At 39.4% G+C, this 71703-nt stretch overlaps 6 protein-coding genes across 6 annotated transcripts in view; 3 read left to right on the top strand and 3 right to left on the bottom strand.

The window, feature by feature from the left end:
• Positions 1 to 18116, bottom strand: part of capn5a (calpain 5a) — a 33745-nt gene extending 15629 nt beyond the window's left edge. Inside the window, 3 exon segments of the mRNA XM_054598138.1 lie at positions 2439 to 2570; positions 11396 to 11555; positions 17835 to 18116. Coding sequence (XP_054454113.1) covers positions 2439 to 2570; positions 11396 to 11551 — 288 coding nt within the window. The 5' untranslated portion in view covers positions 11552 to 11555; positions 17835 to 18116.
• Positions 18117 to 23674: 5558 nt separating this feature from the next.
• LOC129095989 (RNA polymerase II-associated factor 1 homolog) lies at positions 23675 to 25734 on the top strand. Its single transcript, XM_054604621.1, has 2 exons — positions 23675 to 23746; positions 24661 to 25734. Exon 2 carries the CDS (start codon positions 24849 to 24851, stop codon positions 25659 to 25661), a length of 813 nt encoding a protein of 270 aa, XP_054460596.1. The 5' UTR covers positions 23675 to 23746; positions 24661 to 24848; the 3' UTR covers positions 25662 to 25734.
• A 567-nt stretch (positions 25735 to 26301) lies between these two features.
• On the bottom strand, positions 26302 to 33674 carry dcun1d5 (DCN1, defective in cullin neddylation 1, domain containing 5 (S. cerevisiae)). Its single transcript, XM_054623274.1, has 10 exons — positions 33570 to 33674; positions 31926 to 31986; positions 30836 to 30878; positions 30629 to 30728; positions 29265 to 29430; positions 28836 to 28927; positions 28501 to 28609; positions 28102 to 28206; positions 27852 to 27954; positions 26302 to 26756 (listed from the first exon to the last, which is right to left on the bottom strand). Exons 4-10 carry the CDS (start codon positions 30694 to 30696, stop codon positions 26701 to 26703), a joined length of 699 nt encoding a protein of 232 aa, XP_054479249.1. The 5' UTR covers positions 30697 to 30728; positions 30836 to 30878; positions 31926 to 31986; positions 33570 to 33674; the 3' UTR covers positions 26302 to 26700.
• A 7289-nt stretch (positions 33675 to 40963) lies between these two features.
• On the bottom strand, positions 40964 to 57195 carry LOC129089303 (cullin-5-like). The gene is made up of 19 exons (XM_054596718.1): positions 57127 to 57195; positions 54864 to 54973; positions 53886 to 53985; positions 53382 to 53558; positions 52777 to 52918; positions 52501 to 52646; positions 51528 to 51608; positions 51055 to 51148; positions 49452 to 49582; positions 48462 to 48569; positions 47740 to 47804; positions 47406 to 47538; positions 47122 to 47253; positions 45849 to 45972; positions 44804 to 44979; positions 43968 to 44129; positions 43168 to 43286; positions 42823 to 42946; positions 40964 to 41289 (listed from the first exon to the last, which is right to left on the bottom strand). The coding sequence occupies exons 1-19, from the start codon at positions 57148 to 57150 to the stop codon at positions 41095 to 41097; spliced, it is 2343 nt and encodes a 780-aa protein (XP_054452693.1). The 5' UTR covers positions 57151 to 57195; the 3' UTR covers positions 40964 to 41094.
• Positions 57196 to 58554: 1359 nt separating this feature from the next.
• LOC129095075 (solute carrier family 35 member F2-like) lies at positions 58555 to 66964 on the top strand. The gene is made up of 8 exons (XM_054603447.1): positions 58555 to 58679; positions 59619 to 59794; positions 60124 to 60251; positions 62303 to 62462; positions 63600 to 63756; positions 63847 to 63899; positions 64952 to 65106; positions 66071 to 66964. Exons 1-8 carry the CDS (start codon positions 58567 to 58569, stop codon positions 66407 to 66409), a joined length of 1281 nt encoding a protein of 426 aa, XP_054459422.1. The 5' UTR covers positions 58555 to 58566; the 3' UTR covers positions 66410 to 66964.
• Positions 66965 to 68909: 1945 nt separating this feature from the next.
• Positions 68910 to 71703, top strand: part of LOC129088766 (flotillin-2) — a 12618-nt gene continuing 9824 nt past the window's right edge. The window contains exons 1-2 of the mRNA XM_054596000.1: positions 68910 to 69115; positions 70628 to 70709. Of these exons, the coding sequence (XP_054451975.1) occupies positions 69067 to 69115; positions 70628 to 70709 (131 nt within the window). The 5' untranslated portion in view covers positions 68910 to 69066. The remainder of the gene's footprint in view (positions 69116 to 70627; positions 70710 to 71703) is intronic.

Genomic DNA, 71703 nt, shown 5'->3' with positions numbered 1-71703 from the left:
TCTTAAATAAATAAATAAATACAGAACGTTCTGTATGTGACTTAACATGTCTTTTAAAGCTAGAAGACAGTTACCAACCCTGCCTTTAACCATTTAACTTGTTTTGTCCTACAGGACAGTGACTTCCGGGTCTCTTTGCGGTGGAAATGTCATCACAACTGTCATCAAACTCCCTGTGTGGTTGTCCTTAATCACACTAGAAGCTTAGTGAGTGTTTGGAAGCGGGAGTCAAGACAACTGGCTGCTCCGCCGAGGCAGAGACACCTAAAACGGGCTTCAGTTTCCTTCAGCTGATGGAAAACTCAGAGCTGCAGAGAACCCTCCGAGACCAGACAGGAGGAGTGAGGGAACCGACGGTGGAAAAAACACACAATACACACACACACACATGACCATGACTCCAATAATACAGACTGACTGTTTGTAATCTAATTGGTTGAAAGGCCTTTCTGCTCGTGTGCTTTTGAGCAAGGCACTGAACCCACTATAGATCCCGTTCAACGTATGTTTTTTATGCCTGAACTAGCCATCGTATATCGTACTATGTCAAAATAGAGACTTGACATTGGAAAACGTCAACATACATGAAACCCAGCAAACATCAATGCAGATCTGTATATGAAAATGATGGCAAAGGATATAAATATTCATTTATATATATATATAATGTATAGCTTTGATTGTTCATGTAGAATAAACAGCGTAATTTTGTTATATTTGCTACTGACTATTTTACCCCCCAAAAATGAAAATCATGACGGAGACGTGTTTGTATGACCCAAATCATTGCTGTTGGGCCACACTTGTATTTCTACAAAGAGTATGATACTATTCACTACCGAGTCTGTTTGTTACCGGTTCTTACAACCCGTCTCTCTGCTGTGTGCTGAGAGTAAGCGACAACCTGCGGTTCAGAAAAGTGAGATCAATGCTGAAGTGCCATCAACTTCAATCTCTTAAAGTTTACACCCATGCACATCTTGACACTTTAAAAATATAATATACCTGTTTTAACACTCTTATTTGTTAACTTGTTTACCATATTTTATTGTATATTTTCATATTTCAATTTTTTTTATTATGTCTTTATTATTGCACTGTGTTATCTTATTTACTGTACCCACCAATTAATCAATGATTCTGATTGTATTCTCTCTACTGACCAGCAGGGGGCGACGCTCTGGTAGAAAAAAGAAGTTGGATAGTTTAGAAGTCTATGAGAAAATGATTCTACTTCTCTCTTGATTTATTCCCTCAGTACACATTTTAAACATGAGTTTATGGTCCCAATCTCTAGTTTCAAGTCTTCTTCAATACAGCATGACGTTCATTTAGTAAATTATGGTCAATTTAGAGTCAAATAATGAGCCTCAAACTATTTGCTACAACCCATCTGACAGCACTGTTCCAGCATATTGTCAGGCAGATTGCTGTTTGTTGTGTGAAGAGGGTATGTGTCAACCAGCACTGTCCAGGTTACTGAAACGCAGCAGAGGAGATGGAAAGACAGACTATTTTATATGTTGCCATAGCCTACAGTCTATTTATCTAGTCCTTCCTTAAAAGGCCTAAATATGAGCTAATTCATTTTTATGAGCTATCAATGTAATTTATTTAATGTGATTATTGCACATTTGTAGCGGTTTGTTTCAATAAAAAGAAAGTATCTCTCATACGTCAATAATAGCAAAGTAAAGCACAATTTGAATAAATGATGAGGATGTGTTTGTCATTTGCATAACTGAATTTTAACACAAAAAAACTGTTTTATTTTTATTTATTTCAAACAATTTTCTAAAACATAATTCATGAAAATAAATCAAAAAGTAAAGTGGGCCTACATAGACTTAACCACATACTGCTACTACATATGCACTAGCAGCAGTGTGTGTGTGTGTGTGTGTGTGTGTGTGTGTGTGTGTGTGTGTGTGTGTGTGTGTGTGTGTGTAAAAAGGGCGGTAAACTAAAATCCCCTGGATTACACACAGTCTTAAGTGAACATACACCCAGTCACACAAATCTGACCCCCACGTACACATGCCCACACCCACACACACACACACACACACACACACACACACACACACACACACACACACACACACACACACACACACACACACACACACACACACACACACACACACACACACACACACACACACACACTTATATAAATACACAAACAGATCCATTAGGATGCTGTATTTTTGGAGCTAGTTGTTTTATTGAGCTTTTTTGTTGTTTTATATTCTTATGTATATATATATTGTGTATTGTTTCGGACCCCTTTCAGTACTATGGATAGCACAATTCGGCCAAGCATGCCGTAACACTTATCTATGGACTTCAATATTTTACAGAAAATTATAACAAAATGGAACATCAACAAAAAAAATAAAAACAAAACTTATACTTTCTCTGTGTCTTTGTCTCACCTTCTGCCATAGTGCCTCTCTGGAGGCCAGACTGGAGCAGGCGGCCACAAACCAGCAGTTTCCCAGCTGGCCCTGGTGCAGGTCATGGGCACTGATGCCGTCCACAAACAGATGGGGGTTGCTGCATAACTCCTAGAAAGATACAGATGGTTGCAATCAGTGTTAGCCCTTTCTTTTTCTTTCAAATAAATTATCTTCCTTTCTTCCCCCTGACTTATCGACTGACTTGTCAACTCAAAAGGAGGAGAGTGAAAATCCTTTAAATGTACTGAGATTCGGAGTGTCCATTGGTTTTGCCACTGTAGATCATAATAATATTTCCATGTTACAAAGACTCATACACGCTCAACACGTCAGGTGCATTTTGAAATATCGGCTAAAACAGATCAAAGTAATAACCAGAAGAATGACTGAACGATGAACTGTTATTGAATGTGACATAATGTCAAAGTTCACTTGCTAAATTGAGTTTTAGAAATTAATTTCCCTCCTTGAGATTCTAAATACATCATATATTTTTTTTTTTAAACGCAATCGTCTTGAGGCTAAGCCCAGGATGCAGCGCCGCTTCCCTTGCAAAATAGAAAGCGCACCAATCAGAAGGGGGGGGGATGCCGCCGCCTAAAACAGACTCATACCCACAGTGTACATCTGCTGAGTCAGACTACTGCTCAACCTACAGCTGCTGCACCGGAACAACCAACACTTTAAAGATGTGGTCATCTACTGGGCAGCTGCCAGTTATGGATCAACTTAATGCAGGCCTGAACACACAGCCAACCATAAAGGTATATGTAAATACAGGGTAAAAAAAACCCAAACTCAAACAAACCACAAAGTGTATGGGAGGCAGACTATCAGGACAGCAGCCAGATGAAGGAGCTGGGATAAACCAAAGAGACCACTAACCATGTGGAGACAGACCTATACATAAAGCTCTTTACATGTTATATGTTAACATACAAGATAAAAACGTGTTAGCTTAAGAAGTGAAGATTTAGTTTAACTGTGGACAGAGCCAGGCTAGCTGTTTCCCCCGTTTCCAGTGTTTGGAAGCTAACAGGGTGCTACTATAAGCTTCATATTTAACATGCAGGTGTCAGTGGTATCGGTCTACTCATCACACATTCTGACAGAAAAAGAAAAAAGACACATTTTCTCTTAGGTTGTTGCTGTAGAGATACTGTATAAGGTTGTTGTTTTTTTATTTCATTTTGAAGTATCATCTTGTATGTATTGTATTTCCTTTTATGAAGTCACATGACCCACTGACCGTTATGTTATGTTAAGAATTCCAAGTGCCCTAGGTTTATAAGTAATAGGTTATAATTATATATACGTATATATATCATTATGTTTATAATTAACTTTTTCTCTACAAGTACATTTGCGTGTGACTATACACAACACTACACATTTTAAATTTCTTCTAAATCCATTTCTCCATCCACAGATGGACATGTTTATGCATCTTATACATTGTAATCGCTCTGAGAAATTGAGCATCTTTCATGTAAAAGGAAACTGAAACGCCCCTCGCTGTGTGCGCTGTGTTCTCAAATTAGAGGTCGCCAACTGAAGTTCACACACACACACACACACACACACACACACACACACACACACACACACACACACACACACACACACACACACACACACACACACACACACACACACACACACACACACACACACACACACACACACACACACACACACACACACACACACACACACACACACACACACACACCCTGGGTGGGTCTCCTCTCCACACTCTCTTTATCCTCCTTTTTTGTTCCTTGAACATACACAAAACATGCTAAATTTGACTTGTTGGATCTCATTTAAAAAATACTTTTGAATATTTCCTCATGAATTGTGGTAATTGTATTAATCGGAAAGAATCTGAAAATAAAAAATAAAACCCTGAATACGTACAGTGAAAAAGTGATTTACAAAATCTGCATTCTTCATTCTGGGTAGATGTATTGTGAATTTGAGCAGAAGCTACTATAAGGCTCCTCTGTGTGAGTTCCACAAATCAAAAGGGCATTTCCCAAGTTACAGTCTTATTAGTACAAAGCCTCCTCTTTGTGTTTATATCCGACCACATTCACAGAGGCCAGAAAACACAGTGGAAATATAAAGAACACATTTTGCACTACAAAGACTTTTAAAGTTACTCACATGATTGTTTTAACTGAAGTCTCATCTTAGCTTCAGCTGAACCTTAGGATATGTTTCTGTACACAAGGTCTGTGGATTTTCATTATTCAATTTGCTTTAGAAAGAAATCACTTCTCAGCCAGAATATATACAGGAGGAACTATTGTTTTTTTTTTCTCGTGCATGTCTGACGTCTTTTCACTTTAAACGTCTTCCTCTGTTCTTTCTTCTAGTCATTACACCCACAACTCTGTAGAGATCTACAACCCTGTCTACAACAACTCAGTGTCATGTGACATGCAAAGCATCTCTCGGATTTGCGTTGCGCTCGAGTCAGTGATCTTTGAGGACTTTACCAAAAACTCACAGGAGTTTACGAATCACAGGCATTTTGTCACTTTCACTTTGCATTCTCCCACTCAAGTGAACATCGTCATTCTTTTTGTAAATCACTTCTGCAACACGTTCAGTATGTCGGTGTTTGACCAAACCCGCATGGCCGATATTATCTGCAATTTTTAGCCACAGATATATTGACGGCATGAAGGTCAGAGAAGCAGGCTTTTTATTTATTTTTTTATCCCAGACAACCTCATGCATATCAGTTGGCTATCGAAGTCAAAAAAGGCAAATAATATAAATGCAAAAAAAAGAAATCTGATGATAGGAACTCAAACCAGAAGTTAAAAAGGTGTAAATGCATCCAGCGCTCAGAGACCTGTACGTGATCTCAACTCCTCCCAAATTCCATAATCTTGTCAGACTATTCTAATAACAATCTGATTGTGTGGTTGGTTAAAAACAAGCAGTTGAAGTGGACGTACTCCACAGTGAGTAGTTAGCCATAGAGATTATTTAAAAGCCTGTTTAGCTGCTGCCGTCTGCTGAGGCACTTTCCTCCAATACTGGACCAATTTTAAAAAGATATTGTCCCCATTAGTCACTTGGACAAAAAAACATTAGACAATAGGGTCCAGGTTGAAAAATACCAGTTCAAGTTACATTTAACTGTTAGTGGTTTGACTGGTTACACAGTTCAACTTTAGGGTGAAACAACACAAATGTTTCCTCTCTCTCCACTCCCAGGACAAATAATATTGATTAGCTGGAGTGCTTTAAGTTTTCTGTTTAATTATTAACTAGCTTGACAGTAAAAACACATTATAAAAGGTTCAGTTCAGGCTTCAGCTCGGTCTCTGTTCTACAGTATATACTGGAAGACGATTGGGAAATTGTTCTAATTCAATTCGAAAAATAAACGGCAAACATGATTAACATAAGTTTTATTCAAATCATCTTTTCGAGCTAACTGTTTATTTTGGAATCAAATAGGGATGCACCGAATCACTGATGCTAAAATTGGATTTATTTGTTACATTTTGAATTATAAAGTTAGCAAAGCAATGCTTTTCTTTAAGCCTGATGTTGCTTTGCACATAAAAGAATGATCCCAGTCACTTCCAAACAGCGAGGCCTACAGCTTGTTCATATAAAACTGGTTTCGGATCAGAACTCCGCATTGACTGTCACACAAAAGCCAGGTTACTGGACTGAAAAAGTCAGATCGGTGCATGACTAAACTGGACTAAAGTTCATTTTAAAGAGAATTGAGAAGTCATCTTAAGCAGAAGAGCTGCTATAGAAAGCCAGTTTTAACATGCTATATTTCCCTTTTCTTCAACAAACACAACAAATTCGTACTAATACTGTGTTTGTGTGTGTGCGTGCGTGCGTGTGTGTAATACAAAGACAGTGTACAGTTTAAATAGCAGAAGATAGAAGCTTGAAAGCCATTAAGCAACATCTCCATTATGAGCATCACATTTCCCCATCATCTAACCGACCAACTAAATCCGCTGCAGTGGTTACTGATGCACTGCATAAAAAACATTCCAGACAAGGAAATGCAGCGGGTGACTCAAGAGTCTCCGGCGCAAACAACTCTGTGATATCAAACAAGATTAATGTTTATTCTGGACTGAGGCCATCTGTTGAGAAACTCAACGCCCATTGTAACAATGTACAAAATTCAGATCGTTCCAGTCATTTTAAAACTTCAAGCAGCAAATCTAAGAACCCTTGTCTTGTTTTCACGAGCGTCTTTGCTTTTGAGAGCTCAGCACTGTTCTGTTCATTGCTCACTCTAACCGCCTGAAAAAATATATTATATATATTTCAAAGATATCAATATTTCTGCTACAGAAGAACATTGAAGATAAAAGAGGATAAGCATCTTGTGTTTAAAATCTGTTTACAGGGGAACTCTTTTACACATTAAAGTCTGCTACAGTTGGGGTCTACTGCATACAGCGGGTAAAATAAGTATTGAACGCGTCACCATTTTTCTCAGTAAATATATTTCTAAAGGTGCTATTGACATGAAATTTTCACCAGATGTCGGTAACAACCCAAGTAATCCATACATACAAAGAACCAAACAAATAAGTTCAGAAATTAAGTTATGTGTAATAAAATGGAATGACACAGGGAAAAAGTATTGAACACATGAAGAAAGGGAGGTGCAAAAAGGCATGGAAAGCCAAGACACCAGCTGAAATCTATCAGTAATTAGAAAGCAATCCTGCCCCTTGTCAGTGCAAATTAATATCAGCTGGTTCAGTCCCAACTGATGGCCTTTAAAAAGGTGTCTCATTACCAAGGTGTCACACAAGAAACATCTCATGATGGGTAAAAGCAAAGAGCTCTCTCAAGACCTTTGCAACCTTATTGTTGCAAAGCATACTGATGGCATTGGTTACAGAAGGATTTCTAAACTTCTGAATGTTCCAGTGAGCACTGTTGGGGCCATAATCCAGAAGTGGAAAGAACATAATTTCACCATACACCAGCCACGACCAGGTGCTCCTCGCAAGATTTCTGACAGAGGAGTGAAAATAATTATCAGAAGAGTTGTCCAAGAGCCAAGGACCACTTGTGGAGAGCTTCAGAAAGACCTGGAATTAGCAGGTACAATTGTTTCAAAGAAAACAATAAGTAATGCACTCAACCGCCGTGGCCTGTATGCACGCTCACCACGCAAGACTCCATTGCTGAAGAAAAAGCATGTTGAAGCTTGTTTAAAGTTTGCTGCACAACATTTAGACAAGCCTGTGAAATACTGGGAGAATATAGTCTGGTCAGATGAGACCAAAATTGAACTCTTTGGATGCCATAATACACACCATGTTTGGAGGTCAAATGGCACTGCACATCACCCCAAAAACACCATACCAACAGTGAAGTTTGGAGGTGGGAACATCATGGTGTGGGGCTGTTTTTCAGCATACGGCACTGGCAAACTTCATATAATTGAAGGAAGGATGAATGGAAAAATTTACAGAGACATTCTTAAAAATCTGCTGCCATCTACCAGGATGATGAAGATGAAACGAGGGTGGACATTTCAGCAAGACAATGATCCCAAACACACAGCCAAGGAAACTCTCAATTGGTTTCAGAGAAAGAAAATAAAGCTGCTAGAATGGTCAGCCAATCACCTGACTTGAATCCAATAGAAAATCTATGGAAAGAACTAAAGATCAGAGTTCATAGAAGAGGCCCACGGAACCTTCAAGATTTGAAGACTGTTTATGTGGAAGAATGGGCCAAAATCACACCTGAGCAATGCATGCGACTAGTTTCTCCATACAGGAGGCGTCTTGAAGCGGTCATTACCAACAAAGCTTTTTTTACGAAGTATTAAATAAATTTCAGTAAGCGTGTTCAATACGTTTTCCATGTGTGATTCCATTCTATTACACATAACTTCATTTCTGAACTTATTTGTTTTGTTTTCTTTGTATGTTCAATTCAATTCAATTCAGTTTATTTTGTATAGCCCAGAATCACAAATTAGCCTCAGAGGGCTTTACAATCTGTACACATGCGACATCCTCTGTCCTTCCCTCATGTATGGATTACTTGGGTTGTTACCGACATCTGGTGAAAATTTCATGTCAATAGCACCTATAGAAATATATTTACTGAGAAAAATGGTGACGTGTTCAATACTTATTTTATCACTGTATATGAAAAAAAGTGGTATAAAGTAGAGTAATAAATTATCTTTTTTATCGTCATCAGGATTGTCAACTTAGTTGAAATAGTATCTGTAGAAAACGGCACTTTAAAATGTAACTATCATTCTTTTGTTACTGCTGCCTTTTGTGTTCAACAAGGGATTACACTTCAATATCTGTTTATTTAAAGGCGATATTGTCCTTAGGACATTCAGCAACATTATTGCACATCACATATTTTCCTCACATCATGCATCCCTGACTTATGTCTTTTGGTGTCACAAGCGAGATCTGTGTGAAGTCTGTAAATGTCAGTTGAAGCTGAGGACTACAAAATTGAAACTGAAAAAAAGAACCTGGAGGGCTGAAGGCCTAAAGACGTGAGCTAATCAGAGTTATGTGGCAGGTTTGTCATCTATAATTGTGGCCAGAGGCTCCAGGCTACAATAGCTGCTAGTAGCATAACACACACAAATCTACAAACAAACTGTTGGCAGTCAGCTGCACTGTGGGAAATGTAGGCACATCTGATGCATCAACTTTGGAGAAAATGTTTTTGATTTTTTTTTTTTTTATATTTCAAATTACTACATGTTGCTGGGAATAAAATACAAAAGAAAATGAAGCATTGAATATCTTGTGAATTTTTTTTATTTTTAAGAAGTTGCTTTGCCATGAAGGGAAGAAGTTCCTTCCTGGAGTTCTTTCATTTTTTGGTTTGTTTTCAACCAAGATTTTTTTGACTGAAGTCTTTAAACAGGGCAGGACAGCCTGTGAGGACTCAGAGTCTCTTTGTGGAGGGTTTGAGGAAGTACTTAAGGAAATAAAAAAACCAGTTTTGGATGCAGAGGTTACTTAAGGTCATTGTCTCTAACAGAGAGCCTGTGTTATAAATCAAATTCATGTACACCAACATCAGAAACATGTCTTGCTCTTCTGACCTTGCAAAAAACATGTTTGCAGTTAATTCTGTTAGAAGGTGGTGTATTTTGGGCTGTTCACTCCCTTAATATTCTTTGCTTTTTTCTTCCACAACTATGATTTTTTTCATCACAATCCCTGCAGTCCCGATTCAACCACACATATGAGAATAGTCGGAAAGTAAGTCACTACTGAGAGACATCTCAACATGTTATTCTGCCGAACAAATATTTGCTGAAATATTGGATCAAAGATTAAACACCCCAGGTAAACACACACACCAAACCATTCCCGGGTGCTGGAGTGGGATTTCAGTGGGTAAAGTAAATTCCATGAATTCCTCTCCTTATTCAGTAACCTCTTTGCTCTCTCTGTATGCATGCTCTCCATTGTACTCGTCTCATGACGACGTCCCCCCTTACCAACCTACTGCCCCTCTCCTCTCTGTTTCTCGTCTCAGCTGATCAGCTCACTGTGCCTATTCCTCACTACATTGGCTGTAGACCAGTGGTTCTTAACCTTATTGGAGGTACTGAACCCTGCGAGCTTCATCAGTGCATTCACCGAACCCTTCGTAATTGGAAAAATAAAATATGATTTCTTCAAAACATAGGTATATATTTTATTAGTGCACAAAATGAACCATGCATCAGTTGCACACAAAATCACTGTGTGCAAAGAACAAAACCAACAAAACATGAATTTCACACAAAAACATAACTCAATGAATGATTTGCGATCAGGTACGCAACTTCGTACAATGCTGTGAGGATCGGTTTGTCGACAAACAAAACATGAATTTCACACAAAAACATAACTCAGTGAATATTTACTGCAAATCAATGTGACTTTTGCTGTTGCCTTTCAGATACAAGTTCAGAAATGCGCGGCTTCACCTTGGCAAGTGCCACTCTCATATCATTTTCGCAGCAAAGTCTGTTCCTTTTCTTAGTTTTCATGTCCACCATCCTCGAAAAGGATTGCTCACAAAGATACGTTGTAACAAACGGTGTGAGTATCTCAAGGGCTTTCTTGGCAATACGAGAGTATGGTACGATTTAGTGACACCAAAACGTTGAGAGCGTTGTTGTTCCGAAGAGTTGGTGTTGAAGCTGCTCTGCTGAAGTTCAATGATTTCGTCGAGGCATTCATCGTTTACATCTGCTGTCATCTGCTGAACGCAGCATAAGTTTTAGCTTTCTCCGTGCTTTTTGGGCTACCCAAGCCACCGTACCGTTATGCTGCGTTCACACCGAACGGGGCGCTCGGTGTGAACGCACCTTAAGGAATAGACGGTCATTCATTTTTAAAGCGGCTGCTCACTTGACCGCAGTGTGTGTCTGCCGAACCCCTGGGGTTCGATCGAACCCAGGTTAAGAACCACTGCTGTAGACTCTTCTTTTACTTTGCAGCATGTCAGTGTTGTTTTTCCAATAGGTTAAACAGTGAGGTGGCACTCGATTTTGATTGAAACCACCAGCTATGTGCAAGCGACGGGATCTGTGTTGTGATGAGGTTGATCCGACCTTACAAAGTGAAGAGATGTGTTTCACTGACCAAAAAAAAGAAAACTAAATGTTTCCATTGTTAAAATCTCAAAGAACATTTTTTCCCAGAAATTTGTGACATTTGTCTCATAATTTGATCGCTTTAAGCTCAGAGAGCACTCATGTATTTTTCTTCCAAAATTACAACTTTAAACTGTTAATTCTGAGTTTTTTTACTCTGAATATTTCCCCCGGCTCCAAAATATTTTTATTTTATACATGCGATAGCCTTGCCGCCTCTCCGTAGAAAATATGTGGAAGTTTGACTGTTTAACAAATCTATTCCTTTTGTTCTCACCTTGGGCCTTTTCCATGTGACGCTGCCGATGCGGTTGCTCTGGTAGAACAGAGACTGGTCAGATGTGGGGAACAGAGGGTCTTCAAACAGACGTCCATTCTGCCGACACTGCCTCCTCAGTGCAGAGAAAGACTGGCCCTCGTACGGAGACACCATCACCCTGCAAAGACACAAACCCACAGATTTATCAGGGCTATTTACCCCCAAATCCTGATAATGACAATATGTTTTATGATAAAAAACATTAAAAGGCTCTTACTTTATGTTCAAATATAGTATAATACAATACAGCCAAACTGTAATTGAAAGGCAGCGCTGAGACTAAAACAGTGTTAGTTATTTTGGAAAACACAAACACAAAAGAGATATGAGTCTAACACACATTACATAAACGGCCACCCCAGTCATGTGACAGGATGTCAAACAGAAAGTCAGACAGTCATGTTTGACTACGTATCACCAGCCGAGCAAACAAGCATTAAGGGCCTTATCTGGTGAGTGAAGTCCCAACAGCAACTTCCTGTCTGCCCGAATAACGTGGGACAATGAAAGAACCAGGATGTGGTGTGTGTGGATTTGATTTATAATGATGAAGGGGGCTGTTTACTCCAAAACATGCTGGTTTTATTATTGTTCAGTTTACTACTTAATGCAATTTTCATTAAATATTCAGCGTACATTAAAAAGCTGCCTTTTTTGGCTACAAATATATTGCAGATCTTGAGCAGCAGATAAAAAAAAAAAATTCACTGCTCAGCAACACATACAGTGAGTAGAAGTAGAGCATGTTATATTAATAAATTTTTTTATTAATTATGCTTGCAAGTTTTGGGGCATTTTACAAATTTGAACATCGAGCAATCGCCAAATCCCTTCACTAGTGTTTTAGTCAAACTCTATATTTCACCGTACAACACAATAAAAGCCAGACACGCACCCCTTTACTCAAACATTATCACAGTCGAAGGCGTCGACCTGGTGTCTCAAAAAAGTCACACCAACAAACCGTCCTGGGTTTGATGTAGTACGTTCATTTTAACAGAAATTTTACCCTGGTAACATTTCTGTAATCCTTTTTACGCAGCTCACAAGTCTGACTTTGATACCGTTACATTAATGTTGCAACACAACGTGAACATGAAGGAATTCAAGTCCCCTTCTCTGGATTTAGATCACTGATGATGCTCAAAGGAAAAGTAACCAGTTCAACTATGAAACCAAGGGACCTTTACCTTTTTAGACAGGTTTTTGTCAGCTGGAGTGAGCATCCCTCACGCTCACGGCGCTCATAAATTTTTGCTTCAATTGCAACAAAAGTTTCAAAAATCTCTCTGTAATGCAACCTTCCTTCACATCATTCAACTTTTTAACAGTGGTACCTCGTTTTCTCCCTGGGCAGGTATTGAGAGAGCAATTGGCTCTGTCCGCTACTGTTGTGTCATGTCTGAATAAAGTCGTAAGAAACATTACCGGGAAACTAAACACACCAACAACTAACCAACAAAAGATGATGCGTGAAAACAGACTAAACTACCCTGAAACTACCCCTACACACATAATTTAGTCTTAGATATTTTCCTTTCTATTTAATGCAGCTATAAACTTCTACTCCCCCTGGTACATCCCCTTCCTGTCCAGTGAAAACCATGTATCTCCTGATGTGTTGGTGTTGATTGTTTGTGCTAAACTGAAGGATGAAGTGTTCCTTTATGGGTTGATAAAATCCTCCTACTTCTTAAGCTAAATAAACTCTTTAAAAAGCCTCTTGTATCAGCTGGAAAATGCATCGACACAAAGCTGAAAAACAGGCTGTTGTTCTTTTTTAGAGATACGTGGTTCTCACAGGACAGCGACACTACAAACATAAGATGATCTTATAGAATAGGATGCATTGTTTAAGATTAAACTAGCAAATAGTATATAAAGGAATAAAAAAAGGGAACATACACATTAATGCAGCAGTGATATCAATCCTGAAACAAAATATATAATAGTAACTTTACTTCAATATCAATACTTTTACTTTTCATACTTTAGGTACATTTTGCTCATAATACTTGCACACTTTTACTTTAGTAAGGTGTGGAATGCAGAACTTTTACTTGCATTGCGACTTTTACTTAATGACAGGATCTGGATACTTCTTCCACCACTGACTGCCAGGATGTAGGTTACCATGGAGACCGTTCATGGGACGCATCAGGCCAGTCAGTAATTATATCAGTGTCAATTAAAGGCACTAAGCACAGAGAGGATACTGAACAGAGCTAACGTAACAACACAATATACCATCTGATCGCTGGGCAGTTCCAATACTGGTTTGTCCTCTGTGATGCCGGAAAATTTGAACAAAAATATATATTCCTTTCAAAAAACAAAGTCAGAAAACAATTAGAAATAAATAAAATAATCATCATACAATTATCTCATAAACCAAACTCATAAAGTACACTATCTGTTTGTAAAAGTAAAAATATATATTTAAATAATAAGGGGGTAATTTCCCTTTAACCTTGGGATAGTCCTGTGAGTTTAAGGATTCAAAGAGAAGGGCATCTACTGAACAGGATCCTAGAGATGAGAATTTAATTTGTGGGTTGTGAAACATCCACAGAGATGTATTTGAAGGTTGACAGAAAGAAAGAGGAAGCATTTGCAATGAACCTTACCTGCCGCCAGAATTAATCTGCATGATTATAAACACTTTTAATCAGAAACAACACGGCGACCCTCAGAGGTTGGACCCGGTTAGAAGAAACTGAGCTGAACTTCTTCTTTTGCAGACAACCAGCATGACTGAGACACGACTCATCATCAGATGGGGGAAGGGGACAATGTGTTTATCTGCGTGTAAGTGCATTTAATCATGATAAAAAAAAAAATCAGAACGGAAATCTATGAAGCCGTGTACTGTGAAACCACAACGACTGCAGGACTCCCGATTACACAAGACAGCAAGTTGTGTAGTGTGAACAGTGCAGTGATCTGATCACTTTGGAAGTCACATAGTGTGAACTCGGCCTAAAAGAAAGGTCCAGCAAAAAAAAAAACATCAGTTGAAATGTATGCTACAATATATACACACGTGGACAAAATTGTTGGAACCCTTCCGTTAAAGAAAGAAAAACCCACAATGGTCACTGAAATAACTTGAAACTGACAAAAGTAATAATAAATAAAAATTTACTGAAAATTAACTAATGAAAATCAGACATTGCTTTTGAATTGTGGTTCAACAGAATCATTTTAAAAAACAAACTAATGAAAATGGCCTGGACAAAAATGATGGTACCCTTAACTTAATATTTTGTTGCACAAGCTTTTGAGGCAATCACTGCAATCAAGCGATTTCTGTAACTCTCAATGAGACTTCTGCACCTGCCAACAGGTATTTTGGCCCACTCCTCGTGAGCAAACTGCTCCAGCTGTCACAGGTTTGAAGGGTGCCTTCTCCAGAATGCATGTTTCAGCTCCTTCCACAGATGTTCAATAGGATTTAGATCAGGGCTCATAGAAGGCCACTTCAGAATAGTCCAATGTTTTGCTCTTAGCCATTCTTGGGTGTTTTTAGCTGTGTGTTTTGGGTCATTATCCTGTTGGAGGACCCATGACCTGCGACTGAGACCAAGCTTTCTGACACTGGGCAGCACATTTCGCTCCAGAATGCCTTGATAGTCTTGAGATTTCATTGTACCCTGCACAGATTCAAGACACCCTGTGCCAGATGTAGCAAAGCAGCCCCAGAACATAACCGAGCCTCCTCCATGTTTCACAGTAGGTACAGTGTTCTTTTCTTTGTATGCTTCATTTTTGCATCTGTGAACATAGAGCTGATGTGACTTGCCAAAAAGCTCCAGTTTTGTCTCATCTGTCCAAAGGACATTCTCCCAGAAGCTTTGTGGCTTGTCAATATGCATTTTGTCAAATTCCAGTCTCGCTTTTTTATGATTTGCTTTCAACAGTGGTGTCCTCCTCGGTCGTCTTCCATGAAGTCCACTTTGGCTCAAACAGCGACGGATGGTGCGATCTGACACTGATGGACCTTGACCTTGGAGTTCACCTCTAATCTCTTTGGAAGTTGTTCTGGGCTCTTTGGTTACCATTCGTATTATCCGTCTCTTCATTTTGTCATCAATTTTCCTCTTGCGGCCACGTCCAGGGAGGTTGGCTACAGTCCCATGGACCTTAAACTTCTGAATAATATGTGAAACTGTAGTCACAGGAACATCAAGCTGCTTGGAGATGGTCTTATAGCCTTTACCTTTAACATGCTTGTCTATAATTTTCTTTCTAATCTCCTGAGACAACTCTCTCCTTAGCTTTCTGTGGTCCATGTTCTGTGTGGTACAAACCATGATACCAAACAGCACAGTGACTACTTTTCACCCTTTAAACAGGCAGACTGACTGATTACAAGTTTGAAGACACCTGTGATGCTAATTAGAGGACACACCTTGGTTTAACATGTCCCTATGGTCTAATTATTTTCAATCTTTTCTAGGGGTACCATCATTTTTGTCCAGGCCATTTTCATTAGTTTGTTTTTTAAAATGATTCTGTTGAACCACAATTCAAAAGCAATGTCTGATTTTTATTAGTTAATTTTCAATCTTTTTTTATTTATTATTACTTTAGTCAGTTTCAAGTTATTTCAGTGACCATTGTGGGTTTTTCTTTCTTTAACGGAAGGGTACCAACAATTTTGTCCACGTGTGTATATATATCTCTCAATAATACAGAACGCAGGAGTTGCCTACATTCTACATTATAAAAAGGGATCTTTGCGTCAACAAACTATATGACACCGTTTTATAAATAACCTCAAACTTATCTTTGGCATTTCTGTACTGCAGTTTTTGTTTGTCTCTTATTAGGACATATATGTTTATTAGACTCTAATTAGAGGAGGGAACCTTGGGCTTCATTGATAAATACTGAAGATAATCACTAGTTGCAGCCCCTAAATATAGAACTGTCACTACTACTGAAAACCATCAACTCCGGTTCTGACCAGTTGAACTACTACTGTCAACAACACAGTTTACTCCTCTCTCAAACTGCCTGCAGCATTACCAGGTTTACTTCCTAACCTGATTGTAAGACAGCTTCATTATGCTCAGACCTTAAATGCCCCACACAGCTCACTTTTGATTCATTCTATGTGTAAATAGTGAATACACTGGACCTTTAAGGATCCCCAGTGTTATCCACAGACACAGATGTCTGATTATTGAGCAAGAAAGTACAGAAGGACAAACAACATGGGTGTGGTTTCATGTGGGCACCAATAGGCATGCCACCATAGATATGTACCACAGCGGAACAACAACACAGATGTCAAAACATCACATTTTATGATGTGTGACATGAACAACATGAACATGTTTGACGTAGACCAATGAGGTTCTGTAGATCAGTCTAATTGTATCTTCGCTAGAATTCACTTTTAGAAACATTCTGTAGAGGAGCTTCATGTGGTTTTTCAGCTGTGTGAAGCCACTCAGAGTAAGTAAAGAAAATGACACCGGAAATAAGGGGGAAACATCCGTCAAAGTAAAAGTCTGTCACAGACAAGAGAACACATTATTTTTTGCAACTTTTACTCCACTTCATTTATCATATAATGTAAGTAACTTTGCAGATTCAGATTATCAATACAGAATATAGTAATCATATAATTATAATTTATTTTACAGATTACATTATTGATCCTAATTCACAAAACTACCCAGCAGAATATTATGTTATCAGAATTAGCCCCACCTTCACTATCTTCACCAAGAAGTGATGAACCCATTAATGCAATAATTATTTGAATGTATTAATAGAATATTAACCTGAACTTTCCATTCTGAATAACACATACTTTACTTTTGGTTCTTTTAGAATATGTTGATGCCAGTGCAGGACTTTTACTTGTAACAGAGTACTTCAGCACTTTAGTATTGTTACTTTTACTTAGGTAAACATATTTGGGAGTACTTCTTCTAGGATTGTGGATAATTCACAAACCCCTCCAAGCGACATAGACATTTTATTTTGACGGGTGCAGCCGGAAATGATTGTGTTCACGCAAGTTAGCTTAACAATTATCAGTTTTTTCTCCTTCTTTTTCATAGATTGTTCATCTTCTGTGAAGAAGGCGGAAATCGAAACCATGAACAACTGATGTCCTGTTTTGCTGTAGTCCTTTTCTTCTGTTAAGTGTTCCTATCTAACGCTACCAACACACGTTTAACACATCTTTTCTACCTGCAATTTGTCAAAGTCAGTGTGAGTAAAATTCAACTGAACGACGGAGGTTAAATTAAACTAACTTCAACTTTTCAGAGGCAGAAAACAGACCATTCAATGACGGTCTGGAGTGAGGTCTGGCTAGCAGAAGTCAGATGAACCAAAGCTATTCCAGCTAAGTCAGCTTCAACTAATCACACTTTACCTGGGAAATGTTTGGTTAAATGTCAGCTCCCCGGGTGGCCCACGCTGCAATTCTCTCCTCCACTTGTCCCGGGAGGATCCGGTGTTTTCTTTTTTTATTCCCTCTCTCTGTCGTCAAGTCGGTGATGTGCGGAGCTTTGCAGACGCAGTGAAGTTGCTTTACAACCGTCAAAGTAAAACCTCTCACACGGGAGGAGCTCCGACCCGCCTTCAGTCATCTGAAGGCTGGAGTCAGACTCTGTGATGCCTTCAGGTGCGGCAAGGACAAACCGGACCGACTCGATACTGTGTTTGCCAACGTTATTAGTGATAGGAGAAGGATTCCCATCTTTTGAAACACTGTGTAGAAACACTCAGCTACAAGTAAACAGTCCTGCATTCAAACTTATACTTCAGTAAAAGTACATCATCAAAAAGTACCAAAAGTAAGCAGTTGAGAATCATATATATGTTATTATTGTACTTAAATGAATTATTTTCATTAATTTAATGTTGCAGTTGGTAAAGGTGGAATTACTTTCAACTACCTTAAATACTGCTGGGTGGCTTAACCTGTATTAATAAAGGCGTATTATAACTTTTTCGTTAGCTTATATTTTGTTTTAATCATATAAATCTGCAAAGTAACTAAAGCTGTCAAACAAATATGAAAAAACATACAATATTTGCCTCCAAAATGTAGTGGAGTAGAAGAAAAAAAGCACGGAAAGGAATATGTTGGTAAATTGTGAGTTAAATTCATTGTACGTTTCAACATACTTGATTTAGAGTTTAAAGTTTACTAAGATTATTAAGATTACTTTTTTTGTTGCAGATTCAACATTTTGCAAATATTGCAAAGTTGTATAGTGTTCATTAAACAGTGCCCTGAGTCACTCAGTTCCTTAGAATGGTAGTTTAACTGTTCAGTTTGAGTCGTTATAAACAACATCTGCAAAGCATTTAATAAAGCATACCACAGACTGGATAGTGTCTGTTCGAAAGAAGCCTACACTCTAGAGAAAGAAACAAAATAAGGAAATACAGCACAAGTTTATGTTTTTATACATAAACCCAGAAATATAAAAGCACCTTTAACATTTTATGACAGTCGGAAGGATATTACTTTATCAAGTAAAGTTAGAAAGTTCCCTTTCCAAGCTTTTATAATACACCACAGACCTCTGCTGGTTGTTGTAGTAATAACAGGAAGAACTGTTCTGATACCAAAACCAGTACAACATATATCATACAGATGATACTACTACATACAAATATTCATATCTCACCCCCCTGCAAACCAGCAGCATGACTGTATAACATTACATGATATGCATAATAACCAAGTTTTAATACCTTTACTATTTTGGTGCTTGCTTATTCCTAAATACATTTTAGTTTATTTAAAAATGTAAAAACATCCAGACAGCGATCAGATTCCTTCATTTAATTTTTATTGTGCCAACTCATAAATGATCAGGAAAGTGTGACAACAAAGGTTTATGGCCATGTCAAAGGCCAATATCGCCAAAACTAAGTTAAATATGTATTATTGAATTTTAGTGGACTGTCCCTTATTGATATAATTATAAAATAACTGACAGACAGAAAACACAATGTACGAGGACTACTAGATCTGTCTCTCTAGATGTTTGGTAACTTTTGTGGGTTTTCGGTGAAATGTTTCAACCATTGGATTTATGGATTGCTATGACATTTGGTTAAGACATTTATGTGTTCCAGTGGATTATGACTTCTTTATGTACCTGCTGACTAATCATCTATTGCGCCATCAGCACATTAGCAGAGCGGGAGCACTTTCTTCAGGATGTGCTCACTTGGAAGGAAATGAGGCTGATGTTTTTTTGAAGTTCATACTGGTAGCCAGTAAGGCACAAGGCACTCTAGATTGCTTAATGGTGCTTAAAACAGAGGAGTACAGCAGCATATTAATATATTAATAATAGATTTTCGCTGGTGGATGTCAAAGAATAAACAATCCAGTAAAAATCATGATAGATAATGTTGAAATTGAAAGAGATCATGAAAATAAATTTTGGTGAGATGTTGCGGACAACAAAATATGCTGGAAATCACTTGTGCATCATGCAACAACAAAGAAAATGTTGAAATCCATTGCAAATTTTGTTCAAAATGTTTTGCTCCCCTGGCTAAATCTGACCTGCAAGCCTCATTTACTATGTGATGAAATTGTCTGATACTACCATGGTGCGCTTCCTGGTTGTGTATGTTTTTTCTACATTCACTGTGCCCCACCCTCATTTCTACACCTCAAAGTGTGTACTCCATTGAGCACTTAAAGGCTTCAGTTCCCAGGAAGTGGAGCCTCTACCAGGGCGTGCACAGGTGTGTTGAGTACAATGACTGGAATGTGTTAGTTTTTTTTCTTTACCTGCCTTTCCAGTTGAATTCGGGATGCTTTGATGACGGTCCTCTAGACCGAACGCTGCATACAGTGCCCATATCTCCTATATCAGCATCATTTTTATTCCAAAATATTATTTATCAACTCACATGCTTTCAAATTTAGAGATTTAATGGACTTTAAAACTGCAAAATAAAGGTTTAAAGTTAGGAAAATATATATATATGCAAATTTGCATGTTTACAAAACAACATTATTAGTCAACAGATTAATTTGTGGAATAGTTTTAAAAAGGAAATTAATATATCTAATATACTTATTAAATTAAAAAAATATAAATCAAAAAGAATATGATCAACAACTATAAAGCTAAGTTAACACTATGTATGAATTTTTATGGGGACTTTCTTGATATATATAATATGCATTTATTTTATTTTGTTTCCTTTTTTCATTTTCAGTGAATGCATTTAATGGTAATTGTACAAAATAATGAATTAAAAAAGGGAAGGAGTAATTGATAAGATTTCAGCCAACACCTTTTTAGTCGGTATGAACTTGCTTTGATTTGTCACCATTTCAAAAGTATACAGACTTATTATTGTTTTTATCATTTGTATTTGGAATGTGTGAGTATAAAATGACAAAAGCAAACTAAAAATAAAATGTGCTTTTCTGATCACAGAGTTTAACTTTAAGTTGAGAACTCCTGCAGAAATCTGGTGGCTTTATAAAACAGTGCCTCTGCCTCTGGGATGCTATTAATCTTTAACGTCATCAGAGGAGACGACTTCCACAGTGTCATGTGAGGAACTGCACTTTACACTTTGCCAAAGGAGACTGGAACACCGAGACGTCCATCAGATGATGTGTGATCACACACAAAAGAAAGACATTTAGAGGAAATAACACAAGCTGTCACAGGTAAATATCACTCACTCTTTATATGTGGATCATCACTCATACTTTGTCTATTACCTCTCGGAGCTTTAATTAAACTGTTAAGTCTTACTGTTGAGTTTACGTGGTTGGATACTAAAATAACATCCTATGAAAGGTCAGAACATAATGGACTCTACTCCCCTTGACTTGTTTGCTCTGATTCATATTCACAGTTACCGGATCAAGGTGATTTTTTATAATTTTTTTGTTTGATATCTGAATTTAACTTTTTTCTTGAAATGATTCAATCCCCTCCAACAGTTACAGCATATTATTGTCAACTAGTCCACTATTACACTTAAAGCTGCAACGTGTAATATCCAGCCGCCTGCTCCAAACAGATAGAGGGCAGCATTTCCCCTCTACTACTACGTCCACACTAGCTAAATTTACAGTCATCAGTTATATAGAAATACAAAATAAAACTCCTAACTAAAAGCAGGGAAAGAAAACCGAGAGTCTGTGATATTAACACTGCTACAAACGTGGCGTCGCCTGTAGTATAAAGGTTAGCTATCTTTGTCTTTACCTCATTGCTCTTGTAGTCCGACAGATAAACTGAAGGGATAAACACTCACTTAAAATGTATCATGGTTGTTTCTTTCATCTTCACTGTGAATGTTTTTTAGTAGGACTTTTAGGGCTCTCTTATCCACAGAAATGACTAAGCCCTTTGACTATTGACAGGAAATGCAAAGTTAATAAGAGCGACTTCACGCAGAAACTCTGTTTTAGGGCCCCCTGCAGCTTTGAATGTTAAGTTTGACAAGGACAAATCCCACTCTTTCTGCCTTTAGTACTATTTATGCAACTTGCAGAATGGTCCATTTCAAAATTATATATATTATAGAAATATAATTCCTGATTCATTCATGTGTTTTTCAATGTTGCAACTGGTAAAGTTGGAGGTTATTTTAACTACTCTATATACTGCTGGGTAGCTTTACCTGTAGTAAGATATCATTATATATTAGTTTATTTATATTTTGTTTTAATTATCTGAATCTGTAAAGTAAGTAAAGCTGTCAGCAATGTAGTGGAGTCAAAAGAACAAATATTTGCATCTGAGATGAGATGGATAAGAAGTATAAAGTAGTATAAAATAGAACTACTCAAGAAAAGTACTTCAAATTTGAACTGAAGTACGGTTCTTGAGAAAATGTACTTGCAACTGGCTGCAGCACACAGAGTGTTTTACTGCACGTGAGCCATAAAAACACACCTGACTCTTATTTCCTGTGCAGGTTCAAAATGTTAACCAGGTGGTTAACTTTCACTGCCCTTCTGGCCAGCTCAGCGAATCCAGAAAGGGCAGCTATTGGCCGAAGCGCTATGACTGTCGCTCCAACCCGCAGGGTCAAAGGTCATCCAGAGGTGGCGCTGACTTTAAACTGTGGAGACAGAAAGAGTGCAGGTCAGTTAAGAGGATCGGACACAAAGGAGAGAAGAGTCCCGCCTACACACCTGAGAAAATTGAATGTACTATAATTCCCCTGAACAATCCACTCAGTATGAATACAGCTTCATATGTAGAGAGAAAGAAGTCCTCTGTTCCAGTGAATGATTGTCCAGGAAAATGTTTTTCAAACGTATAAGATTCTGATCAGGACAAACTACAATTAAATAGATATAACACACTGTATTGAAAATGACGATCTCTAGACAAAATTGAAATGACATGCACGACACGCATCATGTTGTTTCATCAAGGACAATGTCCTAAATATATCATAAATATAACCAACAGTTTATCTTTACAATACAACTGTCATCCTATTAACATGGTGCTGAATATCAGCAGATTTGTTGCTACAGAAATCTGTTATGTAGTTACGGCTAGTTACATTTCTTTAAAAAAATTGAAAATATAAAAGGCCTAATAGTTTCCTATAACAGCTGGTCACTGTAGTTCGTAACAACACACATTCAAACTGGAGGAAATGGTGCATTTCTTTGGGACTATTTTCAGCGGTGGATAAATCCACATTGAGTGCTCTAGTGAGAATTTGTGGCAGCAGGACGGTGTGATGGAGTCAAAATAGATTAGTGTGTATGTGTGTTCATAATAATGAAAGAACATTTGCAACAATGTGGCTCAGTCGATCTGATACACAGTTAGAAGAAAATAAATATATGACCAGACTTATCCCTTACTTTCAGTCTCAGCATGGCTGTCACACCGTCAGCATTCACCTGCAGCTCTAAAACCTCACCTGTTAACGGCTCCTCCTTTAATGTGCAGGTGTGGTCCAGTACTGGCACACCCCCTTTGGAGACCTCCAGACCCAGGGTTCCCACAGGAAACCGGACCCCGTCTTAATGCAGCGCGACGGGAGCCTGATGATCCCCAACACCAGCAGCCTACACAGCGGCATGTACTACTGCCTCCTGAGGCACGCGGAGGGAACCACACTGTGGCCGTACGAGCTCCATGTTGACAGAGAATATAAGCAAAGTGATGCGTTCAGGAGGGATGTCGGGTCCGCGGAGGAGAGGCAGGCGGGCGTCTCAGATGGTCAGTTTGCGGGAGCTGTGGCGGCATCAGTGCTGCTGACGTTTGTGGTGGGCTTCAGCACTGGAGCTCTGACCAGGACTCCGGTTCTCAGGTGCGTTCAGGCCCCCGTACATCCCAGCAAGGGGATAAGATCTCCCAAAATTCTGGCAACACTTTGGTTAAACAATTTTGCAGTTTTTATGTTAGGAAACGCTCAAAACAGGATGTTCTATTAGTAGCACTTGAATGTCCACTGTGACTGATCACAGAACTTAAATATGTTTCAAGAGTCTGCCAATTGATTATCATATTGTGCTAAAAACAAATGAGCCCAATGGATTACATTTTTCGGAGTCCTGTCTAGTAATGATACAGCCATCCTATTTAAAGCAACAGTTTGTAGCATTTAGGGGGATCTATTGGCAGAAATGGAAAAGTATGTTTCCTTTAGTGTATTATCTCCTGAAAATAAGATTTGTATTTTCGTTAGCTTAGAATGAGCTGTTAATATCTACATGCGGTGCAGGTCATCTTCATGTAGCCAGCTGCCGTGTTTCTACGGTAGCCCAGAAAGGACAAACCAAACACTGGCTCTAAAGAGGGCCATTTGCAGTTTCATATCTCCCATGAACGCTTAGCACAAAGGAGAAGTTTCAGTTGTTTGCAATCTGTAACATCACCACAAGGTGGTGCCAGATGCTACACAGTGGACATTTAAATCGTGAGTCTCAGTTCGTTGAAAAGGGACTTCCTTCTCCATTAGTGCCAAGAAATACTTTGGAAAGTAACCAATTTTTTTGTTGTATACAAAAGTTCAAACAGAGAACTGTAGATTATATCGTTCGCTGTGTTGCAATTAACTTGTATCGTCGTTATTAAAAACATTGAACAGCAGTCAAAGAGACAAATAATGACCTCATCAACTTTTCATATTATTTAGATGTTAACGTAATCAGAAATGATCATAATTGTAGAGCGGACAACTTTAATATAAAAAAGGTATAAACTCCACTGTGTCCTCTTCAGGTGTCTAGGAGCAATCACTGCAAGGTTGCGTTCACCAAGGCTACAACAATGCCGAACTGACACGCCGGAGCATGGCTCTGAAGTCACCATGACAACCTTGCCGCCTATGTGCAACAACCAAGCCTTTACGATGGCGCAGGCGTGGGGGGGACAAAGACGATGACTCTGCGAATTGCGCAACAACGGACATGACGACTTCACCAGGGACCACACCTCCCCCTGTCAAACCTCAGAGAAGCTTTCGGCAAAATCGACAGCAGGAGGAGCAGAACACCACGGCCTATCTGGAAGGATGTGATTACATGAAGGAGGAGGCGGCGGCAGGAGAAAGTCAGAAGGAAAGGAATAAAGGGTGTGATAGGGAGGCAAAGGAAGAAAGAGAGTTCAGTGGGTTCTACCTGGAGGATGGAGGGAGTCGAAGTGAAACAGATGAGGAAAGGTGCAATGAGGACGTAGAGGAGAAAGACGGAAGGGAAGAAAATGAGGAATGGAGACAGGGGGAAGAGGTGGAGGAGGCAGGTGATCAAGATATTAGTAGCAAAGAGGATGGAGGGGAGAGGAGAGAAAGTGAGGAGGATGAGAAGAAAGGGAGAGATGCGAAGAGGGAGGAAGAGGAGGTAGACGATGGAGAAAAGAAGACGAGAGAGGAGGATGGAGAGACAGACGTTAGCAGCGAAGACGACGAGACAGGCAGTGGGAAACATGAGGACACAAATGGAACTGGTATCGCAGGAGGAGGAAGGGGAGACAATTTGTCCTCCCCGGGCCGCCGTAGCCGCGTCATCCGTCTGTACCAGTACGACGAGGAAGGCCAGAGATATGGTCACCTACCGGACGCCGCACCCGACGAGCAAGGCCCCGCCCCCAAGCTTAAGCAGCGCTCCCTGTCGCTGACACGCCTCAACGCCATCATGGCCGCTGCTTCAGCAGGGCCGCTGGACACGATGGAGACCGGGAGGGGAGAGAGGGAGGATAGGCCACACTTCCACATGGAGATATAGACCCTTTTACAGCAGACGTCTTCAAATATAAATGTATGCAAGTGATAGCAACAGGAAGTGTTTGCCCCAACATGCCCAACATTGAATTAAAATGGTTTCCAGCATTAACATTTTCTGGTTCAGGAATCAGGTTTAACAAATTCTCAGATGTTCATCAACTCAGGGTTAGGCGGAGTTTGTTCAATCAACTCTGAGTTGAGCTTCGGTATCTGATTACCATGGCAACGAGTGTTTTTCCCCTATTTTGGTGCATTACATCCTGGAATTAAAATGGATTTTTATTTGGATTTTATGCAATGGACCGTACAAAATAGTAAAAATTGGTTTCGTGAAATAAAATAAAAACGTATTTTCAAATTAAAAATAAATAAAAATGATTTAAGATCTGGGGACCTTCAGAAGTCATGTTATTAGATAAATCAAGTGTTGTGCAATTTAGGGTTTGTTAAACAAAACATGCCAGAGTTTAAGTTAGCCCTCTTTTCGGAAAACTAACCATCTCTTGGCTAACCAAGTTTTCACTAAACCAGCATCTGAACAGGGCTCAACCGTCATAAAGTCTAATGAGGACGCCCAGATACTGCATCGATTACAAATGACCATGAAATCCCATGTGTACTTAAGTGTTGTACAGATTATTAAGAAGCGGCTCGTTATACTTCCATTTCCTTTTTATTACTGTGAAAACATCTATAAACAAGACAAAAAAAATGGAAAAAATAGTTATTAAGAAAACGTAAATTCCACAACTCTTGTCTCAGTTCATTTTTTGTGTTTGTCTTCTTATCCTAAGAACATTTTCTTTTCTCGAAATTAACACTATAAAAAGTCGACTCCGAGAGAGAGGCCTGTTTCTCACAAAGGGATGATTCTGTCGTCCATATTTGTGTGTGAATTGTTAAAGTCTGTCAAAGTGAGATCTGAAACTGCAGTTTTGTTTTTTTCCCCCCCTCAACGATAGAGGTTCCTGCAGTGTTTTGTGGTATTTGTTTTCTCTCCCTCCTTCTCCTTTTTTTTTTTGGCATAGTGAAGTCATTTGCTACGATGCCGACCAAGCTTTCTGCCATTCCACAAACTCGTCTAGCAGCACTGGCCCTGCGGACAAAATGACAAGGACATAGATAATGTTAACATAGATCCTGCACTTTTGTTCAATCGGAGAGATAACGTAGCAGAGAGCATTTAATAAATCTGATCCAAATAAAAAGAGTTTAACCATAGTGATCAGTGGTATGTGACCATTATTTATGCCACCTAAATATGAACAAGGGTGGTCAGTGTTTCCAACGTACAAAATGTAATAGGGAAGGTTGAGACATTTGTGAAACTTGTACCGGCAAATATCACTGTAATTACAATTTAAGTACATCTGGCACTTACTAAAGGTCGTGGCAGTGCTGACCTTTGAGGGAATGGAGAGTCTAAATAGAGGAGGCTATCATATTAGCTGTGTTGCATCATGCAGTGTTGTATAACTCTTGCTCAGCTGAAAGAGAGATCTCCTCCTGCATCCAACAGTGAATGTGGCCACAACTAACAGTAGCAGCAGGGCCCAACAAAATATTAGTTCTTAAAATATATTAAAAAGGAAATAAAACATTTGGTGTTAAAATGGTAATCGTTGAAGGAAAGATAAAAACATCAAAATAACGACTGAAACCTTTGAACAGTAGTGTATCCTCTCTAGTTATAATGTAACCCCCTAACGCAGAAGTATTAATCCATCCTACCAAGATTATAGCACAACCTATATTTCTAATATCAGGCGCAACATCTAATTCTGTAAAGTAAAGCCAAAGCAGAAGGGCCTTAAACCTGCATTCTCTCTAATGTCCATCAGGGGGCGACTCCTCTGATTGTATACAAGTCTCAGTGTGTATGGTCTCAATCTCTAGTTCCAAGTCTTCTTCAATACAGCATGATGTTCATTTAGTAAATGATGGTCCATTTAGAGTCAAATAGACCATAAAGCAGAGTAAGTTTTAGGGCGGGGCTACCTTGTGATTGACAGGTCTCTACCACGTCGTCTTCCATGTTTTCGGCTTCGAACTTAAACCCTCTCAGTTAAATTGTATTATTTTGGTCGCCAAAGACCGTCTTATTCAGCGGTCACTTGAACTCAACCTTAATCTTGTCACTTGTTGCTTAAAGCCAAGATGGTGACAACAAAAACAAAAAAGGGGTGCTTACAAGCTCCGTCTTCATCGTAGTTACTGAGGTCTGTGTTGATGGTCCTGCTGAACTCCAGAACGTTATACCACTGGTCCTTGTTCATCCCCTTGTATTTGGACTGCTGAAGGACAGATGAAATGGGGGGGGAGCATTGCGGCAGTTGATTGAAAGTTGACTTGAACTTGTTTTTGCTATTAGAGAAAAGTTTGCTCCAGAGTTATTTTGCAAAGATAAATTACTGATCTGATGTGAGAGTATGGGGATTTACCTCCAGGAACTGGTGGAATACTGGGAAGAGTGGCCATGTTCTCTCCAGCAGCAAAGCCAGCATGGATTTAGCTGTGTCCATGTCCAAACTCCTCTGGTCCTTATCCTTAGGACGGGACAAATGGCACGAAGACAACAATGTCGAGTTACAATTTCTGTCTCCGTTTTCATCCTGTGATTCCTGCTGATGGTTGCTTTTCTACAGAGCTCTCAGGAAATGTTAATTATGATATTTTGGAAAACAAGGTTGCATATTTATTGTATTAAAATCTCAACCTGGAGTATACCTGCACATTACTGCAGGTGAGAGGGAAAAACAAGACTTTTAGGGGGTGTCAAGTCATCCATTAAACAAACAAACAAACAAACAAACGAATGAGCCAAAAACAAACAAACTTACTCTGGCGAAGTCGAAGGCGTATCTGTAGACGTTTTTGAAGACTACAGAGTCGTTGAGCTCACTGCGCAGGTAATCCAGTTTGCTCTGTAACCGCTCCGTGCAGTCACACCTGCAAGTAGGTGAAGGGCCACACGTAATAAAAACAGTTACACCTCAATGGCTTTTCTTACAGGTCTAATGATATCTAAAAGACAGAGATGAGTCAGCAAAAAAAAAAAAAAAAAAAAAAAAAAGGTATAGAAGGATACAAAAACTAAATGTGGTTCATAAGAACAATAGAAAGTCTAAATTTTGACATACATTTTCAGTAACATAAAAGTTAAAAAGGGACTTACTGTAATATCGTCATTCCCCTGACCCACTCCTCTTTGGTGAAGAATCCCATACTTGCTGCTTCTAGATGCCAGGCTAACACTAACATGATAATCTGCAAGACGGAGAGAGGCCATACATTTAATCCTTGCAAACGTTTAAATCAGCACTGGTGGACGGGGTCTTCATTTCCTCCATCGTCTCCCTGTGTAATCACTGTACAGTTGGCAAGCCGGTGGACATGAAGTGGACTTGAGCATAAAACTAGTTTTAAAAAACACATATTCCCAAAAAGTATTTTGCCGACATATGTAAAACCCCCCCAAAAATCTGGTCATTTTCTTCATTTAAAAAAGCGTTTGAAGCTTCAGAAATAACTTTGATGAGAACAACTGACCCTGAGCCGTTGATAAATACCCAGGTGAGGTATAAGCAGCCGGGACACAACTCACATTCTCTGGTTCCACACCAATGTCCTCACAGAACTTCTCCATTGCCTCTGGACCGACCACCTTGTCGGGGCCGGCATACGCCTGGAACCAGGCCAGGCACTTCTTGTTGGAGAACAGCTTCTCGGCGCTGATGGGCCTCGCTCCTCTGATCTGAGGTCGGGTGAAACTGCAACGAATACCACAGCTTTGGGTTCATAAAACTCACAATGAATGAATACATCTCATACTGATGAGAACTATATTTTTGTCCTTGAATAGCTTCACCAGTCACCATCTTATAATCAATGCAAGATGAAACCCAAACATGTGTATCGCTGTGTTAAAGTCAAATTGTTTATATCTTAATTATGCAGCAGGCGTGTGAAAATAAAGGGGCGCAAGACTCAACTTGCCCATCAGACCCCTGCCCTACGGACCGGGAAAACTGATTCATTTATTTGTTTTTAATAATTAATTAAAAATAGAGTTATTAAGAAATAAACTTTGCATCTGAGGTGGAAATAATATCCATAAATGATGTATAGTTTAAGTATTGCATTTCTGAATGTTGTGGCATTTATTCTGGGTGAAATAAAAAAAAGATAAATAAAAAAAAAGGTTGGATTGTTTAATCTGTTCTTTAGCTGTTGAGACTGGGCATTGTTCAAAGTCATAGCAAGCAAAGTTGTGGTAAGACACTTTCAAGAACCGAACAATGTTTAAGCTCTTTGAAAGAGACCAACGCCATCAACGTGGCGTCCGTCAGGTTTAGCTTTTACAGGAGTCATCTTTAGTGCCTTTTCTTGGGATGTAGTGTGCTGTCAAATTGTATTGTGTTGTGTTATGCTAAAAAAGGTTTTTCTTATATTTTGTGCACCCCGTTTGTATCCATGAGGAACAGACAAGCTGTACCTGATAAACTGGCAACTTGGACTCTTCTCTCCTACAGTCCTCCTATGTGGACTGAGGCAGCGCTGATTAACAGCACAAGTAATTGATGTGTTGAGTGCTGCGTTTCCCAAGCAGGCAGAAAAGAACAGAACTCTGAACACAACGATGTGTTTCCTTGGATTGGTCGTCTTAATGCAACCTTAGCACTTATCTATGCACAGTCTCACACATACACGCAGTAGAGGAAGATGAGAAGGTGAAGAGTTCAGCGTGTCCACCGGAAGGTGAAAAACAACCCTGCTAGTCCTCCTTCAGGCCTCTGCAGCATTTGGCCACTGACCATCCTTTTAAGCAAAGAGCCTCTTACTCACCAGCTCCTCATACCGGTTGGAAAAAATTCAGAGTGGTGGAGATTTCATGCACTGCAGATAGCTCACCATAGAGGACAGACATACGCGCTCACTCACTCGCACTGAATCTTCGTGTCTGCTTACCTTGTGATTTTACACTTGCGCTCATTATCATCTGTATCAGGGAGCTTCCTCTTCTTCTTCACAGGCATCACTGAACCTTTAGTGGGCTTCACTAGCTGGGCTACACATCAGAAAAAAAAGGAAAACCACATGTTGTCAAACACCTCTCAATGACAATACAAGGCAATGGTCTATTTAAGGAGGAAATGTGCAGGATGAAGGTCATACCTGTGTACTTCTGACTGCCTTGTCCATTCAACTCTAAGATATTCTAGAATAAAAGAAAGCAAGATCTCAGGTGAAAAAGGTTCCTGCCCGACACTTTGATAATCCTTCATCCAATCAGAGGCCAGTAATGAAGAGTGCTCCTGCGTTATCACCATTTAAATGTTGCACTGCATGAGCTTTGTACACGATCATACTGGTATTTTCAATATGTAGTTTTGTATGTATTTTTGTTAACCAACAAAAGAAGTGATCTTTTCCCCCCCTTTTTTTTTTTTACTGTGTATTTGAAAGCAAACTGATAAATGAATGTTTGATTTAAACTTATAACATTTTCTTGCATTTGCACACAGCCTCTCAAAAGGCTTGGTGTCACCTGTCACAGGAGCTCGAACCTTTCATGCTTTAAGCGTGTACAAAGCTCCTTTGACAATAGATGTGGTTTTGTTTTGGAGAACAAAACACCGTACAACGGTTTAACCAGACTGACAACAGAGAGAGACAAAGATCCATTTTAGCAACAGCTGAATAAGAACAGAAGAAAACAGCAGTCATTGGATAAAGCAGCTGGAAGCTTAGCATCAAAATGGGTGCAGATTTAAACAGGACCAGCTTCCTGTTTCAATGTCAAGAGGTTCACAGTAATGCAGCCTGTAACAAGATGGAATATAACAGGTGTTCTGCTTAAGTAAAGGGTATTTGTTTAAAAAAGGTTCATAACAGTATTCTCCACTGTCATGTAAAACTGTGGGGACATTGACTAAACCCTTTAATATTTAGTCTAGTTGCTTTGAGTTTGAACTATTTCATTCTCCTTTTTTTGTGGCCAGAAGTATCTCAAATGTAAATAAAACATTTGGTGTCTGAATTATACTGTTTTTAATCTCTGTTTATTGAAGGAAAGAAGAAAAACATCAATGTAACGTGATCCCAAACTTTTGAGTTGAAATTAATTAGAAAAAATTCTGTGTTTTTTCATGTCGTCAAGAATAGGTTTATCACAGATATACCCTGAAATATTGTCATATAATTTAAGGGCCATACAGCCCGAACACTATTGTCGCTCAATTGAAAAATAAACATGACGACTTACAAGCTTGTCCAGCGTTACTGATGCTTGACAGACTGTGTGGACTGTTCCTCCGTGTGGACACCTGAATTAATACAAGCAAGATATCATTAGTACTCAGAGAGCATCCAACAAACATGCTATACATCACTTATTATTAAAACCTGGAGGAAAATCGTGGTCACAGGTGATTGACAGCATCTCATTATTAAAACATAATTGAAATGTCATGATTTGGCTCAGTTCACTCCATGTATGTAAACATGAGACTATATTTGCTTTGCTATAAATTCATCTGAATCAATGGATGCCTGCTTCTTTTACACTTTTTAGCCAAAAGAATGCAGACACCAACATTACATCATTCCAGCTATCCTCCGCTCATCTTTGACATCGTCATTTTGGAACCTCCCATTCAGCCACACAAGCACAAGTGGGCAAAGAAAGAAATTAAGAATACATTTTATATTCAACAAAAAAAGTGGTTTAATAATTAAGGGATCATTGCTCCAGTTTGAGTCAGACAATTATACACTGTTTAGTTCTTGAATCTTAGAAAAGAGTATGTAGAGTCATGCTGTATAAAGCCGGTTTACTAGGCACAGAGGCCACCTTCAATTACAGATTTTAGTGTGCCAGGACAATGTGCCAGCAGCAGTCACAAGCATGACTCCTACATTTCCAAATGTCAGCAGCCATTTCTGAGTAAAGCTTAATAATACATTGAGTAAGTCAGTTTAAACAAATAAAAAAAAAAGGTTCTGAGTTTAACGTGGCCTTTGGTTGGTTCAAACGCTCTTATCTGTCATCAGTGGTGTTAGAGGTATTCTCTTTTACTTCAGTATTAATACCATACTGTGTGGAAGTACCTCAGATGTATACTAAGGTGCAGTACTGTGTGGAAGTACCACGTCCCACCACAGTGTGTCCAACGCCAACACCACCTCGGACCAGAGCAGGGTTTATGTAACACTAACGAGATTTGTTCATGAGGACGAAACACGACTAGGTTGTGTCTGCTGTGTGAACACAAACACAAAGACAACACGACGTGCCCCGTCACGTACACCGTCACGTGCCCCGTCAGTAGAGGAGATGGCCCGTGTCCGTTAATAAGACATGTAAACAAACCCGCTGCTGCTGCTGTCGTCACGTATTTCAGTGATAAATCAGAAGCAATGAGCGGAGATCACGTCTGACGTTTTATCAGCAGACCCCGGGCCAAGCATGGGTCACATCTGTTAAATGCATGTTTCCCCTCCGGAGGGTCGGACGTGTCCTAACGTGAGGTTCCCGTTAAAGTAACGGCTGTGAGTGCCGCTACTGCTAGCTTGACACGGCTAACGGGGTGAGAGGACCCGGTCGGGTTACACACAGATACCGCGTCTTGTTGACAATTAAACACCAAAGCAAGATTAAACACAACACCAAACACACGCTGCTAGTGTGACACGAGTCCGGGTCCCAGTCTCCGCAGCCAGGACGCTTCTTTTGTTTGCTAGCTAGCAGACAGCCGGGTGTCAGCTAGCCTCTGTGCTAGCGTTAGCTCCTGTGTCAACACACGCGTCCACGGCTGACTAACACACCCGCTGAAGCGAAATACCGGCGAGATGGGTGCTTAAATATCCGACAATAGATACAGTAATGAAAACACGTCCAGACGCTTACCCTTGTTACACTTTGGCTGACAAACCAGCTCCACCTGCTCCTCTGCTCCTCTACACCGGGGTTCTTCTGGCGCCGGCGTTTCCGGGGAGCGGGCGATACCACCTGGCCGCTTTATGGGGGTGTCGGCCGAACCACGTTTACATTTTATATGATGGTGTTTGCACTCACACGGTTTTTTTTTTTTTTTACAAAGAGGGAATACAAAATAAACAATAGTTGTAATCTTATTTTAGTAGCTACTAGTAGGAGTAATAGTGCTTCCCGCAAAGAAAGCAGTTAAAACGTCCAATAGGTGGAGCAGTCCGTTATTTGTGGCTCAGTGGACGAGACTCTGACGTGTATATGGATTTCAATTTTTGGGGTGAATTTGTCGTATTGTATATGATCAACATGAAGGTGATTATTTAAGTTATACAAAAGGGGTAGGACTATATAAGTTATCATTCCTTTTGCACATGTAATATTCATTAATTTTGTTTATTGAGATGCTGTATATGACACTATTCATTTTATTGGTTATTCTTGTTTCTATTTTATTTGTTTTTATTTCAGAAAACTGTGGTCAGATATGTCTTTGTTAATATTTAGTTGCTTTAGCAAATTTATTTATTTTTATCTGCTAGGTTTGTCGCGATATGCCGGTATTGAGGATAACCGTGATATTTAAAAAATAATAATATCAATATTACTTTAATAATACACATAATAAATAAATATACATAATAAATAAATAATCCAGCATCTCTTAAATAATTTTTCTTCACTGTTATTCTTCTAGAAAACACTGTAAAGCTCATTTGATGTTTTGTACAGCTTAATTCAATTCTTGCTTACTTATTACTTACTTATTACTTATTTTTTTAACAATAATTCGGTTTTTTTATGTTGTCCCTGTCATTTTAATTCTCGGGCAGTACGTGTAGAAGTCATCTCCTGTTCTGATTAGTAAATTAATAAAAAGAGACAAACTCTTCGGCTTATGACTCTTACATTAATACAAGTAAAAACTCCATTGGGAAAAGCGGGGGAAAAAAATAATATATATATATAATATAAAATGGAAATTCTTTGATTCATGTAATTTGCTGGTTTATGTCTATATTAAAATAAAATTGTTATGTTGTGTTTAATGTTTGGCCGTTGTTTAATTAAAGTGGGTAATCTGTGTTATTCAATGGGCTTATCGTAGCTGAATACAGTCCTATCACTCCTATCACTTAATGGCCACAATGGGGAATGTCAAGATTTGGGACTTTAAATTGAAAACCAATTATAAATGTAAAGGCTACTATATGTGACCTGTGTTGTCTTTCTCAATAAACACCATAAAGCCAATTGTGGCAAATTTTAACATATTTAATTTTAATATTTTTTTTATATTAAGAATATGTTTATCTTTTTTTCTGTTTTGTTTTTCAACCTCACAAGAACTCTTGTATTTCACCGCTGAGATAATACAATAGGTAAAATCTCTCAAAAATGTGATTAGACGGACCAACTTGTGATTGTATTTATGCTAAATCCATTTTCAAAATGTGTGTAGAGCTGCTGGTTCTGTTGCTTACTTGTAACTAAAATGACGTCACTACTAAGACCTGTGCCCCCAACAGATCCCTTATACAAATTATTTTGAGTAACTTGTAATACTGGAGAGAAAGTCACTTTGAGACAAAATCGCAAAATGGAAGTTTTTGTTGTACTTTAATAGTTGTAACCCACAGGAGACAAACCTAAAATGTGTACCACGATCCACAAATAAATCAATATTCACAAATATGTGATTTTCAATCTGTGTTTTTGTAGTCAGCCACAAAAATACAGAGTAATTTGCAAATATAAACACATATTTAACTTTACATAAAATGGTATAGGTGGGTCCATTCGTTCATGTGAAATGACTTCCACACATTTGTATTACAACTATTAAACTCCAATAAAAACATACAAATTATTGCACCTGGTGATTGTGGGTTTAGCTCTGCTGCGGCACAAATTAGACAAAAATCTGCAAACAAATAAGAGGGATGTCACACATGTCTCATGGCCCACAAACCTACAAACCTACAGGAAGCAATCCACAAATGTTTAAAATAAATCTCCGTCTTTACAGTTGTTTACAGCTTTATTTTGCCAGGGAATAAATTACTCAACTTTCAAAAAATAGGAAACAAGCAAAACAACAGGGCACGTGAAAGTAGTTGAACCACTCTCCTCCCACCAACAGGTTGCAGTGGCAAAACATTCGGCTGGTTTAGGCTGTGACTGATTGTGTTTAGTTCAAGTGTCGCCATGACGCAAGGCTACAGGTAAGTGTGCCCACCAGTGGAAGACCGGGGCCGATGGGAGGGCCAGTACAGGGGGGGGATCCAAGGAGCAAAACACAGCAACCATGGCAACCACAGCCCGCTCCCCAGGCTTTAAAAAACACTCTAAACTCCTGTAACCTCGACTGAAGTTAAACCAGATGTCCACAAAGAGGTTTTCAGCTTCACCAGCTAATACTGATTATTGATTGGGCAGAATATAACACATTCAGATATTGTTTAACATGGCTACGAACACAGAATGTCTAATAAAAGAGGGCAGTAAAATAAGACCAGTTCCTGTATGTCAAAAAAAAAAAAGAAAGTTACCATAGAGGAAAGTGACACCTTTTTGTGCTGTTAACACTTCAGAAAAAGCTAAACTATTTATTCTGTGCAGTTTGTTTAAAGCTCTACCGGCGGCTGGGACTCGCTGTGGTTCTTACAGTTTTGCAAAAGGCAAAACTGGAGCTTCATTAGATATGACCAAATTACAAGAATAAAAAAGTGACATAAAAGTTTAGTCAATACCAGAAAAAAGGACTAAGAAACGAACACTCGGTGGCCACTTTATTAGGTACACCTGTACAGACTGGTGCAAATCAATCCAACTGTTTTGCCATAAATTTTGCATTTATGATGCCTAGAATGTTCTATATTGCCGACAATGTGGTCAAAAGCTGAGCATTAGATTGTACAGGTGTCACTCATACAGTGGCCACTGAGGGCGAGCAAGTGGAAACACAGGAGTTAAAAACATGCTGATTGAGATTAAGTTTTGTGAAATGTTAAGAAATAACTTCAAAGCTTTTGATTGTGTGAACGTGTGAAAAAACCCTGCAAGAGAATTTCTAGTTTGGCAATATGTAGTCTGCAGCCATGGCAACAGCTCAGTGAGTCTGTATGTTGGAACCCCGTTGCTAGGAGTTAAATGCTAACGTCAGCATGCTAACAATGACAATGCTAACATGCTGGTGTTAAGCAGGTATTATGTTTACCATGTTCACCATCTGAGTTTGGAGTTTTAGTATGCTAACAGTTGCTGATTAGCACAAAACACAAACTAAAGTTGAATGCTGATGGAAATGCCATTCATTTTTTATGGTATATGGTCACAAGCCAAAAGTATTGGACAAATGAAAACTTGATCCCGACGATGGCGCAAGGAACATTTCAGTGGATCAAAGTTTTTAGAATTCATCCTCTGGTAACCTTGAATGTCTGACATTTTCATGACAATACATCCAATAGTTGTTGAGATATTTCAGTCTGGACCAAAGTGGTGGATCAACACACTGATAGATTGAACTTTGCCACAAGCATGGTAAAAATTGTACTTGTAGACCATTTTTCACAGAGTCTAAATAAAATGTGCACAAACAGTGACAGTTACAGTGAGGTTACATCAAAATATGTTGTGAACATCTGAGTACAGATTCTAAGCAGGTATCTGTCAAAACTTAATAGCTCCATGCTGCAGATTGTTTTTGCAGATTTACAAACTTGAATTCCTCTTGCAGGGGGTTTTTACAAGGCGTAGGCACGGGTTTTGAAATCCTTTCTGAATAACATCCACACCCACAATAAGGTTAGAGCCGTTAGAAAAAAGCTGAATCTAACTGGTATCAAAGAAGATGAAATAAGGCTCAGAGCATCTGGAAATTGCCAGGTGTTCAAACTGACTCATCAGCAAATGTATTATTCTTTTTTTTCAAAGGAAAAATCTACCCCAAAATGTTTATTTTATTATTTTCCTGGCGCTTCTGTAGTTTACCTCAACCTGCCGAGTCAAATTTTAGTAATAAGCTACTAAAATGATGTAGAAATCCGACTACCACACGGTAGACTCTGGTTGTGCAGTAGTATGTTAAAGCCCGGATTGTTTTGCTGTCGCTTTGCATTCTGGTCCATTTCTGTAGGAATAAATGACCCCTCCATCTTTGATGGAGAAGAAAAATACACCAAACAAACAGAGCGGACCGAGAAGCACAAGTTACATCAACTGCAGCATATCAGTCACCGTTTTGGGTGGATGAGATGGTATAGAAGCATATTCTTTTTTTAACGTTTTTACTGATTTGTTGGGGAAGATCAAATGAGTGGAGCTCACGGCGTTAAGGCTGATGAAAACAGTTGTTGATTGCAGAAAGGACTCATTTCACTGTGCTCCGTTTACTCGAGATTTAAAAACACAAGAACATTTGCAAAAATACTAACTGGTCGGTGCATAGTGAATAAAACTGCATAATGTGATCGATTTGGGGAGTTTTTTTTCAAGGCCGACTTTTCCAAAAAAGTAAAAATAAATTCACCACATGCAGAAAAGAGTTGCTATAGTAGCAAGATGACTCTTTTTGGCTTTTAGGTGTGTAAAATGTGATGATCACCAACATCCTGGTCTTGAAGTCACAGAGAAGATGCCAGAAGCCATTTCAGCATTTGGACAAACTATTAAAATAAACTATTAAAAGGAAATCAGATTGGGCTAAAATCTAGATTATTTTCCTAAAAAAGTGAAGTTGATACAGAAGAGAGTCGCAGTAAATAAATGCTGCGTCAGCTCTATGGATGCACACCGAGAAACCGTCCATTACTAAACAATACATGGAAAAGAAACAAAAACACTTTGATTGATGAAAGTAACATTTTTCATAAATATTGAATAAATACTTTTTGAAAATTAAAGCCCACACATTCACTATTGTCCCTCCTCTTCTTCACTGCTCACAAGTTCAACAGGAAATCACACTCTCACAAAATGGTTAGATCATAGCAGTAGTCGGGTGAATGGACGTATTGTCTTTTCTTTTTTTAAAACAGTGTTTTTGACATGCACTCAAAAGAGCAAAGTGCTCCTCTGATCTCAGTTCAGCTGATTAATTTTGTTACTACTCAGCAGCTTTTTATTTTTTTTATTTTCCTTTCTTATTTATTGTACTACAGTTTCTGCAGTGGCAGTCAACTCCCTATAACTGCCTCTGAAAAGTACAAACAACTTGTTTGATACCAGACATTCCTCTGGTGAGAATTTTGGACTTGCAGCCGATAAAATTGCGCAAGGCCATCAAGAATAAAAGTCGTAATTATTCTTTATACTTAAGCCTTTCGTCTCGTCTCAGCCTGAACTGCCCAACTGATGATGAAATCCAAAATTAAAAAACAGGTCATATTAAGGTCAACTATCACATGGTGAGTGTTTAGGATCAACATTTCCAATGCCAGTCATTTTAAACTTGAATGCATAAAAAATACAACAGGAAAAACAGTTGAGTTTATCTGTATGTAGTTTTCCATGTTTGTATCATTTTCCATGTTTGTTGTATCTCGTTTTGGAATTAGCGTTTGAGACTTAACACTCGACTGTATGTAGAGAGCTTTCTCAGTCCCAGTAAGCCATCCCACTCTGCGCACTGGTTCTCGCTACAACTTCGTCCAACATTCAGCTGAAGCTGGTTATTTTTTTAGAGAAACAATTAAAAGATATGTACTGAGGGTGATATTTCAAATTTGAAAAAAACTACTTTAGCTCTCTGATGGAGAATCTTTGGCATTTCTGTACTGCAATTTCTTGTTACTTCTTGCTCACAGTAAGTACACTGGCTCTGATACGCGTTACTATTCACCATCCTCTGCCTTTAAAGCTCGAAAAAAAAGGTCAAGCTATACAAGAATAATGTCAATTAGTTTTTCCGAGTTCTTTTTATATTTTCTCATAAATGTATCACTTTAATCTTGGAAATCCTGAGGTTTTTTTTCATATGATGGCCCTAATACGCCTTGGCAGGCAAGCAAGCTAACAGCTGAAACTCCCAATAAAGTCAAAGAATCTGGTCAAAAGCCTCACATCAGCTTCAGCTGATTGTTGGGATGAGTTTCTCTCTATTTTGTACAGCGAATTGGACTCCACAACACCCCCGACATGTACAGTATGGCTTAATGAAATACTATATTTATATAACATTTCTTTTTTTTTTTTAGCTTAATAGAATTTTCCTGGTACTGACTTTGTGCAAAGAATGACACTAAGTGGATTCATGAGGTGAAAATGAGTATTTGTTTCTGTTTTACTGGGAGCACCTGGTCAAAGCTTCTGGACGTGTACCTCTTTGATGCATTCGGCTGATATTTAATCTCACAATGTTTCGAGCACGGGTTTTTACACACCAAATAAATAGTTTGCAGTGGGATCATTTCCCAACACAGACAGGAGTGGTCTCCAGAGAATAGTTGTTAACCTGTTGACAAAAAAAGAAAGAATAAAAACAAACATCAGCATTTAAAAAGGGGGCTGGTCATGATTTCCCAACGTTCTCAGACACAACCCGAAAGTGTGACATATCCTCCAACAAACAAAATAAAAATCATAGAGCAGCATGCTGTTGAAAGTGCGCACACACACACACTAACACATCTCACACATACACACACACACACACACACACACACACACACACACACACACACACACACACACACACACACACACACACACACACACACACACACACACACACACACACACACACACACACACACACACACACACACACACGCACACACACAATTTGGCAAAATACTCCTCGGTAGTTTTAATCTCTCCTTCCATGTCTGCTCCTCAATGGCAGTTTTCTACTTGCAGCTTTTTTTTTGTTGCATTCCCAGTTCAAAAATAAGACAAATGTAGAATAGGAGGTATGCAAATTGGCTGCGGCCAAGACGGCAGCTGTGGCATTAAGTGAAAGCGAAGGATTGATATCAACTCGTCACCCTGGTCCTCCCGACCCTCCTCACAGCTCCTCCTCCGCAGTCCGTCGCTGACAAAGTAAGGCAGGAAGTATTCAATCTAATTTTGTCACTATTTATTTTCCTCTCAGCTGCTGAGAGTGGACGGTGTCCCTCTCCTCTGATCTGATCCAACACTAGAGGGCAGTGGAGACAGACAGACAGTCCGACAACTCGACTCTCACGTCGGTAACACACTGGCGTCTCACGAGCACAAATAAATATCCACACTTTGTTAGAAAAGCCGCCTCCTCCGCCTCCTCCGCCTCCTCCTCCTCCTCCTCCTCCTCCTCCTCCTTCAACGCACGCACTACTTCTCATCCCTCCCCCACACATCCTTTTGTTCCTTCTCCTCTCGCAGGGTTTTAAAGCGCCGGTCGCCAGTCCAGGAGTAAAACAGCAGAGCGAGGAAGCGCTCTTCTCCCTCCCTCCCTCGCCGTCTAGGCCATGTAGACAAAGGTGTTGATGTCCGCCTCTTCCCTCTTTATGTACTTGTGTTCGATGAGCCACTCAATCTGCTCCTTGATCATCTTCTTTTGAGGCAGGAACATGTTCTTCAGGATCTCCACCAGCTCCGTCTGCAGCTGAGCATTGCTGATCCTCTTCCTCATCTTCATGATTTGGATGATGGCCTCCTGGACAAAAAAAACCAAACAAAATAAGCATAATATTAAACCTTTCAAGCTCTACAAAGTGTACTGAGGTCTATAAACACAAGCTCATCCCCCCTGTCCTGGCTCCAATGTATTGGCTCACAAATCAAACATAGACGACAACAAAAGCACAAACTGTTGGAGTGCTGCATGCCCTGGTTGTTGTCAAAAATATTTTAAACAAAAAAATAAAAGTGGGGCAGGCAGTATATCTTTGGCATCACGGGTTAAAAAATCCATGATAATCTTTCGGGATATTTTAATTAAAGTGGTCTGAGAGCGAACTAGATTTTTGCACCTCATCTTGGCGCAGGCTTAACAAAAACTTTGGACCAATCAATCTAGTCATTTAGACTAGATTTCGCTCCTCAGACCTCTGCAGAGCGTTTCATAGAGAGAGAATGGGAGAGAATAGTTGAGCTCTCTGCTCATGGCTGCGGTTTTCAGTTTTTCCTCCATCTCTGTTTCTACCGATACTGTAGCTAGCTGGAGCCTCGATATCAGAGTATGTCATCTCAAAGGACTTCACAGGCCCACAAGCTTGCAAAGAAAAACAGTTCTTGTGGAATTGCCACTATATGACGGCATCAGGATCACAATCACGATGAGGATTAGTTCCAGTATGCATGATGGCCAGAACACAACTACTGGCTAGAAAACTCTATGCTGTGTTGTAACTGGCGATTGAGCAGAACCGCTGATGCTATGTGCTCTACTTTTTATACAGTGTAAGGGGAGGGGTTATGCCAAGTGTGTCACTGAGCCACAATTTCAGGCCGGCCTAAAAATCCTTAACACAAAAAAGGTAAAAGAACAGTTTGCCAAAGCCTAGGTTTTCCACTAATGGATTGTAAATTTCGTTACTTTAAAGCAATATGGAGTTTGAAAACCAAATATGAATTACACTTCATAATTATGTTGACATTATCCTGTTTCACTCTGCAATTCAATTATATTATAATTGTAAATGTCCTCACATCACCTAACAATATCATCAATTCCAATTGGCTATTGATGCTTTTGTATAACACTACATTATCAATGTAAACACATTTTTTATTATTTGACCCTCTCCCGTCACGGTCATCGATGGCCTCGCTGTGGGGAGACGTTTTTCCAAATGGAACAATTTCTTGTTAATTTCAGGGCATTAGCAGCACTCGTTATTTTTCCTTATTCCTTGGCATTAGGATGTCCTTTAAAACTGCTGCTAACGCCGTTTAGGATTATTGACTTTCCTTTATGAATTCTTGAAAGCAGGACTTCAATAAAGGACATATGGGGCAGGACGCCTAGCCTTATATGGGATTATTGGGGTGTTATTATGCTAATTAACAATTCTCGTGAACGTGCGCTCATTCACACACAGATGAACCTGAATCTGACGTGGTACACTTGAACGAGCCCACCATACAATTAAAGAGTTAGAGGCAGTTAAGATAAGAATGTGAAATTGTTCTTGCATGAGGTCCACTGTGAATATTTTGCTGCGTATTTTTAAGTGTGTTTTCGTACCTGAGTTCTGAGTATTCTGAGCTGAACAATTCCTTCATTCTCCTCTTCCCTCATCCGCTCTGTGGTCAGCTGCAGCCGACCTATCAGATTGATCTTTCCCCGCTTCTGGACTTTGGAGTTTTTACTGAGAAAAAAAAAAACAGACACAAAGATTATATTTGAGTATACACACATCACAAATATTTGAAGTTTCTAATGGTCTTTTCTGGTGAAGAGGCAATAAACAACATGCATTGTTGTGACGTGCACATGGCGACGTCCACATTCCTAATTATCACAAGTTTTAGAGGGGAAAGGCAATTCCCTCTTGTTTTTTTTCTCATTTCTTAAAGCACCATAACATACATGAGTGAGAAGTCCTGGTTGACGTAGAAGAGCGTGCTGTCTGTGAAGTCTTTGGGCGAGCTGACTGGAGGGTCATAAGACAACACCTGTCTCTTCAGCTTGGGGAAGGCCACTAGAGACTGCACAAAGAGGAGAGAGGAAGTCACTCTAAGATGGGAAACATAGTCATACGGCAGTTATAAAAACTGTCCTTCCTACAGATAATATCAACCAAGTATACAGTCACCTTTCCTTATGGTACTCTAGAAACCAAATCCACTCTAATGGCTCTGCTCAACCCTCAATCTCAACATGTTCTCAATACCTGCAACACTTACAAAGAACTGCTCAAAATGACTGCACTGATGTTAAATTACCAAGCGATGTAATTATGCACAAAATTCCTATGTTTCTGAAGATGATTCTGGAGATGAAAATAAGTTTTTTTTTTTCTTTAGAGGATCTGTGGGTTTTTTTTACCTGAACATAGAGGAACCTTTTTCTGATAAACTGAAAGTACCAGTCCCTGCTTGCAATAGAACAGGATTGTAAATAGGTGATATTGATATTTTGGCAGCCTTGGGTATGTTAATAAACTGACTGGTGGGTTACAATTGGCAGACTTAGCAAAAAGATGTCCTTTCAAATTTGTATTTAAATCTCAGGTGTAACAAACAGCCTGGCTGTGTAGTGCGTGCAATATTTACTTATCCATTAGGGGCAAAAATGTATTTAACCTAAGTAAACATCTAAATCCTGCATACTTGTACTGTGTTTGGTGGATTGTAATGAAGCATTTAAAAGTGTTTCCTCGGTCTGACCCAGAGTGTGCGGCGTAGCTCTGCGTCGGGCAGCTCCGTGGCCAGTTTGAGGTTCTCAAAGCTGATTCTCTCTCTGGGTCTCTGGTTCCAGGCGAACAGCACCGCCAGCTGGAACGTCGTGACCTCCAGGTCGTACTGCCCCACCTCGTTTTTAAAGGTGATCTGAGCAGACGGGGGGGAGAGAAGGTGAGAAGAGCAGAGTGTGTTTGCTCAGTTAGTTTGCTTTAGTAGTAAGGGGTGTCACAATTCTCCAAGGTCACGATTCAATTCGATTTTAGACTTTCTTGCCCACTCCCGGGAACTGTCCTCTGGGAAAGGCACTTTGTTGTAAAGGTACCCTGTGGAGTTTCTGACCACCAGTAGAGCTATGGAACAATGTTTTCAACAGTGTTTTTTGTGTTGTCAGTATCTCATGCTGCATGCATGCACAGTCCTATCAAAGGATTTCTGCAGTGACATGCAGATGAATGCAGCAATGTAACAACAAATGCAAGGAAGAAGAAGACATGGATGTAAGCAATGTATGTTTCTATTTGACTTCTTACTCTCTAGTAATTACCTCTCTAACTACATCTCTATATAGTAGCTTTTTTTGTTACCAGCAAAGTCTGCCATTCCCTCACGGGACTCTTTCAAACAATGCTTGCATGTACTAAAGTTACTAATTACTAATTTAGTTTAGGGAGAATATGAGGCATAGTAAGTTTAGAAAAAAATGGGGGCGGCTGCACAGACAAAAGGAACATTTATCTCCAGATTCAAGGAGGGTGAAAAAAGGATTTTATCTCCATAAGACTGCAGAAAACCTGCTTTATCTACTGTAACAGCTCACTCACGATGCCATTGGACATGAGGTGGTGCCAGTGGAGTTTGCGTCCGCTGTGATTCCTCTTGTAGAAGTCTTCCACCTCTGGGATCAGGTCCTCCAGCTCCGTGGGCAGCGAGACGAAAACTTTCTCGCTGCTCCGCGACCATGCTCCGGCGTTCAGGATCTTAATGTTCACACTGTCCGCTGCAGGGAAGAATTCTATTAGTTTTTATTAGAAACACAAACTTTTTTTTAACTAATTAAGACAACATAACTCCTCCAAGTCAACTTGACCAACCCAGCATACTGTAATTTGTGTATAAAAAAAATTCTAAAATGCAGACGTTTGAAATATGATCGAAACAGTATCGTTGTCCTAATATAACTGTGTTTATGTTCTCAAAGGTTATATGTCTGCTGCATGAGAGAAAAAGCAATGAAAGGGACACGACAGCAAATTGATAATAATACACTGACTTACACTCTGCTGTCTGCAGTGCCTCGAAGCTTTGACCGTTGCAATTACTCCCAAAATCCCAAATAACACATGAGATAATTCATTAGGCATCTATGCTGTTTATCATGAGTTAGGCTACAGTCTATTTATAGACTTACATTTGAGCAAATTTATTTTAACGGGCTATTACTGTAATGTATTTGATGTGATTATTGCACATTTTGTAGCCATTTTTGTTTCAATAAAAAACTAAATTCTTGAAGTCCAATTTTTGTCATTAGACATGAGTGAGGAAGGTTCGACAGTTTGTGTTGTCATCTTTGTCTCCGTTTTAAATGCACAGGCTTATTGGGGTTCAAGCCCGAACAGAGCAACGGGATGCTCCGCGCGTTAAGACGCAACGGCGCAGCGGGTTATTCTACGACAACATCGAAGAGAGAAAAATGCTTTTGATAGTAGCTTTATATCTGACTGAGATCTGTTTCTCTTAGCGAATCATAAAGAGAGGTTTCTCTCCCTCTCTTTACCTGTGAGTGTAAGCACGCATATGCATGCTTTGTGTGAGAGAGATTGCGCGCGTGCGTGCGTGCGTGCGTGCGTGTGTGTGTGTGTGTACCTGGCAGTGCCAGCCTGTTGTGTTTGTGCATCTCTTTGAAGACCTGATTGAGGTCCTCTGAGACCTTGATGTCCTGAAACATCCTGGCCAGCTTGTTCACATAATCCGCAGGCATCCCTACTTCCTACAACCACACAAATACACACACACACAGGACATCAGGGAAAAACAAAGAGTACAACAAAGCGAAGGACAAATTAATTCACTGTGCACCTGTTTGGAGAGGTTTTCTCTTCTAAATTCATGGTCAGATTTTTGATATTGTTTACTTTTTTACAGATATTTCCTCGTCATAATATCGCTTATTTTATGCCGTTTTCTTGGTGGTGGTCTATGAGCAACTTTGACCATACAAGCGGGCACAACACAACTGGTTTTCCAGGCAAAGCACAGCAAGGTATACAGCTCTGTTTATGATGTGTTGGTGATGTGCCAGTTTGCACAAACTGAGGTAAGAGCCTTCCGTCTCCTGCTCGTCATCTACCAGCTATCTGTGGTTGTTTCTGTATTTCCTCCCTTTAGTATTAAAAACTCTTCTACTGACCAAAATAGCACCAAATATACTTCCATATTTTGCTGTGCAGAAGGTTTTATTAAAGAATAGTACCACCAAAGTTCTGGTTCTCTAACTTGCCAACTAATACATCTCTGTAATAAAAACCTAAAAAAAAAAAAAAAAACTTTTAATGTGAAGCAGCAGTAGCAGGAAACATTTGGTATTCATTGGTGGAAAAAGCTCCAGTCAAAATGTAATACGGTTGAAAGTGCAAGTTTTATTGAAAGGAAACTGAACCCTAGAGATTCAGTTACAGGCTACCAAAGTTAGAGAGATCAACTTCATATTCACCATCCAAGACACACATGCGATGAGCTGATCAGTTTTTGGTCAAATAAATTATCTGAGATTAAATTAGTATGAGTATGAGAACTAGGAAAAAAATGGTAGGGTTTGTTGTCACACATGCCTCATAAAATTGTGACTTTAATCTCAGAGAATATTAACATTTTGTTCTCAGAATATTACCCCTTTCCTCCTGCCCTAATACACTGTAAAAAAAACAAACAGTATTCAGTTAAAGTAAAGTTGTACAACTGCTTTGTGTTCGGACAAATTAAAACACTGATGCATTTGAAACATTTGTTAAATAGAAAAAAAGTGGTTTGTAGAAAGTTGTGTTAACTTATTCCACAAAGATAAGCACGGTTTTAGTACAGAGTCTCTGGTATAACATAAGGGTTTCTTACAAAGAATTTTAAGAAAGGTATAACTCACTCTCAGCCACTCCACCATGTTCTCTTCAATCTCGCTGTCGGCTGAAATGTCCAGAATCAGGCGCCTGGTCAGGTGAGCTTTGTGGTAACGCATGAACACGTCTTTATTCTGAACGTACTTCAACACCAAGAGCTGAAAGGGGAGAAGATAAAATAAGAAAATTGTGTGAGAATAGAGGAAAGAAAGGGAAGGCGAAAGGGGAGCGAGGTGGATCACCTAAAAGCTAGTTAGCCCTGAGCGATGCCCTGTTTAGGACAAGCCGGGCTAACGGGACAGAGACTCACCACTTCTTTGAGCTTGAGCTCGATTTCCTCCGAGGTGAGTTTCTTGCTCAGAGCAGTTTTCCTAAGCAGCATGTCACAGTAGTTTGCCAGCAGCTCAGGACACTTTGACTCCGGCTGAGTCTTCATGCCCACACTGAACACACACACACACACACACACACACACACACACACACACACACACACACACACACACACACACACACACACACACACACACACAGGTTTACATATACACCACATTGTTTTAATCAAAGAAAAAAAAAAGACACTACTGCATAGACGGTTTTGGGTCATTTCACATCTACAAGGACAAAACTGGTGTTTCCTCTCACCCTTTCTGTTTCAAAGGCAGCTCCAGTTTGAAGATTGTCGCGTCATTGACAACGGCCTTGTAAGCCTGCAGGGCAAGGAGAACAGAAAACGGATGAGAACCAAACAAGAAGGGCTGCAACTTACGATTGCTTGCATTTATTATTTAGTTGGTTATGCTTTAGATTAATTAATTATTGATTTAGTCTATAAATGGTCAGAAAATATAGAAAATGATCTTCTGTTCTAACTGCAGTTACCCCCATTTTACACAAACAAACTTTAATGTCCATTGTGGAATGAAATACACAACTGTAATCTATTCCAACACAACTGTGTAGGGAAAGCTAATGGTCACTGTCAGCTGCTTCCTCATTCAATATGATATAACTTCAACAACCTATTGGGACTTAAATAACAAAGACACTCTTGAAATGAAGTACTTTGTCGTGGGGTCGTTTATTAGCAACGTAAGAAATAACTGTCCAATCAGAGCTGTGTATGTTAATTCTGTGCCTTACACTTAACACTTCAAGCAAGCTTCAGGCTCGAGAGAGGCTGCTTCTTTACTCCATATGCGAGTATGGAGTCCATATGTGTGAATGGGGATCTAACTGTAATGCTGCTTGTACTGCAGCGTTAGTTCTTTAGGAATACACACATTATGGAAACAAATGGTGTGAGCTGGAATGAACTCAAATGCCTTCAGCTCAGAGCAGATATAATCCTATTTCTTAAAACAGACCTTATCTCTGGCTGTGAGGAAGCGAGGGTCATCCTGGAAGGCTTCCTTTACCAGCTTACTGAAGCGGTTAAACAAGGTCAGCAACTGCTCCACGTACTTCTCAGAGTCCTGGACAAACACAAACACAAGCATATTTGAAACTACTATACATGTTGTAAAAGCGGCCCTCCAATATTTACTTCTTTTTGATTTGTTAAACAAAACTTTGCTGCCCCAGAACTCAATAATGACAATTCCATGCTCTAAACAAATCTAGTGTGGGACATGCGTTTCAGTTTTGTTAATTATAATATGGCTCCCCAAGTGTGGTTAAAATTCCAAAAGTTCTACGAGGGATTTTTGGTGATCTGAACCTTTGGTGATTTCAAGAAAAAAGTGTTTTTATCAAACACCAATGAAATTCCTCTTTACGAGTATTTGTTCTTTACGAATAAACAAAACGTTAGGGTTTAATCATACACATATATGTATGTATGTATGTATGTATACTTTCACTTTAGCTTCATATCCTTTTACTAATGTTTTACTACCTGGTATATGTCGAATCATATTTGCGGATCATTAAATCAGATTCCCATACGGGATAGATCAAAGTCCGGTTACCAACTAGATAGAAACAGATGAACCACTCTGGTGAAAAAATTACTGTTTTACTATCTCTTGCCTGTCTGCCTGCCTGCCTGCCTGCCTGCCTTCCGTCCTTCCTTCCTTCTACCACAAATATATTTTTTTAGTTTACATATGTTATATTTCTTTATTGTATTTGAATTTCTACACTATTGTATTTCTTAGATTTTAATTTTTACTTCAGTGATTTACTTTCCATTTATGTTTAATGAAAATTGTAAGTTGTTGATCTGAGAATTTATTTGGCAAATGACTGTTTCTCTGTAATTGCTGTGCTTTTCACAACAAATAACTTAAAACATAGACCAAACATGGGATTGATGTGATCTAACAAATTGTTGAAGTGAGCGTTTGTTCACGTACAGATGTGATAGTCTCGGCAGCAGCCACCATGTCTGCTAGTCCAGCATGGAGAATATGTTCCTCCAGGTCTTTCAGCATGGGCTCGATCCCGCTGGGAACCTTGTCCATCAGTGAAAACATCAATTGCAGCTCTATTCAGGGACAGAGAGAATCAGAGTTACACACAGGACATGAAGCACACCATGGATGTTAAATAAGAACTGGATACAGCGCCGACACTCCAATTGTGCAAGGTCAATAATGACTCTCTCTATTATCAATCTTTTATCCAAAGGTTTGTGATGTTTTAAACCTGAAGGCTAGAAACGTCTTTGGCGTAGGAGCCAGGCAATTCTCATTTGACGTAATAGGCGCCATCTTGAGGTTTCGGTATCCAGTTCTTATAATACATCCATGAAACGTACTGGCTGAATCTTAAAACTTCCTGCACTTGCAGACTCGTAGACTTTGCAGGTGTGTAACTGTGGTTAGTCCAGCATGCAGAGACCTCCCCAATTAAGTGGGCGTTCTGCAGACTTCCATAGAGTCTGCTGGGGTTGCAGGTGCATTACGGACATTGTTCTTAAAGTTAACCATAATTCTAAGTAATATAGATCTGATTCTGCAACTACTACTACTACTACTACTACTACTACTACTACTACTAATAATAATAATATAATAAGAAAGTTTTGAAGCAGGCATTATAAGACTGATGTCTTCTAATGCTGTGAGTGATGACTGTCAGCAAGCTGTACAGTTCTACTGTCCTCGCTGGCAGGAAGCCAACCAACACTGGGAGAAGCTTTCTATTTTTAAAGTCCATCTGGATGCTGCAGTAGTGGACGTTGATGCCTCTACGTCTAGCAGACATTACAGTGTGTAGTTGTGGTTGACATCGCACACTAACAAACTCCATTAGTATGTCCTGAAATTGAAATCAAATCCAACAATAGGTCTTCTCTACATCACATGACTGTACTGATCACATGACTGTATCGAAGGGTTCTGCCGACAGCCAGTGAACTCTGGGATTTGACGATAGTCAAGAGCGACTGCCAATAGCAGATACCTTTGCCAATGTCAAGACCATATTTGGCTCATTTCCCCATTAACGTATTACATTATTATTATTATTATTATTATTATTATTATTAGAAGTAGTACCCTCATAGTTTCATGTCTGCATCCCCCCCATATAACCATCACATACACGCTGTCCCTGCTACTGAACAGAGAGGAGCAGAGAATGAACTAAGGCTGTGCCGAATAGTTTCAAATCTTCATTCATGATGTTGATATTCTAATTATTATTAATTAATAACTTTACAGAAACACAGCAAAGTCCACCTTCTTCTATTCCCCTTTATCTGTCCCTCTCTCACACACACGCCGGGCATTGCTCGGTCCTCCTGTCTGTATATATCTCAGTTCAAAAGTCAAAATGTAGTATAACAAGAGAGGCTTTTTATTAATTATTTTAGTGAAATGTTTTAATGAAGTCTTAAATACGGAGGTAAAACTTTTTTTTTTTTTTTTAACGAATGATTCTGCTGCAAACTACATTTCTTGGCGTTTAGGCCCTCAATAACATCATTACAGCATCAAAAACAGCAGTACTTACTGTCCGTCTCATTTCGTTTGATCATCCCCGGACATTCGGCGAGGATGGTCTCTTTGAACGAGGTTACCAGAGCATTAACGCAACACTCCATAAGCTGTGAGAACACACAGAATGCAAAGACTCACTATTAGGGCAACTTTGACATAGATAAACAGGCATCAGATAAATTTAATGAGACTCCTGAAGCACAAAGACCTCTTTCAGAATATGTCTGGTGCTCTTCATTGAAGCGAAGAGAGACAAATTTACATCTGACAAACAGATCTGATGTGCGAGTCAAAAATACATTAAAAGTCAGGCTCTATTTTGCTGCTCTACATCCATGACCTGTATGTAATTTGATAAAGATGACCTGAAAATACAGAAAAATAATTCAGGATGACATGAGAGGAAATTATTGGAAAATGGAAACAAATATGAAATATGAGTTAGAACTTAGTACTGAAGCTTCAGATCCTGTTGAAGACACTTACTGCTTGAACAGAGTTACATTCACGACGTGTCTCTAGATATCTAAGCGCTCTCTTCTCCTCTTCTCTCAGCTTTGCGTCTGCCTGCAGAGAAACCAAAAAAAATCATAGATACTAAAATTCCAGGTTATTTCAAACATAAAATGAAACTCTCTCATACACACATGCAAGGTAACATCTTTTTTTCCCCAACATCTGTCCACAAAATGTAGCTTTAATGGATAGTTTGGATATTGGTTGTATATAGTCAGTGTTTAACCAACAGAAGATGGAGTTTTGAGCAAAGGAATGTCTTTTTTAACAACTAAAAAAATGTATATCAGTTTAAGTGTACGCTTGCAGTCAGTCAGCCCTTCCTATGGGGAACTGAAGCAATAAACTCTGCTATTTTGAAAGCCACAAGACAAAGCCACAAGACCAAAACAGTAATTTTACCCTGCGGAACACAGGAACTGCTGGTCTACCGCTGCCTTGATCTGTTAGTTTGTGTTATTGTTTGTCTTAAAAGGGCGAGTTCAGATTCACCAAATCCACAAAAACATAACTAATCTTACCCGATGGAGGCAACAACTTCTTTGACTAAGAGGTAATAATTGATGTATTTGTAAATGGAGTCTTGTGGCTTTGAAGAGTACATTTGGATGACTTTCTGCTCTGCAAATGGATATGCCAGTCTGCATTCTTGCATGTTTTTTCATCAATTATTCACCTTGGCTATGTAGCCTTGACTTACGACTATAATCAAGTTGGATATTTGACCCGCCGACAACACAGCTGGCTCCATCTGTCCATTAAAACCACAACTTACATAAAACAGCTGGCTTGGTGTCATTTATATCTTAAATTCATTTGTACGCACATTAACAGCAAACCCCCCCCTCCCTTTCATCAGAGCGTTTGGCATTCTCTTCCACATTTTAAAGAGACCCCATTCTTCATCCTAACACTTGTAATAATCAGTATTATTATAGCGTACGTATTTCATGTAGTTCTGGACTCCGTTCTGTTGCAGATAGGACGGTGCCTGTGTTCTGTAAAACCTCTCTGTTGAGTCCAGGTAGGCTTTCTCAAAGTTATCCCTGTAGATCTGCAGCTTGTCTTCTGGGTTAGAGCACAGGTTGACTGGCGGGAGAGAAGCACAGAGATTGGGACAATCCAAATTACTGTCTATGCAGTATTAAGTTCATTCTCAGTCTATTTGTGACATCCCTCTCCAGAATATTTACAGTGGACCCGTCTCTGGCAGTCTTACCATACGACTCTCGTACTCCTATAACAAGCTGGGAGTCGAAGGCCTCCCCCTGCCTCTCGGCGTGCACTAGCTTCATGGCGCTGTCCTGCAGCCGACTCTTAATGTTGGAGAAGATTGACTCATTCCACGTGTCCAACATCAGCTGCAAAAGGGAAGAAGAAGGGCAGTAATAAATGTTCACCAAGTGCACCGAAAATGTTAAATAATAAGTTAACTTCCATTTCCGGCCATCTAAGAATAGTCCAGCCCAATTTATTCATGAAGTGCTTTTAAAGGAAACTCCTGTCTGCCTGCTGAATCATCCCTCTCCCACCAACAACGTCCTCCTCTATGGCACTGTATGTCTCTTCTGAGTGACCGTCCTCACAGGGATCAAACAACTTTCACATGATTCATTCATTCATTCATTGAGCTGCTCTTTAATAGGAGGATTTTTTAGGCTAACTGACCCTTAGCTAATCTCTATAAATAATGTTTCCGCCCATGTGAGCCACCTCTCACATCCTCTCCATCCTTTCCTCTCGTTCCTCCTCCTTTTCCTTCTTCATTCTTGTTGTTGCTCAGCTTTTCAACTCAACGCCTGACCTATCGCGTCCTCCTCTCACCTTGCGTACGATGCTGTCCTCCATGTTTGTTTTCTTGTTGCTGCCTTGTTTGCCCATGAGCGTGATCTCCAACTGGCAGAAGGGTTTGGGCAGGATGTCGCACTGGGTGAAGAACTTCCTCCACTCTACAATGTAGGTCTTCAGCAGCGCTGTGTCATCCTGGTGACTCAGCACCCGCTGCCATGGCAACAGATGCAGGCAAAAGTTAAAGATGATACAGGTCGGCCAATAAATACATATGATGCTTTGACCCCTGTAATAATTGCTCTACATCTTAAAATGTAGAAAATGTACTTTCACGTATGATGTTTTTTATTTTTTTTACCCTTTTCTCCTGGTTGCACCGCAAGGTAAAAGTGACCAGGGTGCTTATTCAGATATGAAAATAACACGTTGAATTGCTATTAACATAAAGGGTTGCATATCTGAAATGAGCTTACTAATGCTAAAAACAAGCAAACAAAATTAAACCAACCGGCACACACTTATAAACACATTACTTACAGCCTGTGCTTGTTTAATGAAGTCTAGGATGTCCTCTTTGAGAGCTTGGTGGATTTTGGCTGGCCCTTTGTCATCCCATAGACACACAGCATGGACATCTCTGGGGGAAAAGAAGAGGGACACATCAGTAAAGTTCATTCAAAGTTGGTTAAGTCATATACTATGCACCTCAAACTCTGGGGCACTTTCCTGAATGTTTATTTAACTTGTCACAAACACACAAATTTGCCTCAGGGTGTTTTGCAATCTGTACAGCATACAACACCCTCAGTCCTTAGCACCTCCATTATGGATAAGTTTACCGCCCCTTCCAAAAAAAGGAGATAATTAACACACTTTTAATCCATAAATGAGACTTTTGAAGTTGGCAGTTAAATGATAAATCCTACAGTGTGTAGGATTTAGTGACCTCTACAGAGCCAGTGTTTGGTTTGTCCATTCTGGGCGACTGTAGAAACATAGCGGTGCAACATTAAGGATTCCATGAAGAGGTCCCGCTCCATGTGTAGATATGAAGGGCTCATTCTCAGCTAACGCTAAGATGGAGGATTGGCAGTTTCAGGTGATTATACACTAATGTAATGTAAAACATAGTTTTGAATGTTATATTCCATTTCTGCTAATAGATCTCCCTGAATGCTACACACTGTTCCTTTAAGCTATGTAAACAAGACTCGCTTCCACCCCAGTTTATGAGCGGGACACAATCAAACAACAGGCTTACCTACAAATGTATGACATTGTGTGGGGATGATGTAAAACACAACACCTGTTGGTAAAAACTAAGCCTATGAATAGCATGTGTGTGCTGCTGAAATGCACTAAAATAGTAACTGTGATTTGTGAGCGGTCTGCTGTTCAGAGTGAGGCAACTGTTTTCAGAATATGAGGCAGCAGCAGCTGTACTGATCCTGCATCGGAACACTTTCTTAAATGAGACAGGAGGCAGTACGGGACAGAGCAGAAAGCATCTCTTACGAGAACAAGTCGAACCACTGTTGCTTGGTGACCGCTTCCTGTCTGAGCAGCTTGAGGACGATTGGCCGCATTGAATCCCACTTGTCCTCAAACTGCAGGGACCCCTTGTTCTGGAGGAGAGATTTGGGATGGGTGATGTGGCAGAAGGAAAGGAAAAAGCGATGAGAAACGAGGTGTATGGGGAGAGAAATTATGAGAAGACAGAGGCAGAATTGCAGACATACACAAAGACGTGCAAAAAGACTGGAGACAGACCAAAGGCTGGGATTTTTCAATTGTTACAGCAGTCAAATAGCTTTTAATTATTTTACAACAATGTAGCAAGTTTTTAATGCTTTTTATATCACTCTAATTATTATAAAGTTGTACAAGTCTAAAGTAAGTTACTGGCCACCTTGTAAACTGGCTAAAGTGGGAGCCTTGAATTAAGTTACACAAGAAAAACAAGAACAACAGTGTCATACTTTATAGTAAAAATATTTAAAAATGTGATTTCATGTACTACATATCAACCTGTTCAAATGCCTCACGTTAAGCCATTTCATACTTATTTTCACTGATGTACCCAGATCCCGGAAGCCACATTTTATGTCTGCTTTATTGCAGATTACAATTTTTACATATTTTCTTACAGGTTCGCAACGAACAGCTATTTTCCTTATTGATTAATGGGTCCACAATTTATTTAGTAATCGCCTCGAGAAGACAGAGAAGGTGAAGGCACACCAGTGTTTGGGAGGTGCTGACCAAGGAGAAAGCACAAGTGTAAAGGAAAATAGTTGGACCCAAAAACTTAGTAATTTACCAACATTTTGACATAGCCATCCTCTTCAGGGTCATAGCCTGATGGTAAATTATTAAATATTTTTCTGCATCGTAGCTACAAGTGTGCAACTATTTTTCTTTCCACTGAAGTAATTGCCTAATTGTGTAATTACCAAATGTCTGAAAATAATGAATAAATGCCTATCACAATTTATTGGCGATAACATTACTTGTCCAACAAAACAGTCCAGAACAAGGCGACCCTATGGCTCTCCACTGGTCAAGACACCTCCAATGCTCACCTGTCCACTAGCGGGGGACAACTTAAGTGTAGTAGTGAAATAATTAGGTCCTACTCTGATCTTTTACTTAAGTAAAACTAGAACACTGGGGAAATACTCAGTTACAAGTATGAGTCCTGCATGCAAAATGTAACTTAATAATGTATATTACATAACTGGATTATTTGCTCAGTTCATTAATGTTGCAGCTGGTAATAGGACCTGATTTTAATCATTTTATATACTGCTGGGTAGCTTGTTAATTTCACAGAGGGATCCATTAAGTCTTAACCGATAACAATACTTCACAATCTATTTTTTGATTATGACATGTTAATCTGAATCAAAGTAGATTATCAAATAAATGTAGTGGAGTAATAATAACAACATTTCCCTCTGAGGTGTAACATTTACCTGAAAACTAGATGGGGCAGTAATGTTAAGTTGAAAGCAAAGCAGCATAACATGGAAACACTAAAGTACAGGACAAGTAGCTCAACTCTGAACCACTGAAAACAGCAGCTGCTACTCGGCACCCCGTGGCTCTCTGTCCACAGGTTACCTGAAGCTTTTTGACACAAGCCAAGCCAGGACAAGTTCATTGTGAGTCGGGGGTCCGCCTGTCAAAGCTAGTGGACTTTCCTCTCTTGCTAGCATACCAAGCTAGCTGACCGGGGGACAGTCAGCGTGCATTGTGAACCAGGGACGGGGGGGACATGATGTTTAACTGGGCCTTGTGAACACAGAACCCCGGAGCTATGCTTGTTAGCTAGCGAACACATTAAAGAGCTAGCATAGTGGCAACAATGAGCCCTCCACACAAACAGCCCGGGGAAGGTGTGTCGTGCTCTCCCTTGTTGGGTTTAAGGGCTTCGTGTGATTCTTGTTCCGCTATGGCTCGTAGTCGAACGACATAGCGGGTAACGGCTACTGTTCGAACACTCGGGGGTTCGGCTCAGAACGGGTTCTGCTTGAGGCAGCCGTTATAAGCCGTTGGGGGAACAACACTCGACTTCACAACGACCGCGGTGACAACTGTGACTCCAGGCGCACCTATTTGTGCACTTATTTCATATATTTACACTATTAGTGCAAACACATATATGCCACTATAGTGAGCATATACATATATGCACGAATAGGGAAACTCTATTAAAACGACGAGCTCAAATCCGCACACAAATATGGGAAATGCGATTTATTTCGGTGCTTCTTACCTTTAACAAATGCGACGACGCCATGTTTCTTCAACTTATCACCTCGCGGAATCTCGCGAGACAGGTACTACAGCTGGCTCGGGATTAGGTCATGGGAACCTTGACACTGAAATGAAGAGTGGTGGAAGAATCACTCAGATCCTTTTATAAAGCAATTACTAGTAAAGTCCTGCATTCAAACTCTCATTAAAAGTTAAAATAACAAAAGTGTCAGCACCAAAATGTACTTCAAGTACTAAAAATTCATTGAATTCGTATTTGTTTACTGCACTTATCCTATTCGTAGTAGTTTGTAGCACTTATTATATTCGTATTAGTCTGTTGCAATTATTGTTTTCGTAGTAATTTGCCTCTGCACTATACTTTTGCTCTGGTTTATGCTTTAAGATGCTTGTTTAAGAAAGGAGATGCACTTATGACTTCTGGTGACTAGTAGTTCTCTTGAATACCTATGTTGAAGACACTTCCTGTAAGTCGCTTTGGATAAAAGCGTCTGCTAAATGACTGTAATGTAATGTAAAATGTAATGTAATGTAAAAGTACTAAGAGTACGCCTTAGGTAGAATGGCCCACTTTTAGAATCATTACTGGATCATAATAATAGATGCATCATGGTGTACGTACATCACTTCAGTGTGGCAGCTGGTAAAGCTACTTTTAATTACTTTTTATTAGCCCAACCTATGTTAATAAAATATTGTAATTCATAATTAACTAGTTCATTTATATTTTGTAATAATAATCTAAGGGTCTGAGGATGTTATATTTAACATAGTATATAAATGTTTGTGTGGGAGGTGATGCAATGTTACATTTAAACCTGTAAGGACAACCATATTGTATGAAATTTGGGGAAGAGCAATTCAAAATTGTGAAATTCAATTCCTTTTGTATGAATATGTGAATGACACCAAGAACCTTACTCACTCAATAAAATAAATATTTAAAAACAGAATTTTAACAATGCATTGTATTTTATCAGCTTATTTTATGTTTTTAAGTAACTACAGCTGTAGTATAAACTGTAAATATCTCCCTCTTTATTGTTGCAGAGTAGCATAACATGGAAATACCAAAGAAAAGTACCAGTACATTGTTCTTAAGCACATCGCTTGAGTTAATGTACTTAATTAGTTTCCACTAATGTAATTTCCATAAAAAAATAATGATGATGCACTTTTCATCCACCATGAGCTGTTATCTCATCAGCAAATGAGAGTGAAAACAAAAAGAAGCAGAGTGATGACTTCTTTAATCTTGCATCATCAAGGCTTATCTTTAAGTGCTGCTGGCTGTCTTCAACACATTACACACAGAGATAAGTGACAGATTAATCTTTGCCCTCTGAGTCAGTTAATCATTCAGTGGAAAGTCAAGGAGTTAAAAGCTTGAAACGGTGAAAAAACTCAGAGAGGATTCCACCATCACCTGTGTGGCAGCATGTCTACCAAGCAGTCCGAGGATGATGCACCCAGGGACATGAGTGACGAGAGCCCAAACAGTGGACTCATGGTGAGGATCAGGCAATTCAAGCCCAAGGAATTTTTCACCTGGTGAGTGGGAAGAAGAGAAGCATGTTAGAGGCAAGAGTTGTTACCCTTTGAACAGAGTTGGGCAAGCTGTTTCCCACTGTTGTTCGTGAAAATGTTCAACTTTTCCTTTATGATTAAAGTCACCACAGTGGTGGAAGAAGTATTCAGATCATTTACGTTGGTAAAAGTACTATACCACGCTGTATATACTCCACTACAAGTAAAAGCCCTGCACTGAAAACCTAGTATTAACAGCAAAGTACTGATGCAGGAAAATGTTCCCTGTCAGTGTTTTACTATTATATATGATGTTTCTGGATTAATATTACTGCTGCATTAATGTGTATGTTGCAGTTTACTGCTGTAGAAGCTTTTAACTCCTTTATATACTGCTGTGTAGATTAATCTACAGCAATGCATCATATTCTATAAGATTATCATATGTTTGTGGCGTTGCTGTCCTGTGAGAACCACGTATCTCTATTTTAAAAAAACAGCCTGTTTTCAGCTTTGTGACAAAGCATTTTTTCAGCTGATCCGAGAGGCTTTTTAAAGAGTTTATTTAGCCTAAGAAGTAGAAGATTTCTTTAACACATAAAGGAACACTTCATCCTTCAGTTTATTTCAAACATTCAACGTCAACACATCTGGAGATACGGGGTTTTCAGTGGATGGGAAGGGGAAAAACTGTAATCTTAAAAGTAACTAAAGCTGTCAGACAAATGTAGTAGAGTAAAAAGTACAATATTTACCTCTGAGATGTAGTGGAGTAGGAGTATAAGGTTGCATTAAATGAAAATATTCAAGTAAAGTACTTTGAATTTGTACTTAGTAAATGTATTTAGTTACATTCCACCACTGGTCACCACTGTTATGCTCTCCTGAATGTTTAAAGTAGACGACATTGACAAATAAAAGTGCCTGGTGGTTTTAAAAATGTGCCGTCCTCCTCTCTCTCAGTCAATTGGCCAAGACGTTGGCCATGGGTCAGGGTCTGGCTGGACTCATCTGTGGGACGGCCATCAGCTCCCAGTACCTGGCCTCAAGCTTCCACGTGAACACACCCATGCTGCAGAGCTTCTTCTGCTACGCCCTGCTGTGTGTCACCTACACCCCCATGCTGCTCTGCAGAACAGGTAACACCACCACTTTGGGCCTGAACACCTGAGATAATACCTGTAATCTTTTATTAAATGATAGCAATATTACCTATTGTTTGACTTTTAGTGTTGCATATTTCAAGTTACCGGTATATGCTAAAATTCTGGCTATAAACAAATTGCAACAGTGTGACATACCACAGTTTATAAATACTCCATTACACGGAAAACTCCTGAGTTTAAAATGTTAGTTAAATTAAAGAAGTATAATCACTAAAATGCAATCACAGAGCCAAAAATGAAAGTACTCATTAAGCAGAAGATGTCAATACTGAAGTCCAGGGATGTTCCCCTTTAAAACGTAGGGGATGGCAATATTTTACAGATACTGAAGAGAAGATGGTGGAAGTATCTTCTGCTGGGCTTGGTGGACGTGGAGGCCAACTACGCCGTGGTTAAAGCGTACCAATACACCACCCTCACCAGTGTTCAGGTGAGTACAGGTTATGTTTGTGTGGTTTTATTGGTTGGAGGTTTGTCCTGAAAACAGATCATGTTTCTTTAAAAATGTATGTTACATGCATAAGTAAATCCAAAATTATAAAATAATAATAATAATAATTGAAAAGCCCCAAATGTCCCTATAGTGAGACACAAAGGTTAATTTGATGCAGTTGGTGAACTTTTGCAGTAAATTCATTCAACTATTTATTTCAAGTCAAACACTTCAAGTTAGAAGAAACAATGTTTATAACTTAAGAAATGTGAAGTTGAATTAACTCTTAGAACTTCTTTAACTACAATAACTCAATAAGAGAAAAATACCACTATATTATTGTGTGGTGGTTTACTGTGTATCGGATCAGGCTTCTTCTTAGGGTACATGCCAAGTCTCTTATTTGTCGTTTCCTCGCTCCTCGATCCTCGCTCCTCGCTCCTCGCTTGAACCGGAAGTCGCAGAGATCATCCTTTCAGGAAGTGTTGTGAGGGCCGACACGCCCCCTCATCGTTCATCTGTTATCTGATTGGACGCTGCAGCCGATCGTACTGATCTGATATAGCTCATCATCACTGGAGTTTAATACCAGAGTGATGACAGATCACAGACTGAATGGATTAAAGTCAGAGAGAGTTAAAGAGTTGGAGAGTCTGTCTGTCTGTCAGTAGAAACACTTTTTACATCATGTATCTTCATTTCCATTCATTTATATGAGGCTGATAATTCCTGAGTGTCAGGTTGATGAGTTATGTAATTCCAATTTACCCCGAAACATTGAGCCTAATGAATTAATTCCAGTGTTTAGGAGAAAACATAACCTTATTCTGGATTATTTCATAATGACATCACAATCCGAATTTCAAAACATGCAGACGTTAATAATTAATAAATAAGACAAACGCATTTCGCCGGTAGAAATCGGTGCGCTGCGCTTATGAGCAGGACACAGAACACAGTAAAAAATACAATACTAAGAACATAGTATAAATACTAAGAACTAGGTATAAATACACAGAACACAGTATAAATACACAGAACACAGTTTAAATACACAGAACACAGTATACATACTCAATGCAGTTTGTTAAACTGGTAACAGGCTGCAGATAGAAATACATTTCTACTCTGGCAGTGATGATTACTTTGTGTCATTATTAATATTACTACAGTGATGATTACTTTGTGTCATTATTAATATTACTACAGTGATGATGACTTTGTGTCATTATTAATATTACTACAGTGATGATTACTGTGTTTCATTATTAATATTAGTACAGTGATGATTACTGTGTTTCATTATTAATATTACTACAGTGATGATTACTTTGTTTCATTATCATTACTACAGTGATGAAATCTTTGTGTCATTATTAATATTACTACAGTGATGATTACTGTGTGTCATTATTAATATTAGTACAGGGATGATTACTTTGTGTCATTATTAATATTACTACAGTGATGATTACTTTGTTTCATTATTAATATTGGTACAGTGATCATGTGTGCAGACATAAAATCAAAAGTCTCTCCAGCTGTTAAAGCCGACTGACAGCTGATCAGCTGTGATCAGCGGCCGCCATCATCAGAAACAGACGTCGCTTCACGTGTCTCTTAAAACACATTTCCTCGTTTCCTCTCTCCTCGATTGGTTTCCTTGCGTCTCTCCATGCATCCCTGGTGGGCGGGACTAAGACGCAAGGAAACGACGCAAGTGAGGGAATCGAGGAGGCAATTTAAGAAACTTGGGATGTACCCTCGGTATGTACCCCTAGTCCGATGCCTCCATGATCAGACAAACTGTGGCTCTTTGGCTCCACCTGCTGATGTATAACTCAGCCAATGATATTGATTGTGCACAAATTTATGTCAATTCATTTTAAGTGCCACTTCAGATTCAGTGTTTCCACAGAGTTGACACTTTTTTTGTGTCATTTTTTAATTTTTATTATAACTGTTTTTAGTGTAGGTATCAGTTAATTGAATGTATTTATCGATGATTGTGTTTATATTCAAATGTCTTTCTTGACTCCTGTCTCCAGCTGCTGGACTGCTTTGTGGTCCCGGTCCTGATGATCCTGTCCTGGTGGGTTCTGAAGTCACGATACAGTCTGGTCCACTACGTAGCTGTCTGCATCTGTCTCCTCGGGGTAGGGGCCATGGTGGGGGCCGACCTGCTAGCTGGACGAGACCAGGGCTCCAGTAAGAACCTCCCTCAAGTGTTTGCTCGCTCACTGAGTTCATCAATGCCCCAGCCTACAGAGTGTTTAGCCAACAGTTCTGTGATCAGGGTCTGCATTTATCAAACTGTGACATTTTAATTCAAATTCTTTCACCTGGACTACTCCTCACAGACTTAAAGGGGAATTTTGCCAATTTTGCACTTTAAAGTCTGTTTATAGGCATTGACAAGAACTACTACTACTGTCCTCTAGTGAGTGGGTGGGTCTGAAGACATTAGCTGCTACTAGAATAACACCCAGGAATCTCTGTCCAAAATGTCACTGATCAAGTTGCATTGTGGGTAACGTAGGCGTGAGGTTTTGACATGGAAGAATAATGTGTAGAGTAAAAAAGACAATATCTCTGGTTCTCTATATTAGAGCCATTTAGAAGCTACTGAAAGGAACAGCGTGTAGGATTTAGGGGGATTTATTGGTGGGAATGGAAAATAAATTTCATAACTATATATTTTCATTAGAAACTTAAGAGTTGTTGTGTTTTCGTTAGCTTAGAATGAGCAGTTTATATCTACATAGGTAGTGGGCCCTCTTCATGGAGTCCACTATGTTGTGCTACTTTGTTTCTACGGTAGCCCAGAACGATCAAACCAAACACTGGATCCAGAGAGAACCTTTCTTGTTTTTTATGTTACCTGAGGGCCACTTCCTTGACAATCTTTGAAAGGGAGAGGTGAGCAGAGGGGCATTCAGTTGATTGCAATCTGCCAACTCACTACCCGATGCCACTAAATCCTACACGCTGCTTCTTTAAGAGACATCAGCAGCTCTCTATGATTCAAGAGCATTTGAAAGTAAAACATTTTATTCTTAAATTTGGGAGTACGGGTGAATGAAGGGTGTTTACTTTAAACAAAATTCCACGTCGATTTAGCAGCTATATATATCTGACTCCATTGTGGCAGACATCAGCAGTGAACGCACCAATGTCAGTTGTTTTTAGGGAAACCAAGTAAACACATGTTGTAACCCCTATCTTGCCTATCAATGTATTTTTAGAGGAATGCCTTACAGTAACAGAGGATAATTTTATTTTGGTTATCACAATATCAAGCACATCCATGTAATTTTGACAATGTGTTCCCTCTCGTCTACTCAGCCTCAAACATCCTGCTAGGTGACGGTCTGGTGCTGCTCAGTGCTTCGCTGTACGCCGTGTCTAATGTGTGTCAGGAGTACACGGTGAAGAATCTCAGCAGGGTGGAGTTCCTGGGCATGGTCGGCCTGTTCGGCACCATCATCAGCACCGTGCAGATGTAAGTGTGTGCAGGTGTGATCAGGACATGTGACTTAGGACTCATTCAACATTATGGTTAATCTGGTGGTTTGTTTTTTCCTTCACCCAGGGTGATCCTGGAACGTAATGAAGTAGCTACCATCAAGTGGAGCTGGCAAGTTGGTGAGTACCTACACAGAAGCACCATGAAATAAAATACGGCAAGAAAAGATGACCACGCAAAGATTTCACCTTTCCTGGTTCAATTCATTGATTTTACAATGCAAAACTATATTTTAGGATGGATAGATATTGATAAAGATATAAAATGCCTAAAGTCTTCTTTGTAGTCTCCTGCTTTACTCCTGACTAAACTGAAAGTTGATCAGCGATTTGCCATGTTGTAAAAACATAGTTGAGCATGAAGGGGCAATAACTTGGCTAATCTTTGACCTCATAATGACCTCTGTTGGTGACTTACAGGAGCATAAAAACCCTAAATTAAGTTAAATTAGTCCCCTTACCATCACAGGACCAGAAAAACAAAACCATTTCATACACAATAAATTAATCTGTATTTAAAGTTGCATTCAGTGTTTTTGATCACTAAGGAGTCATAGAAAGACTCACAGAAACAGCTCTGATGTAGAGAAGTAATTACTTATTAGGCTCCTCAAAAGTAATCCCAATGCAGTTTAGGAGTATTTGTTGTTTACTAATGGAACCACAAAGACTGGAAACAGGTTAGCTTGTTAGCAGGCTAGTCCCCATTGTATCCACGAGTCAGCTTGTTGTTTTGTTCACACCATGCAAAAGCAGCAGCTTTTCAGAGGCTGCATGCCGCCAACAGAGATACAGCTCCACTTCATCAACTAACTACTCCAAAGATCATAATGTTTTCTATTTCTACACATTAAATACTGAATAAAGAGTGTATAAACACCACAGCGTTGTGCCAACGAAGGCTAAAATGTTCCAGATCTCTACACTCAACTGGTTAATATGTTGTATAACTGATTTCCGTCACCCTGCGACAGACTGGCGACCTGTCCAGGGTGAACCCTGCCTTCGCCCATTGACAGCTGGGATCGGCTCCAGCACCCCCGCGACCCTTAACTGGATAAGCAGGTTACGGAAGATGGATGGATGGATGGATGATTTCCGTCATGTTGGAGTTTTCCCTTTAACATCTGAGTTGTTTCTATGAACTAACAGTTGGGCATCTCTCCTCTCAGGGCTCCTGTTCTCTGCCTATGGGCTGTGCATGTATGCTCTGTACAGCTGTATGCCCATAGTGGTGAAGCTGAGCAGCGCCACCGCCGTGAACCTCTCCCTGCTTACCGCCGACCTCTTCAGCCTCTTCTGCGGGATCCTCCTCTTCCAGTACAATGTGAGCAGACACACACACACACACACACACACACGCACGCACGCACGCACGCACGCACGCACGCACGCACGCACACGCACACACACACAGAGACACAAATACTCGCTTGAGCACCAAATGTGGAAAAGAGTTGAGAGATTTGCTTGCCTCTCTGGGTCAAAATGACCCTGATGATACAGTGATACAGCAGCGTTAATGAATAATTATAATCGTTAAAGTGTTATCTCAGTGTCATCTGTTTTCGCACAGTCTCATGCATATGCACAGATTATGAAGTCGTAAGTGCAAAGTCCTTTCAACGACTTCAAAACGGACGGAATATTTTGTCTGTAAATGTCACTTATGCAATAACTCACCCTGGTTTTACTTCTGCTCACCTGACATGGACTTCTCACTGAACCAGCCAGTGAAACATCATTAAATTAATTTGCTCAAGTGAGGAATATTAACTTGAATATTTTTTTATTTTATACTACTTTATATGCGCTTCACCTCATTTGCAGATTAAAGTTCCCCCTCAGACTATACAATCTAATATGCTTTAAAAAATCATTTTCGTCTGTTATGGTTTATTCACACACAAAGAAGTTTATATACCTTGTTAAAAACTGTTTAAAAAGCACCTCTTTTTTTACCCTCATTGGAAAAACTACAATCTATGTATCTAAAAATATATATTTTATTTATTTTTTAACACAAAATGTATCCTGCTTCACTGAAAAGTCAGTTCCCAGTGTATATGTGCTAGAGGTTTCCCATTGTGTGGGTTGCATACTGGATCGTGATTGGCTTCAAACTGGTGGTGATGTCATAAACCCTGCAGGTGCATGCAGGTGCATGCGTGTGCTAAAGTTTACCTCTGTGGACACAAAACTTCAAACCATGCTTTGCATCATATTGAAAATTAACCCATACATAATAGAGATGGTGTATTAATATTCCCTTACAATATACTCCACCTCAGTTCTCTGGGCTCTACCTGGTCTCGCTGGTGATCATCCTCATTGGATTCATCACCTTCAACGCCGTACCAACACCCACGGACCACACAGACCCCGCCGCCTCCTCGTCCTCCTGCATCTGTGAGGATGGTGTAAATGACATCACCAAGCAGGAGGTGGCTGTGAGGATCACCACTGAGGAAGAGGAGCAGCAGTGCCGTGAAGAGAAAGAGGAAGGGAGATGGAAGGAAGAGAAGAGAAGGAGAGGGAAGAAGAAGAGAGCTTCAGGATCATCACAGAGCCTCGGACGAGGGAGCGGTGATAAGGATGTTGTTTCTGTTGGACGCAGCACTAAAATGTGAAAAACTTTCAATGTCATTTTTCAACACTTATTTATTTATTGAGTTTTGCATCTGTACATATGATAATGATTCTCACTTAATCAGGATATAAAGAAGCACCAGCAGATGTACTGCAAAGTTGACCTGTGTGGCAAATGTTTGTGTTCCTCATTTTGCCAGGTACTTCAACTGCAACAAAACTGTGATACAGAATTATTTCTTGACCCAATAATGAAAAAGAACAAAACAAAAGTAAGCCTAACCCAAGCCTTAACCTCACCCTAACCTTAAACCAAGTCTCCACCCTGAAATGTAATAATTTACTATTGGGGACATGCACACGTAGTCCCCATTTTGTCCCCAAAAGGAAGGCGAGTCCCCACATTGTGATCGCATAAACAGATGTATGTCCCCACAAGCCTGGTAAAACAGGCCTACACACTAACATACACACACACACAAATACTTATTATGTCACTTCGCCAATTCAGGTGTTACAACAAATTGATAATGATTGTGAAAATAAGGGTTTTGATAACAATATTAATATGACTTTAACAGCTTACAAGAAACCTAGCCAACATCTACATTAAGACAGCAACTTACAGACATGCACATGTCTTCATGATGGTCTGAAGGGAAGAGAAGACCATTAAAAGTAGTTTTTCTTTCTCTTTGCAGTAGATTTGTGTCTCTTTGTAGTCATTTTCTGTCTCTCTGTGATTGTTTTGCACCTTCTCATAGTCAGTTTGAGTCTCTTTACAGCTGTTTCGCATATTTTTGTAGTTGCTTTATTCCTTTTTGTGTTTATGCCTTATGTACTTGTTTTATGTTTCTTTGTGTTCATTTTGAGTTTATTTTTGGTTGATACAGCGGGTAAAATAAGTATTGAACACGTCACCATTTTTCTCAGTAAATACATTTCTAAAGGTGCTATTGACATGAAATTTTCACAAGATGTCGGTTACAACCCAAGTAATCCATACATACAAAGAAAACCAAACAAATAAAATTAAGTAAATTAAGTTTTGTGTAATAAAATGGAATGACACAGGGAAAAAGTATTGAACACATGAAGAAAGGGAGGTGCAAAAAGGCATGGAAAGCCAAGACACCAGCTGAAATCTATCAGTAATTAGAAAGCAATCCTGCCCCTTGTCAGTGCAAATTAATATCAGCTGGTTCAGTCCCAACTGATGGCCTATAAAAAGGTGTCTCATTACCAAGGTCTCACACAAGAAACATCTCATGATGGGTAAAAGCAGAGAGCTCTCTCAAGACCTTTGCAACCTTATTGTTGCAAAGCATACTGATGGCATTGGTTACAGAAGGATTTCTAAACTTCTGAATGTTCCAGTGAGCACTGTTGGGGTTATAATCCGGAAGTGGAAAGAACATCATACACCATAAACCGGCCACGACCAGGTGCTCCTCGCAAGATTTCTGACAGAGGAGTGAAAATAATTATTAGAAGAGTTGTCCAAGAGCCAAGGACGACTTGTGGAGAGCTTCAGAAAGACCTGGAATTAGCAGGTACAATTGTTTCAAAGAAAACAATAAGTAATGCACTCAACCACCGTGGCCTGTATGCACGCTCACCACTCAAGACTCCATTGCTGAAGAAAAAGCATGTTGAAGCTTGTTTAAAGTTTGCTGCACAACATTTAGACAAGCCTGTGAAATACTGGGAGAATATAGTCTGGTCAGACGAGACCAAAATTGAACTCTTTGGATGCCATAATACACACCATGTTTGGAGGTCAAATGGCACTGCACATCACCCCAAAAACACCATACCAACAGTGAAGTTTGGAGGTGGGAACATCATGGTGTGGGGCTGTTTTTCAGCATACGGCACTGGCAAACTTCATATAATTGAAGGAAGGATGAATGGAAAAATTTACCGAGACATTCTTGATAAAAATCTGCTGCCATCTACCAGGATGATGAAGATGAAACGAGGGTGGACATTTAAGCAAGACAATGATCCCAAACACACAGCCAATGATAGTGTTTGAATATTTGCTTAGATCTGGGTTTTTTTTTTGTGTAAATGTAATAGATGGTATTTTCTTTCAGAATTTCATCTTATGAATGTAAAATCTGGCGAAATAATGAACAAATAATGTTGAACATATTTGTTCATTGCTAACCAAAATATGTTTTAAGATCCAGCTGAAAAAAAATCTTCAAATTAGCGTCAAGGCAAATATAATGACCATTGATATTGACATACCACCACTTCCGGTAAATCCTTTCAAAATACACTGCCAAATCTTAAACCACCAGCAAGGAAGTAATGTAGAGTGAGTTAAAAATGTACAGGGTATAGTAGAGCTGGCTTCTCCACTAGCACTGATCAGAGCCGTATAATCTTGTTATCCGGCTTGGCTACTCATCACCATCACACAGTGTGAGCAACGTTAGCATCGAGGCTACATTTCAGTAGCCTCGATGCTAACGTTGCTGCCGAGCGTCTTCCGTGTTGACGTGTGTGACGTCACTGCGCGGTGTCGCTAGGCGGGGCCGACGCTGGGTTGTTGTTGCTGCTGCCGTCGTCGTTGTGCGAGACCTGAAGACTTATCCTGTTCAGCCTTGGATTAAAAACGACGGATAGCATCTTACACCATCGACCACTGGAGTGCTCCTTTCATTTCCTTTTGCTATTTCGAGTCAACATGGGGAGCTGCTTGACTGTGGGGCCGAACGAAGCTCTGGTGGTCTCCGGTAAGGTGTCGCCCCTCAGGACGGGCTAGCTGTCATCTCCACATGAGAGCTAACGAGCTGGCAAAATGCTTAGTTTGCTTAGAAAGATAGCTTGACTGCAAATGGCAAAAAAAAAAATAGTCCAATAACTAATGTATGAATGTACTAAATCTGTGTTGGACACGTTAATCACGGTTCACTTAAAAATCGTAATGCTAAGATCACAAGCAAAAAAGCAGCAGGGTGCTTTACCTTATTAGCAGTCATTATTAAACTATAAACTATAAAACCCACAAGCACGTGTAAATAGTAATAATCAAAGCTGGTTCCTGTGGAAAGCAGTCTGCCTCTTCGTGTAGGCCCATGATGGAGCTGAAGGGGGCGGGTTTCCTCATCCTCCAATTAACTCAACAGCAGTGGCTCTCAATGTTTTAGAAAACAGCAATGTCTACTTGTGGCCCATCGTCACCAGTTTCTAGTTGTGTAAGGTAAATAAGTATTCAAGTACTGTAATTAAATACAAATTTGACACACTTGTGCTGTAGTGTTTTTAGTATGGGCTACTTTATATTTCTATTTCACTTCATTTTAGAGGGAAATATTGCTACTTTTTACTCCACTATATTAATTTTACTTTTTACATTAAGAAAAGTGATGATACGGTTATTCGATACAATACAGCACTACATTTCTAATAAGATAAGATAAGATAATCCTTTATTAGTCCCGCAGCGGGGAAATTTGCAGGCTTACAGCAGCGTAGAGTAAAGTGCACACAAGAGACATAGTAGAAGAAGACAAGATACAAAATGAAAAAAAAAAAAAAAAAGTATTATAAATAAGCAATAAAAAAAAAAAACAGTAGAAAAACAACAATAACTGAAATATTATATTTACAGACAGAAAAAAAACTATTTTAACTTAACTAATGTGCCCAGTAGTATACAAGGTATTTCCAATTGGTTACAAAATGCAAAACTACAACATTAAAGTGCTCTTACACGTATTGGCTAGTGATATAAAGTGAATATTATAATATTAAATGATAATATGGCACTTTAAAAAGGAACCATTCTGCATAATTTGTACTTTTACTTTGTATACTTAAAGTACAATTTTCTGATAATACATCTGTGCTTTTACTTGCGTTACTTTTGAATTCAGGACTTCCACTTGTAAATTAGTATTTTTAATCTATGCTATGTTTACTTTTAATTAAATAAAGAAACTCAGTTCGTTTTTACCCTACTGCCAGTTGCATACTGTATGTCTTTTTGTTATGACCCAAAGACAACATCCCTGTTCTACTTGAAAGAGTTTAAAAAGCCCTGAAAATGTAAAATGATTCAATAATTCACAAGTGAAAAGAAGCCTAGACTAGAGGAAGGTCTGTTTAATCTCACAGCCTCCCAGGGACCTGCTTTAGACAGACTGATGTTTTTTGAAAACAACCCTCAAGTTACATGATTTTTGAATCAATTAGAAGACTCACCAGAAAGCATTGTTTTAATGCAACTGCCCTTCTTCCCTCAGGTAGCTGTTGTGGCCCTGATACAAAGACCTACGCCGTTGGAGGCTGGGCCTGGGCTTGGTGTCTCATCTCAGACACTCAAAGGTGACAACATATTTAAAAAAAACATACGGCCCATTTATGATATCTCAAAATGGTGTTGACTTTTAGTAGCTCCTTGGAAATGCTTTAGTGCCAGTAAGTGCTACTCATGGCAGATAAGTGGATTATAACATTGAAAGCCCTTCTGTTCGTACCCGTTCAGACCACAGCTGAAATGGGCTTTTGCTGTCTTGGATTTCCACAGGAAAGTCAGTCCCATTATCTAAAGACTTGTCTGTAAGCAGTGGAGGAGGGAAGCTGGTCTTCCATACTCGTTCTAATGTTACACACAGTGTTGTTGTTTTTAACGCAAACTGGTACAGCGTCCTCTTGTCATGTCAGCCTACACATTCAAATTCTTCTAAGATTATTAGTTGTGCTTGACCTAGAAATGTGCACTGTCCTGTTAAATGAGCAGTGTCACAAGACAGCGGCATTTCTCCGTTTTTTGTCGCAGTTATCACTGGCTGGTTGATCTCTCCTTGGAGACCAAACCTTTTTCTCGCAGCCGTTTTATATTCAACAGCTCGTTAAAGACGTTGGCCTCAGGAGGCGGTCAGACAAGAAGTTGTAAAAACTAGTTTGTTTCAGTGATACATACCCCCACCTTTTACTGCAGAGTAATATTAAAAAGAAAAGAAAGCAGTATGAGGCCCAGAGAGTATAATAATCCTAAAAACAGTATTTAATGAACATTAATTATACTAATTTGTTAACATTTTTCTGTATGCTTTTGATATTCGCACCCTGAGTGACTTGAAGTTGATTAAGACAAATTTCCCCGATCATCAGTAGATGGCCTGTTAAAGATGAAAAACTCTCTGCTGATGTTTATATATAAACTAGTATTGTTCATTGTTACATTTTATATATATTCATATACACCTGTTTTTCACCTAGTACATAATAGTTCTGTATATGTGTACCTTTCTTTGTTTTCTTTGTTCTTGTTTTTAGCTTTATATCTATTTCTGTGTATGTACAATGAGAGGAACCT

This window comes from Anoplopoma fimbria, chromosome 1 (assembly GCF_027596085.1).
Source record: "Anoplopoma fimbria isolate UVic2021 breed Golden Eagle Sablefish chromosome 1, Afim_UVic_2022, whole genome shotgun sequence".
Classification (NCBI taxonomy): Eukaryota; Metazoa; Chordata; class Actinopteri; order Perciformes; family Anoplopomatidae; genus Anoplopoma; species Anoplopoma fimbria.
This window is presented reverse-complemented; position numbering and strand designations above follow the sequence as displayed.

What these genes read in the sequence shown, in the direction of transcription:
- dcun1d5 (XM_054623274.1), bottom strand. Translation starts at nt 30,696, where the DNA reads ATGCCTGTGAAGAAGAAGAGGAAGCTCCCTGATACAGATGATAATGAG. An exon ending in TTGGTGTGGAACCAGAGAAT is followed by an intron (nt 28,928 to 29,264) that starts GTGAGTTGTGTC and finishes TCCGTCTTGCAG; the next exon opens with ATTATCATGTTAGTGTTAGC. An exon ending in AGGGGAATGACGATATTACA is followed by an intron (nt 28,610 to 28,835) that starts GTAAGTCCCTTT and finishes ACCTACTTGCAG; the next exon opens with GTGTGACTGCACGGAGCGGT.
- LOC129095075 (XM_054603447.1), top strand. Translation starts at nt 58,567, where the DNA reads ATGTCTACCAAGCAGTCCGAGGATGATGCACCCAGGGACATGAGTGAC. An exon ending in TGGACGAGACCAGGGCTCCA is followed by an intron (nt 62,463 to 63,599) that starts GTAAGAACCTCC and finishes TCGTCTACTCAG; the next exon opens with CCTCAAACATCCTGCTAGGT. An exon ending in ATCATCAGCACCGTGCAGAT is followed by an intron (nt 63,757 to 63,846) that starts GTAAGTGTGTGC and finishes TCCTTCACCCAG; the next exon opens with GGTGATCCTGGAACGTAATG.
- LOC129089303 (XM_054596718.1), bottom strand. Translation starts at nt 57,150, where the DNA reads ATGGCGTCGTCGCATTTGTTAAAG. An exon ending in AGGACAGCATCGTACGCAAG is followed by an intron (nt 52,919 to 53,381) that starts GTGAGAGGAGGA and finishes TCCCTTTTGCAG; the next exon opens with CTGATGTTGGACACGTGGAA. An exon ending in TCCTCACAGCCAGAGATAAG is followed by an intron (nt 47,805 to 48,461) that starts GTCTGTTTTAAG and finishes CTTGCCCTGCAG; the next exon opens with GCTTACAAGGCCGTTGTCAA.
- LOC129095989 (XM_054604621.1), top strand. Translation starts at nt 24,849, where the DNA reads ATGACGACTTCACCAGGGACCACACCTCCCCCTGTCAAACCTCAGAGA.